Below are 71,211 nucleotides of genomic sequence, written 5' to 3' on the forward strand. Positions count from 1 at the left end.
CAGCAAAACAGGTATCTGTTGGGTCCAAGGCAGGAACAAAGCAAGTGTTCTGCCAACACCCCCTTATGGATTTGGAGTGAGCGAGTCCAGCCTCGCTCCCTCCCACTCTGCTCTGGGGTGGTAGGTTGAGCCTGGGTGACAGTCTTATGGAGTAGGGACCACCTAAAGGCTCACTCTAGACCCCACTCTATCCCATCTGGGGACTCAGAAAGGACACTGTGGTCAGGGGGGGCTGGTCCAGAGATTGGGAGATTGGGACCAGGTCTACAATGAGGCCCTGTGTATTTGGGGTCCATGTCCAGCTCTAGCCTCTTCACAGGGTGGGGGTGAAGGGTCCATGTAGCTTTATGTGGCTATTGTGCTGATGCCCTTCTGCTTCTTGGTCCCCAGGTCTGCACCTCTGCTTCCCCAGCCAGGAGTCACCAAGATGCCCATACTGGAAAAAGCTCCCCATAAGATGGCAGCAAAACCACCCAGCAGTGAGGAGGACTCTGTGAGTGACTTTTGGAGCTCTCTCCTTCATCCCTGTTCTCCCTACTCACATACTCTTGCTTCCAGAACAGTCCTGTGTGGCACTAGCCCCCAACCCTGCAGTCTCCAGGGCATGAAGTCCAGGCTGCAGTCCTGCTCTGAGCCCACTGAGGAGCCTGGGAACGCCTTGAAGGGCTGGGAGTGGTTTCAGGGGATGCTGATGGAATTCTGACAGCCACACTTCCTAACCCCAAAGCCAGGAAGAGCCCTTGACCTGGGCCAGGTACTCTCTCTTCTCCCAGGGCTTTTTCCCCTCCCCAAGTTCCACTTCCAATGGCTTTGAGCCTAGTGGAGTTGCCTTAGGGTGAGGCTGAATTCTCTACTTTAAGCCAGGTCACCTCCCAGTCCTGGCTACTGTTACTGGTTCAGCCCTGGAGCCTTAGGCTCTATCTTCCCCACTGGTTTAAGACAATGCCACCCCTCCTTAGGCAGGCATCCTCCTTCCTTACCTTCTTAAGTGATGGAGCAGCTTATCTAGTCTGTGAGTTGTTGCAGTGCTGGCCCCTCTGCTAAGTTGGTCTTCTTGCCACTTCTTTACCCAGGGCTTCATTTGAAATCCTAATCAGAACTTTTAGGCTTCTACCCATGAAGTTGCTCACCATGTTGTCTGTCCTGACTTTTGCAGCCCACAAACATCTCTGTTGTTGAGTCTTGCCGTGGCATGTGCCTCCCATTGAAATGTGGCTTCCCTGGGAGCAGGCCTTTTCTTTCCATTGTCCCTAAGTCCAGTCTAGGGCCTGGTTCACATGAACTTCCCAGGAAATGTGTACTGACCTGGGACCCTAGTGTCCAAAGACCCTCATTAGTACACCTCCCTGCCTCTAACTAGCCCGAGGTGTGGGCCAGAAGCCTAGGAGAGTCTGGGGAGGAGCCCCATGGGGCTACGACATGTGAGCAGAGATTTTCTGCCTCATTCCATTTTACCCATCGCTGATTCCCCATAACTCTGAGTCCCAGCACCCTGTCAGAGCCCTGAGGAAGAGTGACCTGTTTCTAGCTGGGGCCCCAGCCAGGCCTGCTGGCACTCTTGGAAAGGCCACCAGCTGGGCTTGGCTTTCTGCAGGTACTTGCCCACTCACCCACCAGACAGGCCTCCAGACCCCAAGGCAGGGGAGGGGGAACCAGAGCAGCTGGATGGGGGTCTGGACCTGGCTCTCTTGAAGTGGGCTGAGGAACCTGGAATGCTACCCAGACCACCCTGGTCCTTGAGAGTTCCCTGGGGCAGGATAGCCCATAGTTGGCTCTGACACCCTCCTCCCTCCCCCTAGAGTAGTGAGCTCTAAAGACAGGATGAGGCAGGCAAGATTCTCATTCATTCATCAGCACAGGCTCCCGTGGTTGGTCCTTGTCTGCCAAGGGCCGCTTGGGGAGGGCCTCAGCCCATGCAGCGGCAGGAGCAAAGCAGAGGCAAGCTTTGAATGGGCCCCTTTACTCCCAGCCTGCCAGGGGTGGAAATTCACTGTCACCCCCACCCCAAGGGGAAAAAAAAACCCTGAAAGAAGGTGACTACCTACTGCCAACTTTGTAAACTTTATCGGTAATATGAAAAGTCCTGGTTTCTGACCGTAACTAGCTTAGTGAGGAAGAAGGAAAAGGAGGGAATGGAAAAAGGACCAAGGAGGAAGGGAGAGAACAATCTAGGAGGAAGGAGCAGAGTGGATGTTGGATGAACACTGATTTCAGGTCCCAACTCTGCTATCATATTGCTGGGTGACCATGGACTAGTTTCTCCACTCTTTGGGCTTCAGTTTCATCTGAAAATGGAAGGAAAATCCCTTCCCAGGTCAGCCGTAACATGGTTGAACACAAGCATGAGATCCCTGGCTGAACACAGCTGGTAAATTAGGAAGCATGGCATCCAGAAAGGGGAGACATTGGTGGAGAGTTCTATTCAGACTCTCTCCACACTTTGGGAGTCCCCAGAAGTTATGGGTTTCCTTTTAGGAATCCCTTTTAGAGGGGGACAGTAACATCATAACATTTTATGATGTGCTTATCTGGGGCCAGTGGTTTCTCTCATTTAATTCTGTCTGTGCTCCACTCAGGTAGGAATTGTTATTTATGTCCTATGGATTAGGAAGCTGGGGCTCAGAAAGGCTAAGATAGGAAGAACATCCACAGCACTCTCTGTTCTCCCTCCCCGCCCTGTACCCACATGGAGCAGAATGGGGCTCCCCGGCTTTCATAACTGGGAAGGGCTTAGTAAGGAGCCAGGACATGAGTCACCTTCTTAGGAAACAACTTGCAGGATTCTGAACTATGCCTCCCGCCATCTTTCACCTGTCCAAATCTCTCCATTAGTATTATACCCTTTGGGTCCAGAGATCAACTGACTTCTGAAGCCCCAGCTGGAAACAATTTCTAAATTAAGAGTGATAAGTATCCAATATCAGTAACAGATCTGTTTCATCTTAGACCCATTCTTTGTGATTTAAAAGCACTTTTCACACAGGATCTCTTTGATCCTATGAGAGGTGGAGGTTATTATCCCTATTTTACAGGAGGGGAAACTGAGGCATAAAGGTGAGGTGGTTTGCTTAAGATTACACAGCTGGTCAGCAGCAGGGTCAGTGCATGAACCCAGGTCTGTCTGGTGCCAACATCAAGGTATTTTCCTCTACACTTTATCCCCTCGTGGGGGCAGGACTAGGGTACCAGAAAAAAACAAATAGAAGTTTCCTAAGTTCATAATTCTGCTGAGCTGAGCCCTGGAAATAGGCAAGACCCAGAGTGTAGAACAAGGATAAGGCCAGATGGAGACACACAATGGGGATCATCTCGCGGACAGGCATGGACCCCACACAAGAACAGGCATAGCAAGTGTTGGTGAACTCTCTCTTCCAGGAGTTGCCCAAACTTCCAGTGCCCCCACTGCAGCAGACCCTGGCCACTTACCTGCGGTGCATGCAGCACCTAGTACCTGAAGAACAGTTCAAGAGGAGCCAGGCCATCGTGCAGCGGTTTGGGGCCCCTGGTGGCCTTGGTGAGACCCTGCAGCAGAAGCTCCTGGAACGACAGGAGAAGACAGCCAATTGGGTAAGAGTTGCTGAGAGGGAGCAGACTAGGGCGTGGGGGCAGACAAGGGACCCACAGGGTGGGGGGCAGGGAGCAGACACGGAGACAGGGATTTGGATGAGGGGCAGGTAGGTAACAAAGATGGACAGATGAAGGGATAGGGATGAGAGGAGAAACAGGGGGACAGCAAGTGACAGACAGGATGTGGGATGGGAGATAGGGATGGGGACCAAAAAGGGACAGATGGGGATAGAGATAGAGTGCTGGGGAGAGACAGGATATACAGGTAGAAGACATTAGGGGTTGCGGATGGGGGACAGACAGGGACAAGGATGGAGGACAGATGGGCGATAGGGAAGGGAAACAGGGATGGGGGCAGCAGGAGATAGAAATGGGGCAATAGGGAAAGACAGGGTACAGACATGGAGACAGATGGGGGACAGGGATGGCAGATAGTGATGGGGTGGCAGAAGATAGAGGTAAGTTCAGGGAAACAAAGAAGGGTGAAAAGCGTGAACAAGACACACATAAAGATGGGCAGGGAACAGGGATGAAGTATCAAACACCCAGAATGGGAAACTGGGATGGAAGAGAAGGATGGCATGGGGCAAAAATGAAGGATAGTCATGGTGGGCTGGAGAGCACACAGGCCCTAGCGCATCACTAGGGCTCCATGTGCATTTGCGGAATGAATGAACAAAGTCCATGGTCCAAGAAAGTGTCTCGGTTGTCCCTTGGGCCTGCCAGGATGGGACTGGGTGCTCTCGAGGCAAGGTGCCTTTGTTCAGAGGGGCGTGTGTGACCTTGCGGGGTAATGGAACCCCTCCCGTTTTCCCCAACAGGTGTCTGAGTACTGGCTGAATGACATGTATCTCAATAACCGCCTGGCCCTGCCTGTAAACTCCAGTCCAGCTGTGATCTTTGCCCGCCAGCACTTTCAAGATACAAATGACCAGCTAAGGTGAGGAGGCCACCATGCTCCTGAATCCACAGCTTGAGAGCCTGCCTGGGGTCCTGGCTCCAGTAGCAGGAAGGAAAGGTCAACGCTTGTGCCTTGGCTGAGATTTCTGAGACCAAATGCCTCTGAGACAGAGGCAGTCCAGGCCATGGGTTTGGGAAATTGGTTAGATGAGGCTACAATATGAGTGACAAACACAGGGTCTTCCTCGGAATATATTTATTTGAGGTGGAGTGGGCAGTAAATGGAGGTCATGGGCCCCCAGGTGTCCCCATGGCATTCTTGACCTGGCTGAGGCCCTGGAAGGAGGTATGCATCTCTGCCCTACCAGTACTTGAGTCTTGGGCTTGTCACTGGGATGCACTGCACCAGGCTATCTAAACAGAGGCTCCAAGGGGGTGGAAATGGTTCCTTCCTGCCAGCTGCCGCCGCCAGAGCCTTTTCCATCTGCTGCAATTTCAGGGCTCACTGAGCCACGGGAATGGCCTCTGGGCCCACTGATGTTGATGGGGGGGGGGGGGGATTTACACAGGGATGTGGCAGGGAGGAAAGGTCTCCCTACAGGAGTCTCTTAGAGCCAAATCCAATGTGGCACAGCATCGGGACAGTTCAGAGAGGAAAAACCAACCAAACAAAAGAGGCAGGGCCCACCTTGGCCTGTGGGCAGGGCTCAGCTATGCTAGTTAGACCTCCATCCCCTCCTTCTTCACTGAGACTAGCCCAACTGACTGCTGGTCAGGCAGCCTGCAAGCCTGGACCTCCCATGCCAGCAGGAAGTATGCAGATAAATGGATGAGCAGCTGCTGAAAACAGTTCTCCAACTGCTTACAAGGGGACATTTTTCCTCCTTAAGCCAGGGCCATCACCCATGGGCAGTTAAGATGACATGGCCCTGTGGCACAGTTCTCTGGTGACTCTTTTCCCCCTAGCACTTACTTTCATTTTCATTAGCACCGAATGAAATTGACTTTTCCTGGGAGACTGGATTTCCCCAAACCCAGGTTCCTGGTCCAGTTCAGCCCCAGCACTGGCCTTTCCTAGGGAGAAACCCACCCCTGACCATCCAGCCTTCTCCTGCCTGCTCTGTGGCCTCTGCTCGTTTTCTCTCCCTCCTCCTCCTCCTCGTCCTCCTTCTCATTCACCCTCTGCTTTCCTCTCCTCCTCCCAGTTATCTCCACAGGACCATTTTTAATCCAAGGCTTGTGAAGGACTGACAGCATGATGCGGGGGAGGGGGGTGGGCAGGCAGCAGGAATCCCATCAGATTAGTGTACCACTGAGGCCTGGCATCTGGAGGGTGGTCCTTGAGTTTGGGAGAAAGGAGGTGGAGGGGAGGGAGAGGAATGTTGGAGAAAGGGAAGGGGCCTGAGCCCCTGAGAGGAGAACTTAAGGCTTCATGTGTCTCTGCAGGTTCGCAGCCAACCTCATCTCTGGCGTGCTCAGCTACAAGACCCTGCTGGACAGGTAGGATGGGGCCCAGGCTGGGAAGGGCAGAGCCCTGTTTTGGCACAGCCTGTTAAGTCATCTGTCTCTCTGCTACATTAGTCAAGGAGCAACCAGAGGGCAGAGACCTTGTCTTTTTCAGCTCTGTGTTCCTGGCTCATGTCATAGAGCAGGTGGACCAACCCCCCCCCCCCCGCCCCCGCCCCAACTCCTACAGCATCAGGATAACCTTTATCCCAGCTGACCCAACCATTAGTGGTTCCTCTTCCTAGGGTAAGCACTTTCCTTCCTTGATCTCTTTAAAATGCACCCCCACTCACACACTCTACCAAAATGAATTTGCAGAAAAATGATACAGAGGTACAAAATACACAACCACATATCTTATGTTTACTCTAGATTCAATAGACATAAAATTCCTCCATCAAATTGCTGTAGAAGTTTCTGAGAGCTCCCACTGATTCCTATGGTTCAGTGTGGCACCTGCACGTTGAGCAGCAGGGCCGTGGAACACACTACCCTCACTCTGCCCCAGCTACTCTTAGGGCTGCCTCTTCCCCTCAAGGCTCAGCTTACGTATCTGGTCCTTATTACCCTGTCTCATTACCCAAAACCTTCCCATCTATCAGCTTGCTGCTTATTGCCTGTGCTCCACCTACACATCCCAGGACCTGTGCCCCATTAGAACAGGAGACTCGTGTTTTGCTTGCCACTATAATCCCAGATCCCAGATCATATATATAATGATATAATCCCAGCCACTATTACCCCTGTGCCTGGCACAGAGGAATGCTAAATAACATTTGTTACCTGAAAGGGAGGGAGGAGAAGTAGAGATGGAGGGAGGGAGGAGAGAAGAAGGATGAGGAAGAGGAAGAGGAAGAGGGACGGAAGAAGGAAGGACAGAGGAAAGAGATAGAAGCAGAGAGAAGGGAGAGGAGGAGGGGGAGGAAGTGGAGGGAGGAAGGAAAGAGGGAAGAGAAAGAAGGAAGGAGGGAAGGGGAGACAGAGAAAGATGAAGGAGGGGGGAGAGGGATGGAGGAAGGAGGAGGAGTAGGGAAAGGAAGAGGAGGAGGAGGAGGAGGAGTAAAAGGTCAGGGAGGAAGTAAAGAAGGACACAAGATATGCTGAGACCACAGGAGAAAGAGAACTTTCTACCTTGAATTTAGAGAAGGCTTCTGGAAGAGGCGATGGAAGAGTAGGCTCTTAAAGGAGTGGAAGTCTTCCTAAGCAAATTAGTTGAGTGCAGAGGTGGGGTGAAGGCATGCCAGGCAAAGATCAGCAGAAGCGAAGGCACAGGGCTCCCTGAGGCAGGGGTGAGGGAAACTATCAGAGTATTGAGCAAACCCTGAGGGTGTCCATGGACCTTGGAAATGGGGCACTCCACTACTTTAAAAAGTGAGAAATCCAGCTCTCTTACTACAATCCTAACGCAGTTCTGGTTTTTGTGCCCTGCTTTGCCTGATCAAGTCAAGTAGAAGCAATTCTGATTCCCTGCCTCCCTCCCTGCTCTCCTTCTCCAGTCACTCCATCCCCACCGACTGTGCCAAGGGCCAGCTGTCAGGGCAGCCGCTCTGTATGAAGCAATACTACGGGCTCTTCTCCTCCTACCGCCTCCCTGGCCACATCCAGGACACACTGGTGGCCCAGAAGAGCAGTGTCATGCCCGAGCCAGAGCATGTCATTGTGGCCTGCTGCAACCAGGTCAGTCGCCCCTCTCTGCTGCATCTCAGGCTTGGGGAAGGTGCATGAGTACTTACCCACTCCTATTTCACCAGGCATGCTCAGCCCGCTCTCAGAGGCAGACAGTGAGCTGGGACAGCATGACCCCAAAGTGGGGTTTCTTGATTCCTACTCAGTCCCATTTCTCTCCACGAGTTAGCTTTTAAGAACAAGGAGAGTCATCAATTGAGAATGACTTATGTGGGCTCTTATATGGGCCCTGGCCAGCCAGATCAACTCAAAAGAACTTCCTGGATGGACTGAGACCCTCCATGGCCTTAGCAACTCCTCATGAATCACCCAGGCTGTGGCCTTCCTGGAGACCACATGCAGACATATGGACAGCTTAACAGACTGCCCATCGGGACCTCTGTGTCCAGGCCTTAGGCTTGGCACTTACATGTATGCACCCCACCTGGTTCTATAGTAACCTTGCAGAGGGGCCTTGAAATCTCCATCTGAAAAAAGAGGAAATGGGACTTAGACAAGTTGAGTGGCCTGTCCAAGGCTGAGAAGGACTCCCAGGCCTGGCCAATGCCCCATCTCCTGCAGCTCAGGTCTTCATACTGGGTTCCAGGAACCAACAAGGACCCATGGGGCCCCAGAGGATAGTCTTAGCATGAGGGCTCCTGACCCCTTACCAGTGCCCACTAGGTGATTTGGTCTGTATATTGAGCCTCCACCTCATGATTTCATCTGACAAAAAGAGGTTTTGTTTAGGATTTGGTTTTTTTCTGGTTTTGTTTTGTTTTGTTTGGGTTTGCTTTGGTTTTTGAGTTTTGGTGGGGTTTTTTGTTTTTTTGTTTGTGTGGTTGGTTTTGCTAAAAACCTACCCCCCAGGATTCCCCTGCTATTTGTGCTACAATGTTTTCTTCTTGGGTTCATCTGACATTTTCTAGGATAGGAGCTCAGTGAAAGTCTGCCATCCTAGGTTAGCGTTCCCACTGGAAGCCCACATGACAGTTTAGCCACAAACAAGAAACTTTCTCCGTCTTCATTCAAAAGTCAAACTCATTTCCCAGCCCCTACGTGTTGCAGTATCCATCCATTTCAGAAATGCTCTTGGGGCTCCTGCTCAGAACGGCCACATGTATGCTTCTCAGGACATGGGACCAGGTACTTATGTCAACCAGCAGAAAAGGGATCTTGACTTGGGGCTAGATAAGACCTTTCACAAAACCCAAGACTCTGGCTTCAAAGCTACTAATGATAGCTCACAGGTCTCACATACAAAGCACATGCATGTACACCTGTATATGTGCACACAAAGGGATAGAGCATCTTGTGTGTTATTTTTCCATTTTAATCTTCCTCTGCTTATCATTTGCTGACTTGCTTTTTTTTCTCCACTCACCAGTGTGTTTGAGATCTATCTCCGTAGCTGTATCTAGAGCTAGTTCATTCCTATTTACCAATGAGTAGACATGCATTAGATAAATAAACTCATTTAATTTAGCTGTTCCCCTTCTGCAGAACACGTAGGCTGTCTCTACCATTTTGCTATTGCAAATAAGGCTTATATGCCACTGCTTCACATATCTGGGCACAAGAGTGTATGTTTCTCCAAGCCTAAGGCTAAAGTATGCATTTATAAGAGTGACTGCTGAATCATAAGGTATGCACATTTTCAGTTTTGATAGACACTGCCCTCCAATAGCAATTGTACCAATTTATACTTAATTCCCCACAAACATAATAGTTTTACATGAAGTAGGAACCATAGAAACAGGTTTTATTTTAGCTAAGGTTAATCTGGCCCTCTTTGATTTGGGGAAGCTTAGAGTCCAGCCCAGTCAACAGCATTTGGATAGGTCCCCAACATGTGACTTTTCAGGGAACCATCACATACCTTGAGCCTGAGTATCCCCTATCTATACACACGTGTGAAGGCTCAGTGAAGGCCCTTCACCTTGGGCCGGCTGCCATGAGTGACGTGTTTGACCTGTTTCCCCCACAGTTCTTTGTCTTGGATGTTGTCATTAATTTCCGCCGTCTCAGTGAGGGGGATCTGTTCACTCAGTTGAGAAAGATAGTCAAAATGGCTTCCAACGAGGATGAACGCTTGCCTCCAATCGGCCTGCTGACGTCAGAAGGGAGGAGCGAGTGGGCTGAGGCCAGGACGGTCCTCGTGAAAGGTTAGCAGCAGTGCCCAGCGCGTCTCCACGCTCATCTCATCCTCATGCCCATTGGCTTTCCTTCCTCCAGGGTTGGGCACCATGCCTCATCCCCATTTGCCATAGCATGGGGAGCTCAGGCCTCCCTCCAACTCAGGACCCTACGGAAAGTCAGCTGAGGCACCTGGAAGTTACAGGCACCTCGTTTTTCATCTGACAATATTCTAGCTTCCTGGGTGAGGCTGATGAGCACTGGAATCCTTGAATGTTTGGGAATATTGAGGGACGGAAGTGTTGAGCTGGAGGAAGGCTGGCTACAATTAAGCAGTTGTGTTTTACTGGTGGGCAGCAATGGTACCCATTTTAGGGGTCTGAGTCACTGGGAGAGCTGTCACCTGGAGATCTGGGATGGAGCGCAGCCCTGGGAGCATGGTTGGCTGCCTCCTTCATGTGATTTCTCAGTCCTAGAACTTTTCATCTTCAAGCTGACCTATCCTTGTGGCTGGCTTGCTGCTTTTATGAAAGTTTCCAAGCATTCCCACAAGAAAGCTGGTAATAGTCATAATAATTTTAAATCATCCTCCGGAAACTAATTTTCAAAGCTAAAGCCAGCCTTATTCCCAGGAATTGGATGGAGTGCTTTCCTTTTTTGCCTCTATTAGAGACTGGGGAATAAAAGGGAGGCTTCTGTGGACCTCCTTCTGCCCCTTGGGCTCTCATTTGGCCAGATGTCCATTCAGACTCCCTGAGTATCTGTCAGCTGAGGGTCTGGGCTAGGCCTAGAAAGTCTAAGAGGCAGAGAGGATGAAGCTACTGCCCCCAAGCAGCTCACTGGACAGGGTAAGGGAAGGCATGGGGGAGCAGATTCAGGTACACAGTAAGGCAGCACTACCCATGTAAAGCAATAGAGACAGCAGGTACCAAATAAGTGCTCCGGGACTTCAGCGAGGAGAGGGAGCCCTTCCACTTGGGAAGCTTTTGAAAGATTTCATTGGAAGAGGTGCGAATTTTGCAAAGCTCTTAGACATGAGTGAGAAGAGCAGGAGGGAGGGATAGCAGGCTGGCTGTGGGCAAAGCCGACTGCCCAGCAGAGACATGTCTGCCCTGCCTGGTTCCACATGGAGACCAACCAGCCAGCAAAGATGGCCATGCTGGACGTGTTGAGAGAATGAAAAGGTGGTAGGGCCTGGGTCTCGGGCAGTAGGCACTTACATTTTCTGATCCCTCTCCCTAGAAAGTTCTTTTGCCAGGGTTAACTGGCTCCTTGCACCATCCAGAGCTCAGCTCAGGTGTCACTGGCTCAGACCCTCCTAGTGCATCCCCAACTCAGCACACTCTGTCACCTTGTCCTATTTTCTTACCTTGTTTGCATTTGTAACTCCCTGAAACCAGCATCTCATCTGTTTGATGCATGCTGATTATCTGCCTCCCTCCCCTAGTCTATGAGTTCTAGGGGAACAGGGGCCTCATCTGTTTGGATTAACTTTTCAATCTGCTGTGCCAAACACAGTTGGGCCCCAATGATATTTGTTAAATAAAAGAATGAAGGGTTACTAATGATACTAGGCCCTAGACCTATTGCCTACCTACCAGTTAATTCTTTTTCATTCAATTATTGGGTACCCAAGGAATGCTCAGTCCTAAATCAGGGGATGCATGGGACACAGGAGGGTGTGAGAGCTGACCCCATTCTCACAGACCTGACCACCAAATGGGGGAATTAATAACTTGTCATTGGGAAGTGAGTTAATTCCCTCAGGAGACCATAGTGTAATCAGATCCCACTCTCCTCCCCTCCAGGGACAGAGACAGGCATCAAACAATCGCCTTTGCTTCCAATACAGTTTCCACTTTATTAGCAGGCCAAGCTATCTCCCTGCAGTACTGACCGGGATTGCCTTGAGGTTTAAGTGCTTGGGCTGTGCTAATCGGAATTAATTTGTTAATGGCACTTGATCTGGCTTTCTGAATGGAAGTGCTGTTTCTGAGGGAAGTGTGACAGAAAAGAGGGGCCCACACGCTTTCCCTTCGGAAATCCAATTAATCTGGTTAGCACTGACTGTGTCATCTGCACAGCAGGAAACCAGTCCTTCACAGAGACCCCCTCCCTGGAGCATCCCATACCCACAGGAGGGAAGCCATTTAGGAAATGATTTCAGTATAGATGTGAAAGATCATGGCAGCTTGGACTAAGGTTGAGAGTAAAGATGGAAAGACATGGGTGAGGTCCAGATATATTGCAAAGTAGAAGTAACAAGGAGGGAAAGAAAAGAGAATGGTTCCGAGGTTTTTGATTCAAGCAACTGAGTAGATGGTGGTACCATTCACCAAGATGGGAACCAGTTTGGGGAAGTGGCTGCAGAATGAAGTCCTTTCTAAGTGTGTCAGGTTTGAGATGCCTTGAGTCATCTAAGTGAAGATGTCAAATTAGATCTATGTGTCTGGAGCTCAAGACAGAGGTCAGTACAGAGACATAAATTTGAGAGCCATCAGCACATAAGTGATATTTAAAGTCATGGACCTGGGTGAGATCATCTAGAAACAGCAGAATGGGTCCTCGGAGGTCAGGTAGGGAAAGATACAAAGAGGATTGAGAAAGAGCAGCCCATGAAGTCAAGAGCAAAACCAGGAGATGAGTCACGAAGATTCAAATGGAAGGAGGCAGTGGCCAACTACTTGGAATGCTTCTGATGGCTCCAAGCAGAGCTGGACAAGAGGGGCATCAGAGTTTGGCAACCCTAAGTCATCGGTGACCTTCACCAAAGTCAGGCTGGGGAGTAGGAAGAACAAATGGTTGCATGCTGATGAATGCAATCCAACAGCAGAAGAAATTGTTGATGACACTGTCAATGAGTAGAATCAGTTAAGTGTGGATGACTCTTTTCAGACATTTTGGTATTAAAAAGGCAGAAAAATGGGGCTGTTCCTGGGGGTTTATGGGGGTCAAGGAAAATGTCTTTAGTAGGAGAGGCAAATGCATCATTGTATGTACACACATGTATGGAAGTACTTTGGTAAGAGAAATCATTAATGAGGACAGAAGAGATGAACAGAGGCATGGGATTCTTGCAAAGGCAAAATGAGATGGAACCCAGAGAATAAGAGGCTTTGGTTGGTACCGGGAAAACCAAAAGCTGGGCCCGTGGTCCATGGGTCTGTAGCTGTGATGGTAGGAATACGAGGAGGTACCTGACTGGTGGCTTCTAGTCTCAGATCAGCAGAGCTATGGCCATGAGCTGAGAGAGGCAGGGTGGGTTCTGAAGGCAAAAAAGAATGCAAGAAATAGCCTCTTGGAAAACTTGATGAGATTTATGGACTGTGTTGAGCTCATATTTGAGGGCTTGAGGGCCATACATTTTAAGAGAAACTAATTAGTATTGTTTCGCATTTTTTTTCCTTACAATGTTCAGCTCCTCAGGTTCAGTCAAAGAGAAGTGGGTCATCAGATTCACCTAAGGTAGGAGAATATAACCAAGGGAGAGAGGTGGAAGATAGGGCAAGGGAATAGTTACAGTATTGGAATCTGAAATGAGTAAGGAGGTGTAGTAGTCTGCTTGGGCCACCTTAGCAAAGTACCATAGCCTGAGTAGCTTAAACAGCAGAAATGTATTTTCTTACAGTTCTGAAGGCTAGAAGTCTGAGATCAAGGTGTGGACATGGTTGGTTTCTTCTGAGGCCTCTCTCCCTGGCTTGTCAATGGCCATCTTCTCCCTGTGTCTTCCCATGGTCTTCCCTCTGTATGTGTCTGAGTCCTAATATCTTCTTAGGAGGACACCAGATATATTGGATTAGGACCTCATTTTACTTTTACTACCTCAATAAAGACCCCATCTCCCAATACAGTCCTATTCTGAGATATTGGGGGGGGGTGTTAGGACTTTAACTTGGGGACTTCAAGAGGACACAGCTCAGCCCATGACAGGAGGGAAGTAAAAAACACAGGTGGATGATTGATAGTGGAAATAGGTGGTGGGGTTGATGATTTTTAGGGGTCAGTGAGATAAGACATGTTGCAGAGTGTGGAATAACAGACCTTGTGAATCAGAAAGTCAAGAGTGTGGTCTGAGTGTGGGATGCTTGAGACTGAGACTTCAAAGGCGTCAGTTCCGGTAGTGATGAGCTCCCAGGTGTGACTGTGGGAGTGGATGCCAAGGTTGGACTGTCAAACGTGGAAGATTGAGGGACTGAGAAAGGAGGGTCCCTGTGGGCCGGATCCTCTGCACAGGTGTTCAGGCTGTAGGAAAGATGACTGGAGTGGTTATGGGGAGGAAGAAGGTGAACCAGGAGCCCAGATCTGCATGAGGGGGTGTTGTGAGGGAGTCAGGGGAACACAGCAACAGAGGGGTGATAATGATGGGGGTTGGAAGGTAGAAGTCTAATAGCTATGGCTCCAAATGAAAAGCAGTGAAGACGTGTTCAGGAGCAGGAACAGGGAGAAGAAAGCCACCTACCCCACCTGGGTATGCATGAGTGTGAAGGAAAATAGTCTCCCGTGAGAGGACATAGGGAAGTGTTTCCCTCAGAGGGTGCCCCCTCCTGTTGAGGCAGAAGGTGAACAGAACACTTTCAGAAAAGATTGGGAATGCAAGGGGACTAGCCATCACTACTCAGATGTCATAAGGGGTTCAGGAAGGGGGAGAGGTAGGGGGTGAAAAATGAGCCCATGGAGGGGACTCATGGCATGGGAGTGCTACTGAGAGTCCCAGGGATGGTGGTGATCATTGCAAACAACACTCTCAAATCCTCAACTTCTGTGGAGGTACTCTCCTGGTTCCAGTGTGGTTGTGGGAGCTGGGGTGGGCATCTGACTGGCCCACAACAGCATCACAACTAGCACAATGGAAAGCCCAAGTCCCAAGGTCTCCACCTCCCTTCCTCGGACCTGGGCAGAGACCAATGCCCATGGGCACTGGGCCCAGGCAGGTGCTGTCTAACAAAAGGCTTCAGCCAAGCTGAGCTCCTCTTGTCATGGTGGAGGCCTGGATGGAGGCACCTGAGCTCAGACAAAATCAGCCCCTGAATTGTCATAGGGTCAACTGAGGCACAGTGGGGCAATTGATTTTATCAATTCTCTCCTTAGAAAACGGGACCCTGATCCTTCACCCTGCCTCCCAACCAAGACAGCTCCCACTGCCAGCCCAGTTTCCCCCACCCAATCCTCTGCTATGACATTGAGAAGGTGGAGCTGACAGAGCAGTGGAGCCAGCTGTCTGCCATAAAGCCCATGCTCTCTCTCTGTACCCCATGTCTCCACACCCCCTTGACACTCCCCCAGCACTTCTTACATGAAATCTCTGAGAATATGTTACAAGACAAGTGTGTGTATTGTCATCTTTATCTTCAGTCTAATCATCAACAGCCAACACAGAATGCCCTCCTGGGGGTCCAAGAGCTAAGAAACCCAGCAGGACCATCACTGCCCCACAGAAGCCTGAGGTCTTTTTGGGAGACTGGAATAAGCAGAATGGTTAGAACAAAAGTGGACAGGATAAAACCAAAGGAGTGCCTCCAACAGGTGTCCAGAGGGAATTTGGGGACCTTACCCATCTGCCTGTCATAGCTCAGGAGGGCTTCCTTTGCCAAGTGGGACATGATGCTAAGCCCAGGTGGGTTGAGGTGTGTGTGACTGGGGCTGGCCAACAACATCAGGATCATCTAGGGAGACCCTTAAAAAAGATTCTGGGGTCTCAGGGATTTTGCAGGGAGATAGGAGTGAGGCCAAGGAATTTGTTGTTGTTGTTTTTAAGTTTATTTATTTATTTTGAGAGAGACAGAGACAGTGCAAGCAGGGGAGGGGCAGAGAGAGGGAGAGAGATTGAATCCCAAGCAAGTTCTGCAATGCCAGCACAGAGCCCAAGCTTGGCAGAGCCTGATGTGGGGCTTGAACTCACAAAACTGTGAGATCATGATCTGATCGGAAACCGAGTCAGATGCTTAACCAACTGAGCCACCCAGGTGCCCTAGGAATCTGAATATATATTTTTTAAATGGCCTTGGACCACATCTTTCTTTCTTTTTTTTTTAAGTGTATTTATTTATTTTGAGAGAGAGAGAGAGAGAGAGAGAGAGAGAGAGAGAGAGAGAGAAAGTGCATATAAGCTAGGGAGGGGCAGAAAAAGAGGGAGAGACAGAATGCCAAGCAGTTTCCACACTGTCCACGCAGAGCACGAGACAGGGTTACAACTCATGAACCGTGAGATCATGACCTAAGCCAAAACAAAGAGTCAGATGCTTAACCAGCTGAGCCACCCAGGTGTCCCAGGAATCTATATTTTTAAAATACCTTTGAATGCAATTCAGGTTGGGACCAACTTCTGCAGATATTAGCAGCTACTATGTATGGAGGTCCACCTTGATGCTGACCTTATCTTGGGCCCTTTCTGTCCCTTGCTTTCAGTCTTCAGTATAGCCTGTGAGGTGGGATTTCATCCCCACAGAACATAGGAGGCTGTGTCTCCAACAGGTTGAGGTAGTGTTCACCCTTACAGGTGGTCAGTGGTGGATCAGGGCATCTGTCCCCCAAGCCTGAGATCCTCAGGGCCCGGCAGGCAGGGTGGGATTTGGGGCCTCAGGAAGGTCATGCATAACCTCTCAGGACCTCCCTCCCTGCACAGCCTTGAAGCTTTGGCCTTCCTGAACCCAGGAGGTCCAACACTGTTATCCTGGTCTGGAAATTCAATTAGACATTCTGCCCTGAGTCTGGAAGACTACAGCACTTGTCAATTTGTAGGAAAAGGATAGCCAACTCAGAGAGCCCACACCCCCACCCTGGAGCCCGCTGGCTTTCCTGGGTGCTGCGTGGAGATCCTGTGAACAGACTTTGGGCAGATGCTTCTGTTTACACAGCGCCGTAAATATTTATCCCCAGCAGCCAATTAGAGCTGAGCCATTGCTTTCAAGGAGGGAACTGACAGAAGGCGGCTGCGTCTGGAGAAGGCCTCAGTCATGGTTTACAAGAACCACTCGGGATGGGCATTTTGCTATTTAAATATTGTCATCCAGGGATAGACAAGTCTGCTGATTTTAAAACCAATTACACATTAGCAATAACAGCCTTTCTGATTTAATTGGCCCAGAAATACCTCCTGGACTCCCAAGGCTGAATGCTGTTTTCCTTCCTTGGGGGTAGGAGGGTGGTGTTGCAGGGGCCATTGTCCTCCCACAGTGGAAGCATGACGGCTCCTGTGGATGAGGGTATCCAGACAGGGAGAGGCACAGGGTCAGGGGCAAGAGGCCTGGGCTTGACCTGGTTCTCCTTGCTGTGCCCTGAAGCCTGGTGTCCTAGGCCAGGACATGGGGACGGCCACCCTGCCCTGCAGACAGGACCGAGGGTTTGCAGAGGGACTACAAAGCAGGTGGTCTTGTGCCTGGCGCATAGAGGCTGTTTGCTAAATGATAACTCTTATTAGATTTGGGAAAACACTCTGGGGATATTTATCCAAGGCCCACACACTTTATGGAAAAATCTGGTGAACTGCAAATGGATACCTGTTGAACGTCCATTTGGTCAGTGACAGTGACCCATGGCCTTAGACTGAATGGCCTGTACTCCTTGCCTCGGAACTCTAACCCTTATTAACTCCAAGATACCCTTGGAGGTGCTTCCCCTGGGCTCCCCACATGGCACATACTCTGTGTGCTCACACTCAGACACCTCTGTTATTTCCTTTCTTCTCAGATGCTGTCTCTCTGGCTCTCATTTTCCATTTTATGATATTTTGGGTACAAAGCAGGTGGGAAGTGGTTTTTTTTTTTTTTTTTTTTTTAATCTCCTGCCCTTCTCAACTCACCACCTCTCCCCTAATTCTGGAAGTGTGATAGCTCTTTAAATCAGCCTCTGTGGGAAGGGTATTTCAAACCCAGAAGAAAGAGCAGCTCTTGGTTCTTGAGGGGTTTTTTTTAAATTAAATTAAACTTATTTGGGAATAATTATAGATGCACACATGCTTGTAAAAAATGATCTCCCCCAGGGGGGCACCTGGGTGGCTTAGTCAGTTAAGCGTCTGACTCTTGGTTTCAGCTGGTGAGGTCATGATCTCACAGTTTGTGAGCTAAAGCCCCACATCGGGCTCTGCACTGACAGCTTGGAGCCTGCTTGGGATTTTTCTCTCCCTCTCTCGCTGCCCCTCCCTGGCTTGCTCTCTCAAAAAAAAGAAAAAAAAAACTAGAAAACTAAAAATAATCTCATTTGTACCCTTTCCCCCCAGTGCTAATATCCTGTAAAATTCTAGCATGATATCACAACCAGGATATCACAGCCCATTTCCCTTCCAACTCCATCCCTCCTTAACCTCTGGCAACCAGAATCTGTCTTCATTTCTATAATGTAATTGTTTTCAGAACGTTATACAAATGGAATCGTACAGTATGTAACCTTCTGAGACTGGCTTGTTTTCACTTGGCATAATTCTCTGGAGATTCATTCACACTGTCCCATGTCTCAATAGTTCATTCCTTTTTATTTATTCCTTGGTATGTAGTTGATATCATTCACCCATTAGAGGACATCTGAGTTGTTCCTACTTTTTGGCTATTCAAATAAAGCTACTATCGTATATAATAGCTATAAAATGTATAGTAGCTATTACTATAGTAGCTTTATTTGAATAGCCAAAAATTATATATATATATATTATAGTTAATATATAATTGATATATAATTATATTTATATTATATATAAATTATATATATTTATATTATATATAAAGGTTTTTGTGCAATCATAAATTTTCATTTTAGGAAAAATGTCCAGGAATAAAATTGATATCTGCATGTTTAGGTTTTTCTAAAATGTTTGTTTGTTTGTTTGTTTGTTTGTTTGTTTTGAGAGAGACAGCACTAGCAGGGGAGAGGCAGAGAGGGAGAGAATCCCAGGCAGACTCTGCACTATCAGTGTGGAGCCGTATGTGGGGCTCAAACTCATGAACCGTGAGATCATGACCTGAGCTGAAATCAGGAGTTGGATGTTTAACATACTGAGCCACCATGGTGCTCTGGTAGATTGCCCATTTTGTTTTATGTAATGCCCCTCAATGTCTCTGGTAATTTTTTTTTGCTCTGAAGCTTACTTAATCTGATATCAATGCAGCAACTCCTGCTTTCTTTTGATTAATGTTTGCTTGATATATCTTTTTCCTTTCTTTTACTTTCAGCCAGTCTATATCATTATATTTGATGTGAGTTTCTTATAGATAGAATATAACCAGGATGTCTTTTTAAATCTACTTTGTCAATTTCTATCACTGAAATTATTGATATGCTGGGATTTCATGTTGCCATTTTATTTTTCGTCACCTCTGTTGTTCTTTTTTTTTAATTTTTATTTATTTTTTTAATTTTATTTTTTATTTTTTTAAATTTACATTCAAATTAGTTAGCATAGAGTGAAACAATGATTTCAGGAGTAGATTCCTTAATGCCCCTTACCCATTTAGCCCATCCCCCCTCCCACAACCCCTCCAATAACCCTCAGTTTATTCTCCATATTTATGAGTTTCTTCTGTTTTGTCCCCCTCCCTGTTTTTATACTATTTTTGTTTCCCTTCCCTTACGTTCATCTGTTTTGTCTCTTAAAGTCCTCATATGAGTGAAGTCATATGATTTTTGTCTTTCTCTGACTCATTTCACTTAACATAATACCCTCCAGTTCCATCCACGTAGTTGCAAATGGCAAGATTTCATTCCTTTTGATCGCCAAGTAATACTCCATTGTGTGTATGTGTGTGTATATATATATATATATATATATATATATATATATATATATATATACCACATCTTTATCCATTCATCTATTGATGGACATTTGGGCTCTTTCCATACTTTGGCTATTGTTGATAGTGCTGCTATAAACATGGGGGTGCATGTGTCCCTCTGAAATGGCACACCTGTATCTCGTGGGTAAATGCCTAGTAGTGCAACTGCTAGGTCGTAGGGTAATTCTACTTTTAGTTTTTTGAGGAACCTCCATACTGTTTTCCAGAGTGGCTCCACCAGCTTGCATTCCCAATCACCTCTGTTTTTCAATTCTTGCTTTCTTTTTCCTTCCTATGGGTTACTTGAACATTTTTTAGAGTTCCACTTTGATTTATTGTAATGTTTTTAGTGTATCTGTATAGTTTTCTCTAGTGGTTTCTATAGGTATTTATATATTATATTGATAAATTATACATATATTATAGTATATCATATATATGTATATATATATATATAATTTATCACTATCTACTGGTGTTGAAATTTTGTGAGTTCTAGTGAAATGTAAAAAGTTTATTACCCTTTACTCTCCCCCATTTATAATATAATTGTCTTAAACATTTCCTCTAATACAAATTTAGAACCACATAAGGCAGCATTAGAATTTTGTTTCAGTAGGGAAATATAATTTTAAAAACTCAAAAAGAGAATGAAAATTTATTTACTATAATATTTACTCTTTCTGTTATTCTTTCTTCCTTCTTAATGTTTCCATGTTCCTTTCTTTATATAATTTCCTTTCTTTGGGGGGAAATTCCTTTAGCTTTCCTTTTAGGGCAGGTCTTCTGGGGATAAATTCTCTTAGTTTTTCCTCATCTAAGAATGTCTTGATTTCCCCTTCCTTCCTGAAGGATATTTTTGCTATATATAGAATTCTGGATTAATGGTTTTCTCTCAGTACTTGAAAAAGTTTGTGTCACTTCATACCAGCCTCCATGGTTTCTGATGAGAAATAGACAGTAATTTAAATTGTTTTTCCCCTACAGATAAAGCATCATTTCTCTCTGCTTTCAAGATTTTTTCTTTGTCTTTAGTTTTCAGAACTTTGACTATGATAATGTCTTGATGTGGATTTTTTTGAATTTATCCTGTGTGGGATTAACTGAATCCCTGAATTTATCCTGTGTGGGATTAAGTTTATGTCTTTTGCCAAATTTAGGAAGTTTTGGGCCATTATTTCTCTGAGTACTTCCTTGCTCTGCTCTTTTTCCTCTCCTTCTGAGACTCCAATAACATAATTGTTAAGGTCTTTTGTCCCACGGATTTTTCAGTATTATGATGATTAATTTTAAAATATTTGTCACATAGTTCTAACATTCTGGTCATATCAGTAGTGGGCATATACTGATTGTCTTTTTTCATTCAAGCTAAGATTTCCCTGGTTCTTGGTATAAGTGATTTTCTATTGAAACCTGGATGTGTTATATTGTAAGACTCTGGATGTTATTTAAACCTTCTGTTTTAGCTGGCTTTCTCTGACACCACTCCAGCAGAAGCAGGGAATGGGTTCTGCCTTGATGCAACCAGGTGGAGATAGAAGTCCAAGTTTCTCATGAGACCTATATTAACACCCCAGGGGAGGGTGTTCCTTGTTACTCATGGTGGGAGTAGGAATTCAAGATCCTGCATATTCTCGACTAATGCTGTGTGTGGAGCAACTGAGGTGGTGGATATTGCCCAGTGGAAATGGATGTCCCAGCTTCTATCTGAGACCATGCCTTCTCCAATACCCTCAGAAGCTGACATGCTTCAGTACAGACTGCTGATGGTAGAAGTCTAGGCTCCCCACTCTGCTTTTGTTGGCATGGGGGAAGGTTATTATCTAAAAGCTTTCCTGTCTTGCTAGTATGCCTCTTTCCTGGTCCTTTGGCTAAAGAAAGTAGGTTTTTATTGGGCTTTTTTTTTTCTTTTTGGTCTACATTTGTTTGTGTTTTATGTTATTGGCTATTTGAGCTCCAAGCCTGGCATATTTTAGGTAAAACAGAAAACCCAGTGTATTCGTCTGAGTGGTTTAAACAACATAAATTTATTTCTCACCATTATGGTGGCTAGAAGTCCAAGGTCAAGTTGTTGGCAGCATTAGTTTCTCCGGAAGCCTTTCTCTGTGGCTTGCAGATGACCACCATCTCACTGCATCCTCAAATGGTCTTTTATCTGTGCACACACATCTCTGGTGTCTCTTCCTCTTCTCGCGAGGACATGGTCATATACGTTTAAGGCCCCACCCTTATCATTTCATTTAACCTTAATTACCTCATTAAATAAAGCCTCATCTTTAAATACAGTCACATTGAAGGTTAAAGCTTCCGTATATGAATTTCAGGGCTGATGGAACACAATTTAGTCCAGAACAGGCAGGGAATTCACCATCATATTGTTCCTTGGGTCCTGAGAGCCTCAGCCTGTCCATCTCTCTCCATCTTTCAGAGTCTTCTGATGTTTGTTTTAAATATAATATCCAGGGTTTTTAGTAGAAGGAACTGGGAAAAGTCAACTTGATGTTCCTGGAAGGAGAAGTCCTTCCTTTTGAGCTCTTTCAAGAGGATTTTGGAACTCAAGTCAAAGCAATTCTGCTGTGCAAGAGCCAGGTCTTATTGGGCAAGAAATACTTTTGTTGGAATTTTCATAGCCTTTGGGAACTGGGAGCATAAATATTATTCCATAAGCCATAGAGTAGAGAAGAATATGGGATGTGTGATGGCAAATTTCCATCCCAAAAGGAGAGACAATCCCTTTATCTAGGCAGAAAATCTGCTCAGATGGAACTGACAAAGGTTTAGAAGCTCTAAGCCTCGGAAAACGAGCCAGTGTCTCCATCTCCCTGGACCATGTGAGGCAAGACAGTAGGGATCTGACTTAAGCCACCTTCCCAGGGTGTAGAACAGAGAAGGCAAGTGTCTGAGATAGAGCTGTGTATATGTGCACACATGTGCACAGGTGGAGGTGTTGGGGAGCAGCACCTGAGTTCTGCAGCCCTCCACAACAGGGGTGCTGTGTTCCTTTCATTTTTGCTCACATTAGTCACAGTCTGTAAGCTTTCAGTCTCTAACAGAAGCTCCAGGGCCCTCCAAGGCCCTGTGGCCTCTGGAATTTCCGTGTCACCGAAGCTGTCAACTCCCCAGGCGTGGGTGGCAGAGCAAGCTCCTCCTATTACTCAACTCCGACTTCTCACTATTAAGCAGGGGCTCCTTGAGGAAGATTGATTTACCACATTAAACGAGCCTCCATGTGCTCGATGAGAATGTCACAAGACAAACGGCTCCTGCCGCATGCCTCCAGCCCACAGCCCCCCGTTCCCATTACATTTGGGCCAGAGTCATGGTGGATGAGTTTGGGTGTAGTTCATTTTCTGCCTTACACGATAAACTTGTCAGCCTTTGACCGATCAGCTACTTGTATGCAGGAGTTCATTTGCAAGGCCACCCGCATCCCAGCTCTGCTGTCCTGCTCCCATTTCACCCTGTCTAATGAGCCAGGACCTGGTTACTGTTGGTTGGCACTGAGCTCTGGGGCCCTGCACAACCCGCATGCTCAGCCCCTCCTCAGGGGCCCATCTCTCCTGCCTGGAGGCGGCTACGGCACTGATGCCTGGGGAGATGTCCTTGTCTGTTGCTTCAAGTTGTCCATCTGGGAAGGAGTGTGCAAAGCCTCCACTCTCCTGAGCAGATGTGTTAGGCCTACTCCCCAGCGTCCTGGATGGACAGGCCTGCCTTGAGTTTCCTGGGGGAGCTATAGCCTGCCCGCTCCACTTTGGGAGCTATTCTAAGGAAATAGCTTCGAGGCTATTCTAAGGAATTTGGCTTTGGGGTATTTCCAAGGAAATTTTAGTGTAGGCAGATACCCAGCCTGGGCTCTCAGAGCTCACTGAGACATGACCAACAGGGCCAAGGTATGCAGCATTGGAGATTCCCATGGCCCTTTAACTGACCTCCAGACCCACATCCTTCCCAAGCTGCTGGGCATCCTAGACTCTGCTCTGACCATATCAACCCCAGCCCAAGATCCTTTGGTGGTTCCTTGTTGTTGCTAGATGAAACCCACATTCTGGATCCTGCCATTCACAGCCCTTGATGATCTGTTCCCAGCCTGGGCGTTGTGGTTGCACGCCTGAGATCAAGTCTATTTCCCTCCATTTACTGGGTAACCTTAGACAAGACATTTAGCTTCTCTGTGAATGGGGATGATAAAAATGCCTATCTCATGTTCGTCAATATGAGGGCTTCAATAGATGCCTGGCACATAGTAGGTGCTCAACAAAGGTTAGCTAATAGCATCACTTCACTGCATTTTTTCAGCCTCACCTAAATCTTGCATGCCTTTACCTATAATCTGGGGATGAACTGCAGCCTGGGGTGGTCTGCTCACTCAAAAGCTCCACCCATAAGCCTGGGTGTCTATATCCCAGCCCTTAGAACCTTTTCCAGGACTGTTATCTCCCCCCTGACATGTTTTTCCCTTCCTCTCTGCCTGTTTAAATCTGATCCTAGCCTGGCCAAGGCTTCTCCATTCTCTGAAGTCACCAGCCAGCCTGGGAGCCAAAAGGAACCCCCAGAATAGCACACAGGGCAGGGCAGGGCCAGGCACCAGGGCCATTGGCAGGGACTCCAATTGGAGCAGAGAAGGGCAGGCCTGGGAGCCCTGCAAAGGATGAGGAATCCCTTCCATATCTCCATCCCCTCCCAATCTCTCACCATTCCCCCATCCCATGAAGCTCCATGCCCTGAGGGTAGTGGTTTTCTCACCCTCAAGAGGTCATGGACCTTTCCTGTTAGCCATATGGACTCCTCCAGGCTCCCACTCTGCACTGTGTACACAGATCTCAGCCTCACCTGTCTATATACACTCTCAAGTCCGCTGTCAGCCATGGACACTTTCCTGTGCCCACCTGGACTAGGCACCCAGGCCTCACCCTCTACAAGCTCACAGACATGGGAGAGTGGACTAGATCAGGGTTTCCGGAGCTGGACTGGCAGTGACTGCTTAAAGTATAGGGAGGTCTGAGGTCAGCAGCAGGGCCTTGTGCTGTAGGGTCATGCACAGTGCAATAGGAGACAACAGGTATAGAGGGGACCAGTCCAGCCTTGAACCCAGGCACCATATGAGGCCAGCCTGGTGGACAGAGCAGAGGTTCCTTGTCTTCCCTGAGCAAGCAGCTGAGCTAGCATGCTCTGGGTATGAGGAGTTCTGGAGTGCAGGAACTCTGTCTGGGCTGCACCCCCCATGCCAGGCACAGTACCAGCCCTGTTAGAGGATCGGGGAGCTTGGGAGGTGTTTATGAATGGAGCTCTGATAGGCGGAGTAGGAGAGGAACCCCCATACATGCTATGATGTAGAGGTGAATGAGCCCAGGTGTCTAGGGAGTAGCAGGAGGTATGAGGTCCATGCAGGGATTCAGGGGAAGTGATCCCCAGAGGGGCAACATGATGAGCCATGGGGCCCAAAGGGCTATACTTAGATTCAACTTCATGAGCAATAGAAGTCATTTCAGGTTGAAGAGGGTAACCCAGTGACAGTACCACACTGAGGAGTAGAGGGAAGGGCAATTCCCGAAGGCTTCAGCTGGTAAATCTTTAGATCCTCAGGGCATGGCCTAAAGCCTTGAAGTTGATCAGAATCCAGGAAATCCCAGGAGGCCATGTGGAAGATAATGAGTCATCCTGGCACCATTGGCATCAAGAGGGGTGCTGAAAGTGCAGTGCTCTCCAAGCCCTCATCTAGATAGGCAGTGGGGAGCAGATGACCCAAGGATGGGCTGGCTTGCCTGTCAACCTCCTTCCCAGAGTGGAAGACTCGCTGTGAGAGGGATTTGCAAGAAGTGGGAGGGAGGGGATGGGTGGGGACTGCAGACTCTCTTCACATGAGATTATATGTGGACACTTCTCATGAACTGGAGAAATCATGTAGGCAGAGCAGACAATACCCAAGTGGCCTTGACATCTGTGTGCCCAGCACAACAGCCCCACTCAAGTCTTACTGCATTGGGGTGGGGGAGAGTCACCACACACCCCAGTGAGGGTGCAGCCCAGAAAGGTTGGAGTGAGGCTCAGAGCAAGGAGGAACAGACAGAACCTTATTGAGGGCCACCCCAGGTCGCTAGCTGGATAGAAGGAAGGACAAACTACCGTTGGCAACATCAGGCTATATATAGACTCCACCTCCTATTGACTGGGGAAGGTGCTGTTGGCCTGGCTCCAACCCACAGGCAGGACCTGGCTGGTGGACAGAGGCTGTGGGGAGATCCTGAACCTAAGCCACACCTGCTCCCACACATTCCCTGGACTTCAGAAAAGCAGTTTCCAGATGGCTATGAGAGATGATGGGCATAATTTTTGGCTTGAGGCTCTGGAAGAAGAGAAGCTTCCAGAGCCAAGGGCTCTCTGAAAGAGAGAATTCTGATCTATCAGTAAATGGATCCCAATAAGGAGGGGAAGGGCAGGAGCAGAGAGGTATGTGTGGCTGGACAGGCAGAGGGCTGTGTGCTTGGACTCCAGCTGACTACAGGAAATAGGAGAGCCAGCACTCAGGACCAGGGCCTGCCCAAGTGCCTGCCTTAATGGGACAAGAGGGAGCAGGGTGGGGGTGGTCCTGATTGTCATCTTGGAGGGCTCCTTGGCCCCCAGAATGTTTCTCTCTGACAAATAGCTTCCTGGACAGGGACCTCAAATTTCAATACCCACAGAGATCAAGGGGGTTGAATGAATGAGAAAGGACTATGATAAACCAAGGGTGCAGCTTCTAAGCTCCAGCCAATTCTTGCAGTGTGAGAATCTGAACCCAACATCACCAGATGGTATAAGTTAGGATTAGATTTGGCCATGTGTGACAGAAAGCCCAAAATAATAGTGGCTTAAAGAAAACAGGTTTCTCTCTCTCTCTCTCTCGTGTACACCAGAAGTAAGCCATCCAAAGCTAATACATGGCGTCTAGGGTTCTTCCATCTCACTGCAAGGATGCGGCCCTGCATCCATATGGTCCAAATGGAGGCTAGAGGTCCAGCCATCACACCAGTGTTCCAAGCAGTGGATAGAGGAAGGTGGGAAGAGGGGCAAAGAGCATGTGCTAGTTATCTTTAAGGAGCTCTCTTAGAAGCTGTCACGTTGTGTTTCTAAATGCTGTTGGCAGTGGGCAATGTAGTTTGAGTTCTGGTTCTCCCTGTGCCAACCAAAAACCAGGCACTCTGTGACTAAAGGGAGAATGGATATTGCCATCTGCAGCTATCAATCTCTGCCACATAGTGCCCCTTTGCCTCCAAATACCTTGCACCCCATCTTCCATGCATAGAATACTCTGGGGCTTGGAGGGAGGGGTAACTCTGCACTTCATCCTGTTACAGCATCCAGCCCAAAAGGCTGGATAGAGGAGGTGGTGGAAGCAGAGGAGGCTGCCTAGGGCAGCCCATCTGGCCGGGCCAGCTCTACTCCAAGAGAAACCCCATGCCCAATGTCCCCCATGGAGAAGCTGAGCTGCCTTGGTGACATGTCTCCTGCACAACTCAGTGGCTTTTAGTGACATGCCTGAAATGGCCCCAATGGGCTCACCCGCATATGGCTTTGGGGCAGCCTGTCCCTTCCATCTGCCCTCTGCATTGAAATAACTGCTGAGGTGGCAGGGGGCAGGGAGGGCAACACCTTGAATCCCTCCCTTCAGCTTTTCATGTGAAACTGACTGATTTTTAAATTTCAGCAACTAATGTTCAAAAACTGTAGTTCAGGACAAATAAACATGCCTATGTGCCAGATGTGGCTCTTCAGTGCCACAGTGGGGCGGGTGGGGGTGCGGCTGGATGGGGGAATTAGAGCTCCTCCCCTGGCAAAATCTGGCCAGTGGGTCTAACATCTGTGGAGAAAGCCCTGCATGAACCCCCTCATCCTAGAAGGCAGGGCCAGTGACCACCCATCCAGGGGCAGAACTGGCCACAGATGAAGAGTGAGTGGGACTCTCGCAGAGACCCTGAGAGTGAGCCAGCTGCTGGGATTCGCACAGAAGCTCAGGACAGTCTGGCTGACTTCACCGCCCACCTGCTGGGGTTCAAAGAGGGGTCGGGACTGGCTCAAGGGCTGGGTGTCTGCCTGTGATACGTGACACTCCGTGGAGGGGACCTCAAGCCTAGGGTTTGGGGGTAGGTGATAAGGCCTTGTTTGCCTGGCCCGCAGACTCCACCAACCGGGACGCACTGGACATGATTGAACGCTGCATCTGCCTGGTATGCCTGGATGCCCCGGGAGGCATGGAGCTCAGCGACACCAACAGGGCACTTCAGCTCCTTCACGGCGGAGGCTGTAGCAAGAATGGGGCGAACCGCTGGTACGACAAGTCCCTGCAGGTAAGCCTCCCCAGTGGCGTGGCCAGGGGCCCGAGCCAGCACATGCTCACATCCAGCAGGCTGGCTCGCTGGCCTGTGCTACCCAGGATGCTGCATCGGGGGCCAAGGGAGCTGAAGGCACTGGAAATGTGCTGCTGGTGTCAGCCCCTGGACTGGCCAGGATGCTTCTCTGGAGCAAGTGCCCGAACCCAACTCAAACCCCTAACCTTCCTGCAGCCTGTGCCAGGCATGTGGGACCTCTGGGTCAGACCTGGGGCTCACTCCCCATCTCCCTTCACACACTATAAGGTGAGGGACATCACTTTCATAATGACCATATTAAATAGCCAGCGATCTCTATGCTTTGGGCTAACATCGCTCACACTGAGAAGCATTTCTAGGCAACATCTCATTTTCCGCTTTCTCTGGCCCCTACGTTCTGGTTATCCTTTTTTATTGGTTTGCATATTGGTTCTGCTATTCCTGATGAGTTCTCTTGCTGCTGTGCTGGCTGTCTCAGCCTCCACCAGTGGTGCTAATGGCTTGTAATCTTTCATGGAGCAGCTGTGGGAGAGAAATGATATAATGGATGTACAGGACCGGAAACATAGCAAGCCTTGGGAGTGGTTTTTAAAAGGCACCGTTTTCCTTCCTTTCTTTTAGTGACAGGGACAGAAAATCACTAATGCATGAGTGGGCACAGCCTTCCCCTCCTGCCTCACATGGGTGACTGTGCCCACCTCTGGGCTCTTTCCACGGGCAGGACGGATGATCAGGTGAGCTGGAGGAGCCAAACAGGCTCCCAGGGACGTGAATTGAAAGGATCAAGAGCTGGTCTCAGGACAGGAAAGCAGGGGATGTTGGGGAAAAGAGAAAAGGATCTGCAAGGGTTGAGTTTTGAGAAAGATGACGTGGGAAGTTGAAGAATGGGAGGAAAGCTTCGGGTCACCGGCACGTGATGTGAGAGACTGGGCAAGACATGAGGAGAGTCAGCTCACGTGTGATTGTTACAGCATCCTGGAAGAGTATCAGTAAAAAATGTCAATAGCTTGTTTGTTTGCTTGTTTGTTTATGGGCGGTGGACCAGACTCTCTTGAGTGTGATGCTGTGCTGAGCCGCTATAGGCAGCCCCACTTTATCTGGGGTACGCTTTAACAATCAAATCTCAATCTCATTATTTTCTGCCAGCACTTCTGTACATGCTGAGTATGTTCCTTTTCTAAGTCGGCTAAGTACAGCCTTGGTAAAATCTTTACAGTGCCTGTGGACCCTTCCTATACCTTCTTTCTAATCCTCATAGCAATCCTGTGAACTGGGCCTTATTGCATCCATTTTAAAGGGGAGCAAACTGAAGCCAGAGAGCTGAAATGTCTGGTTAAAGGTCTCCCAGCTGGCAGGTGGCAATGGCAGACCTGGAATCCGGGTCCCTGACTCGAAGCCCAGGCAGCAGGGAGCAGAGCATCCTCAGAACACCCTTCCTTCACTCCCACCAAGAGACAATTTGTTTCTCCCTGGGAATCTGCACACCATCCGAATTGGATCATTATCTTTCAGTCACTCATTCAACAAAATCACTGAGCACCTACTATGGGGTAGACACTGGTTTAGATCCTGGGAATAAAATCCAAGGTACCAGACACACAGGGTGGACTCAGACACATAACCACACAAAGCTGTACAGGCTTGTGGCCCCAGTGCCCGCTGTGATGGGGAAACAGGGCTTAACAGAAGCTGAAGGAACTTGCCCATGACCTAAGCAAAGTATGTACAGCTTCCGTGTGAGGGCTCAGGAATCACTGGGCTACCTCAGCCAGGGAACCTTGGGCTCCATCCTCACTGCCCAGAGCATTTCTGGGAAGGAGGTCACACGACAGAGCTGCCTTGAGGCCCCCATATTCTCAGGTCTTGGCAATTTCCAGAAGCATTCTTTTTGGGGAGATCATGTGCTTTGGTGTCCCTGGAGGAGAGGTCCCTGAGAGGTTGAGGATGCCTGGCCTGGAGCCAAGGGGCCAGTTTGAAACGCAGATGCTACCAGACGTGCCTCACCTCTTCTTCTTGCAGTTTGTGGTGAGCCGAGACGGCACCTGTGGTGTGGTGTGCGAACACTCCCCTTTCGACGGCATCGTCCTGGTGCAGTGCACAGAGCATCTGCTCAAGCACATGTGAGTCTGGGGGCGGGGCCCCTTTGCAACAGCCATAGAAGTCAAAGCCAGACTGCCAAGGGGCTGCCAAGCTAGGCCAAGAAAAATTTGGGTGTCCGTCGGGGGGGCCACATTTGTCCGGAAAGTGTCTTAGCAAAAGATGGGTTTGAAAACCCGCTTGACATCATACACTTTATCTGCCATGGACAGAGGGGGGCAGACTGGACAGCAGGTTTTGGGCGGTTAGAAAAAAGCTTGGCAAAGGATTCTCAGCCAAAAAGGAACACCTGCTTTGGCCCAGTGAAGCCCAGAGCAACATCTAGTGCTGTTCAGAGTCAGGGCTGGGCTGGCTTGACCCAGCACAGAGGAGGTTAGGTCCCACCTCCTTCCATCCCCTTGGGCTGCATCTCTCTCCCTAGCTTCCAAGCCGGCCAGACTGAGTGCTTCTCTATCCCTTAAACACACCGACCCCTTTCCTCTATTTGTGGTTTACCCATTCTCTCCTTCCAGAATCTTCTCTCTGAATCTAAGTTCTAAATCTCTACCATGATTTAAGAACTCTTTAGGATCCCTAAAAGCCCTCATGGACAAAACAACACAATTTGCTTCTTCAATTTCCTTCCAAGTGTTTCATAAATGTCAGTGGTGGAAAGCGGTGGAGTGGAAAAGCGTGAAAAGAAATACGGGGCTCTGGAGTCAGGCAGAACTGGCTGGAATCCTGGCTCTGCCACGTGCTCATTTGAGTGGCTCTGCTGACCCTCAGTCTGTGTTTCCAGGGACAGCTCATACCCACTGAAACTCCAACAGCTAAGACGCATGCTGCCGGCAGCCCGCAGCATGTGGCAGGGCCGCACGAGGTCACCTCTCTCTGTCTGCAGGGTGAAGAGCAGCCAGAAGCTGGTCCGAGCCGACTCCGTCAGTGAGCTCCCGGCCCCCAGGAGGCTGCGTTGGAAATGCTCCCCGGAAATTCAAGGCCTCTTAGCCTCCTCAGCAGAAAAACTTCAACGGTACAAAGTCCAAGTCTCTTTTAGGGTGATTGCTACCACCTCACCACAACCCCCTCTATCCAGGCTGGATATCCAGAGGCAGCCTGAAGTTTCTAAAGACCCCAGCTCTTTGCCTCCCCTTGCCCACCTGCACTACTCCCTCCCACCCCCATCATGGAAATGTATTCAAACTAAAGGGGAGTTACAACTCTCTGGGAAATAACCTTGCTGGAGTATCCATCATTTCCATAAAATGCAAACATGGAGCTATTTTTTCGTGGGTTTCACCTGACTGAGCAGAGCCAAGACGGGGAAATCATCCCCCTGCTTTCGGGGGGAGTAGTAAACAACTGGTTTGCATAGGTCATTTGAATCCAAGCTATTTTGATTTGCTTGAATTTACACTGCAACTTGACAAGGGGGCCTTTTTTCCCAAGAGGAGGGAGGCAGTCAAGGCCCTAACGGGACCGTGCAGGAGGGCCCAGGATGGGTCTGGGCATCTCTGGGTGGGCCAGCACTAGAACGGTGGCAAGTTGTGGAGTGAGCTGTAGGCTGGCAACTAGGTCCGGACCTTGGTTGTTCATTCCCTCATTTGGTAAGTGAGCATGATTCATTCATTCACTCACTCACTCATTCATTAAACATGTACAGAATTTTAAGTGTGCCAGGACTGTGGAAAGGCTGAGGACACCAAAATGAATATACCACGGAGCCTGCCGTCCATGCTTCAGTGGAGGAAGTAGACCCTCAGACCAAAACGTGTGACACAATAAAGTGCCAAAACCAGGGAAAGGCATACAGACCCGAACTCACAGAGGCTACAGGAGTGGAATTCTACCAGGACATGGTGGGAGGGCTTTGCAACGATGGGCCTTGAAGAATGGATAGGAGTTCATGGTGCAGGCAGGGGAGAAGAGGCAGAAAGGCAGCTTGTTCAAGCTTGTACAGGTTCATAGAAGATCCAGGCTGGCCTGGAAACCAGCAACTGAGAGAATTGGCAGAACTGAGGCACTAAAGGGACGTTGAGGCCACATTGTGAATACATTGCTGTTCTTGTGTTATGGGACCTGGAAGCTGTCCTTCAGTGGTGAAGAGCCCCTGGAGGGTTTTGAGCAGGGGGGTTCAGGGGGCCAGTGAGGAGATTATGGGAAGCGCATGGGTGAGTGGGACAGATCATGGCCAGGCTTGAAGGGTAGAAAGGGCAAGGCCACTGCAGGCTGCTGTGGAGGATGACTGGCTGTGGCAGGAGAGTGGGAGAAGCCCCAGGTGTTCATGTACAAATGGTGCTGATATCACAACCTTACGGGGCTGTTCTTGGGGTGAGCAGGCCTCTAGGAGAGTGAGTTGGTAGACTGGCAAGTCCTGGGTGGAGAAAACCCCCACTCATTTTCAGAGATCTGAATGGGGCCCCTGAAGTTTTCTTTTCAGAAGTGGGGAACCAGGAGAGGCCTGAAGCTGAGAAAGCAGGAGGAGCCTTGGGGGTCCTGGGCCACCTGTGGAAGGGAGCAGTGTCTGTGTGGGCAAGGCCTGGGCAAGAGGTTTCCAGGTGGCTGTGTGACCATGAACTCAGCCTGTCTAGAGACAGTTGACTAACAGGTTGGACTGAGGGGTGGGCCTCCATGGGTCGCCAGAACCTGACATGGCCCCACTGAGAGCTGAGCTCCCATGAGGAAGGGGGAATAGCTCAAGGAAGGGCAGGCAGGCAGCATCTGTGACCTGAGGAAGTATGTGCGTGGAGGCTTGGGGTTGCCTGCCCAAGGCTCTGTGTTCACTTATGGCCAGTGGACAGATGGTGTGGACCCTGCCGGACCATGTTGCAACGGACAATCAGCCCAGACCCCAAACTCATGAAGGAAGAGACTGGTCAATAGGGGATGACAGGTACTCAAGGGTCTCAGTGTAGACTCAGGGAATCTACCTGTTACTCTGACAGTGACTCATGGGCAGTAAGGACCTGGGCATGCCATGAGAGGCTCAGTAATAGTTCCTGGGGTTTATAGTCAGCGGCCAAGCCCAGAAGAGCAGCCCTTGCTGGGTTGGCCATGACCAACAGGGAGGCCCCAGGTCTTCCTCTCATAGCACAACAGGGAAGAGTCTCTGTGAAGAGACATGGCTTACAGCCATCTCAGAAATAGGCTTTTCCCTGGGCAAAGGTGGCATGCCCAGTCTGGCAGAATAGCCAGGATGCCAAAAGAGTCTGACGATGTGGGACACACCTTCCCAAACAGGTCAAATGAATGGCCTCCTTCAGGCCTGCTTCTGTGGGCAAGAGGCTTCTAGGATTTTGTTTGAGGACACTGCTCTCCCTGCCCATGCAAATGCCTCTCAGGCCCCTGTGCTCCCAGGCCCCTCCCCTACCACCAGAACAGGGCCACTGCCCTGCCTGGCCAAGCCTCACCTTCAGCTCAGGGATCCCTGGTCTGGCATGCCCTCTGCCACTTCTGTATGTCAAGGCCTGTCTCTGACACCCGATATGTTCCTGGTGGGCAAGGACTGTGTCCTCAACTTCCAGAGCACTAGGTTGTACACCAAGCTTGAGCAACTTGGTTAGACTTTGTGGTGTGTGCATTCCATTTTGCATGTAATAGCACCTCTTCTTCTTCTGCCACAGAATAGTAAAGAATCTCGACTTTACTGTTTATAAGTTTGACATCTTTGGGAAAACATTCATTAAGAAGCAGAAATGCAGTCCTGATGCCTTCATTCAGGTGGCCCTCCAGCTGGCCTTCTACAGGTGAGCAAAGCCTGCTGGCAGAATGACACTGCACAGGCGGGCTAACTGACAAGCTGCCCTAGACTCTAGGGTCTAGAAGCATCCTAGAGGGAGGAATGACTTCCTGCGGGCCTAGGAGATGGGAGGACCAGAGCAGGCTGCATGAAAGAAGGTGCCACTTCATCAAAGTGTGAATCCAGCCTCAGAAAAGAGAAGGAAAGACATCAAGTCAGGAATTTGCCCGAGTGATGGCACAGGTGCACAGAGCTCAAAGCGCCAGAATACTGAGCTAACAACGCGGGTGATGGAGGCCGCTCCTACTCTTGCCCTCACCCAGCCTCTGGCTGTGCCCTGTTTCTTTATAAGGACATGGAACCAGCATACCCCCCACCCCTGCCCACTGTGGGTCAAGTCAAAGAATCTGAACTCATATTTGATTTGTCCCTGTCTCTCATTCCCCACCTGTGACACCACCATGTCATCCTCCAGATGTCTCTCAGAACCTCTCCCCCCCACCCCCCATTTTCCCTCTCCATCACCATCGGCCCCTCCCCCGCCCCCATCATCTGGTGCTGCTTAACTGCAGCATGCTCCCCCAGGGTCTCTGCCTCCACTCCCATCTTTGCAAAACGTTGAAATATGCAAATCAAATCCTATCACTCACCACCTTGAACCCTCCCAATGGTTTTCCACCATGTTTAGAACAAAGTCCAGGCTTAGAAAGTCTCCCTGTGAACTGGCCTCTACTGGGGCCCTCCTCCCAAGCCCTTTGCTCTGGCTGTGCCTCCGCCCACCCACCCGTTGCCATCACCACTCTTCACATGCCACCTCCTCCCCTCTCCCGGGGTCTGCTCTGGTGTCAGCTCTCAGAGGCCTGCCCTGACCCCCTTATCTAAAGCAGCCACCTCAGGCCCTCGCCATCCAGCTCTCTAGCCTATCCCATTGTGTCCTCTTTTTCTTTCATAGCAGTTGTTTGTGTGAGCTACCTTCTTTGTTGATTTGTTGATTTTCGTTTTCTAGCCTGTCTCTCCCAAGCCTGACACTCTGGGTATCTCTCACACACCCGGCACAGAGTAGGCATCAGGGGCTGAGTCACAGATGTGAGAATACACGACAGGAGTTTTATCTGGGGGGCGGCACAGTCAGGTCTGCAGCTTAGAGAAGTCCCTGTGGTGGTAGCCCTGTGTTGGCAGCAAAGTAGGGAGTAAGGGAGTAAGGGTTGAAGGCAGGGAGCCCAAGCAGTCTTTGATAGGAGGCTGAAACTAAAATGCAAAGTGGATCATCCTAAAGACAAGGCCGGCTCCTGAAGGCTCCAGTGCTCCTGGAGCAGCACTCATCAGCCAGCATAGGTGATAAATAGCACTACCCCACCAGGACCTGCCTGCATTTTGCCATATACCGGGGGGGGGGGGGGGGGGGGGGGAGCATAAAGTGACCTTGCGATAAGGCTGGGGCAAGGGTTGACAGCACTCGTGTGGACACAGCAACCCAGATCCCAGTTTCCCCTGGAGGGGTGGTAACTCACAGGGAAGGAAAGTGGCTACGGCCATTCAGAGCATTGGGACTCCTTGGGGAAGGCTGATGTCACCCCACACGAGGTCTGTGCTCATCGAGGGGACACAAAGGCCTCGCTGGCATTGAGCTGTGGCAGGTCCTGGTGTCTGGAACCGCGGTCGCCATTCTGATACTGGAACATGGCTCAAATGGGCCATGAGGTCAAGGTTCTGCTGGAACCACAACCAGAGATGCGGCAGGTGTTAGTTCAGAGAGCACTTCGGACCCAAATCTAGGAGGGGGCTAGTGGACCCTGTACAAAGCTCCGCCTCCTCCACCCTTAATGATCTTTGTTGCACTGGATGTGGCCAGCAGTGGATGTGGCCAAAGGCTCCTGTGAGTAGCCCAAATAGGATCTGCTTCTCATGGAGAACATTCTTCAAGAGTCTAAGCCATAACAAAAAAAAATTTTTTAATCTGCCCCTAGAGTCTGCAGAAGCCTGGAAGCTGCCTAAATTGGGGTTGATCAGTGATTAGCCAGTGATGGCATCTACTTTTGTGCTCAGCATGGCATTTGCCTCCTGGGGCCATAGAGATAGAAGAAATGAGCTCCCTGCCAGAGTCCTTTCTCCTTGGGGAAATGAGGCATAAATGTACAGGAAGTTGATTGACCTTCTCACCAAGTTTCAGGACAAAGCACTGTGCTGAATCAGACTTGGCCTTTCTCCTCCTAGAGCTTACCCAGCATGGGAGGTACATGCCCTGACAAGGCCAAGATGCAGGACCATGACTTGTATGTGACTTTGGGCTGTCACTGCCCCTCTGTGATTCTGTGTCTTTCTCCTCCCCACCCCCAACACCAAAGACTTTACTGACTGGTGAGAAAGATGTGTGCCAGCCAGGTATGCAAGCCTAGGAGTGCTCACGGCTCCCATGCCTAATGAAAGGACTTTCCCTGGCTGGTGTGGGGAGCGGCTCCTGTCCCAGACGTCAGGGAGGAGAGGCACAGCCATGGTGCCCACGGGTGCTGCCCCTGAACAGGCGGGCCTGTGCTGCAGTTTCCACTCATGACCACTGAAGCCCCCTCCCTGCTTCCATCCATAGGTCACGCTTGAATTGTTCTAAATAAAACAGGATTCCCTCAAGGGTGTGAATGATTAATTGCACAATTATTCCATTCTGTGCTATTAATCAAACACTCATCAGATCTTGAAGAAAATTCTAGGTTCCCCACCAGACTGGGGTTTTTTGAAAAGTTACCAGTCACTTCTTTATTTTATATCCACACAGTGTCACCAAATGTATGAAAGTCATATTAGCAACTCCCCAACACTCCTCTTTGGGAAATCTCCTCCAGAATTCTATTAACATTAAAATGAAATACTATGCCAAGTAGAGTCAGGACTGTAAAAATAAAGCCTGCCGAGGCTATTTTTCTTTCAACGTTTATGGTTTCCTGAGACTGCATCACCATTTGCCATTCATCTTGCATCTTATGCAGGCTCCACAGGAGACTCGTCCCCACCTATGAGAGCGCGTCCATTCGCCGATTCCAGGAGGGCCGCGTGGACAACATTCGATCGGCAACTCCAGAGGCGCTGAGTTTTGTGAGAGCCATCACTGACCACAAGGCTGCTGTGCCGGTGAGTCCTGCTCTGTCTAAAGAGTCTCCAGGAGGCCAGAGGGGCAGCGGTGGGCTGCCTGTTGGCTGGGCTCCGTGACAACCAGCTCCTTTAGCTTGCCACTGAGTAGCCCTTTAAAGCCCCATCTCTGGTTTGTCGACAGGCTTCGGAGAAGCTGCTGCTCCTGAAGGATGCCATCCGAGCCCAGACTGAGTACACAGTCATGGTGAGTGATGTGGCGCCCCCTCTCAGGTGAACTCATGACTGTGGGCTGTGCCCAGAGCGGGGCCTTCAAGAGTAGGGCCGTGGCACAGGACCTGGGTGAGAGCTGGGCCCAGTGGCTTGGCCAAGGCCATGCCTCTCAGAGCCTCCTTTTTCTTATTTTTAGATACTAGATAACATGGCACTCTTTTTTTTTTTTTTAATGTTTATTTATTTTTTAGAGGGATGGAGCACAAGTGGGGGAGGGGGAGAGAGAGACGGAGACAGAGGATCTGAAGTGGGCTCTGTGCTGACAGCAGAGAGCCCAATGCAGGGCTCAAACTCAGAAACTGCGAGATCATAACCTGAGCTGAAGTTGGATGCTTAACCAACTGAGCCACCCAGGCGCTCCAACAGAGCACTTGTTTTTACATGGATTTTACAAGAATACGACGAATGGTCTTTGAAAAAAAAAAATGATAATAATAGCAAATATGTTATAGCACTTTAGAGTTTATACAAGACAAGTCAAATGTGAGAGATGGTGGCCAAGCCTGGCAAACTGGGGTGGCTTGCACACCTTGCATGATCGCAGGTGAGGCAGTATTTATTCCCACCAAGGGCTGATTTTGCCTTCTTATTTTCTATTTATTCATATTGCCTATGAATAAAAAGGCTTTGCTGAAAATTAATAGTGAAATCAAAATTTTAAGGAAAATGTTCCCTTATTTAGAGAAATAGTTTATTTTCTAGCATGGCAGAGCCATCATTTGCATACAAACAACAGAGGATAAACTACTACTTGCACTGGTGATCAATATATTAACTGACAATCATTCTGGGGTGCCTGGGTGGCTCAGTTAATTAAGCATCTGACTCCTTTTTAATTAATTAATTTATTTTTTAATGTGTATTTGTTTTTGATAAAGTCGAGCAGACGTGGGGCAGAGAGAGGCAGGCACAGAGGATCTGAAGCTGGCTCTGCACTGACAGTAGAAAGCCCAGTGCACGGCTAGAACTCATGTACCATGAGATCACGAACTGAGCTAAAGTCAGATGTTTAACCAACTGAGCCACCCAGGTGCCTCACCTCTGATTCTTGATTTTGGCTCAAGGAATGGTCTCACAGTTCGTGAGTTCGAGCCCCGCATCCGGCTCTGCATTGACAGTGTAGAGCCTTCTTGGGATTCTCTCTTTCCTTCTCTCTCTACCTCTCCTGTTCGCTTTCTCTCTCTCTCTCTCTCTCTCTCTCTCTCTCTCTCTCTCAAAATAAATAAATAAACATAAAAAAAAAACTTTAAAAAAATCCTCTAGAGCATTGCCCTAGGTTTCTGCTGTGTTAACTATTTTAAGTTGTGGGAACAGCTAAATAAAAGAGATGGGGTGGGAAGGAAAGAGCTATAAGGATGCTTTGAAGGTTAATCTGGTGCCTGGTTGGTGACATGGGGTAAGGGATGGGGGAAAGAAGCAAAGGCAGCTCCAGCTCCCTGGCAGGTGTATTTGGGAATGGTTGTGGAGAAAGGACATCCCAGTGAAGGAGCAGGTGTGCGCCAGATGCCCCATCACAGACTCTCACAGCACCTTATGCTTTTCCTTCGTAGCACGCACACTCCCAGCACCCAGTAGCTTGGGCACACAGTGGGTGCTCAAGTAAGATTCCCTGAATGAATGAAAGAAAGACTGAGTGATGAATCATTCTACTCATTACTACTTGTGGCCTTAATCCAAACAATCTGTTAAATCAACCCCAGTTGCCACAGTGAGCTTGAGGTGGTGAAGATGGGTGGGTGGCTGCTGCAGAGAGTGGCTGCTTCTCCAGATCTGCCACCAATCAGCGATGACACAGAGGTAACCAGAGAAATTAGAAGTACGCCCACTTCAAAGATAGGCTCATAGTTCTTCCCCTCTGTTCTAACAGGGCACGTCTAAAGTGAGCTGAGGTTGTGTGACATGTCTTTTAACCTATAATTAGGTGCACTGGAAGAGACTGGGGCCTCTGAGTCATCTTTATGCGTTCATTCTGTACTGAGAAAGAACAGTTGTCAAATCCCAAAGCGTGCCTTGTAAACTTGAACAGAGTTCATTGTGATGGAGGTTTCCTCCTCGCTGGGGCTCTAACAACTAAGTGGGCATCTTATGCAACTGTGAACCCCCTATGATTTACAATTACCCTGATGTGGACCCAGAGGTCACTACTATAGGCCAGAGGTGGCCCCCAAGTCTCCATCCCTTCCCATAATTGCCCCAAATAAACATGTAATCCAAGTGAAATGAGCGTGCATGCTACACATGCCACCTCAAGTGGGAAGGATATGAAATGAGTGCCCCGGCCCCACTACCGGCCATACCACAACTTCTGAGTTCCTCTTCCGTAGAAATCCTGGAGTCCCCACTGCTATATTTTATCCTTTGATAAGAATTCAAGTGTCTTATGATAAAAAGAAAAAAATCTTTTTACATTCAACAAGCTTTCCTCTTGCAAACATCAGCTGAGACTCTGCTAAGATGTCTAGTTTCTGTCTCAAAATGATTTCTTAGATTATAATCCAGTTTAGTTGAGCTGATTCTGGGCCCATGAAATAGCAACCAAGATTTAGAAACAGACCTTAATGTCCTCTATCACTCACTCATTGGACTTCTGCTGGAGGATAAAGTATTAGTTGTGGTGAGAGTCTGTCCAGTGATATCCCAGGGCACCCCTCCCCATCCGTCCACAGGGCACAGAACCCATCCTTCTCCCCAAACTCTTCTCCTACCTATGAAGTTACTGGGGATGGCCTGGCCCACCTCTTCCACTTAGAGCGGTGACCATGCTGGGATTGAGAGGTGAGGGATACTCAGACTCATAGACCTTTAACTCAGACATGCTCATGTTAGAACCCAGCCTGCTCTGGACTCGCCCTGTGCACATAGGAAGGGTCCAAGAAGCAGAGGCTGAGTAGTAAAGTGGTCAGTCCTGGGTGGCCACCGACACCCACCGTCTGCAGCAAGCACTGGGTAAGTGCAAGCCTTGACCCTTGCAGTCAGCATTAGCATTGTGGACTAGAGAGAAGGGGGAGGGCAGGGGAGCCCATTCTTATGTCCTGTTCTTTGTCCCTAACTACCCAGGCCATAACAGGGATGGCCATCGACAATCATTTGCTGGGGCTGCGGGAGCTGGCCCGGGACATGTGCAAGGAGTTGCCCGAGATGTTCACGGATGAAACATACCTGATGAGTAACCGGTTCATCCTCTCAACCAGCCAGGTACAGCCCTAGTGCAGCTGTCACCCAAGGGGCCATTTAGTGTAACCAGTGCGCTTTCTAAAAAGCCACTTGGTGTAATCAAGTGACTACAGCTCACTGGTTGGAGTCAGGCAAGTCCCAGATCTGCTTCTTACAAGCTGCATGACCTTTTGCAAAATGACTTAAATGATCAGAGTGCTGGTTTGTGTGATTACACCCCACTGCCTAAATGGGTGTAATCATGGGCGCCACCTTGGCAGAGGTGGATTGGATGGGTACTGGTGCCCTAATCATTACTGCTTATTACCTTTAATCTGTTACTAGAGGGGTAGTGTTCCACCATGCTGGCCACAGGTTCTGAAACCCAATAGGACTAGAGTGAAGTCCTGACTCAACAAGAGGTGACGATGTGGGTAGAAAGCCTAGCCCAGTGCCTGGCATGGACAGGATCCTCTAATCAGGTCACAGACATTATTATAAAGGTCTGTGTGGCCAACAGCAGGTGATTGGCTGCCATCCCAGCATCTCCTCACTAGTGCTACATCCTCCCTCTGTTGGAGGACCACTGTTGGAGAGAATGAAATCCACTAGAGAAGGCAGCAGTTTAGGAAGGAAAATAAACCCCCAAAAGTCAGCTTACTAAAACTCTACCTCATCTGCTAAAGGCTGGACATGGGCAATAAAAGGGGCTGACAAAGTTGTGTTTGAGGATAAAAGCCCACTCAGTAATTTGATTTTGTCATTACGGCAGTGAGCTCGTAGACGTGAATAAACGAGGGCAGGACGCAACAACATAAATTCTTCAGGAAACCATCCGTGGGCAAAAAGTGCTTTGGAATGGTTTTACGGCCTTCAGCTGTTGCACGGCAAATTTATCTCACAATGAGGTGACTCTATTAGCAAGACTAATGGTTTGTTCTGCCCCATTAAAATGGCCGCTGTCATTTCTGAAGGCCCAACTACAGAGCACCAGAAACCTTAGGTTTAAAACAAACCCCATCCTGCAAGTACTCAAGAATGTGTTTTATTTTCCCCGTAAGACCAGCTAATAAAATTAATTTGGGGTGTGGTGGTTTGGTGTTTTTTCCCTCCCAACTAGAAATGAACATTTATGGCTTGAAGGCCTTCAGAGACACATTTTCCTGATTTGTGATCCCGATTACAAAATCTCAGCACTCTGAATTCAAAATGTATTAGGTGCATAACTAAAACTCCAGTTGATGGCACTCTTTGAAATGCCCAATGCTGGGTAATTGTGCATGGCAGGGCTATGGGGAGAAAATCAGACCAGCCAGGCAATACTGACAGTAATTAAGGATGTGGGGAAAATCGACAAAGAAGACAGGCCAGATTTCCTTCTGTTCATAAATTACTCCCTCTGGGAAGCCATCTAACTGTTGGGTACCACCAGGGTCCCATTGAGTTAATTACCCTGATTGCCTCAGTGCCTCAAACAGCCTTCCCGGTGAAGGAGAGTCTCAGCCTGAGACCCAGCACAGGTCACTCTGGGAGATTTTGACTCTACAAGTACAGCACATTTCCTACCAGGGAGTGGCTTATGGACCCTCTTCTTCTGACATCGTGTGGTTAGATAGGTTTGTTTTTATGACTCTGCCTGTGGCCAACCATGCTGAAGCAATTGGTTCATTTGGTTAATTCAGTCAAACGCCCAGGTGGAAAAGAGAAGCAAATATCCTGTTGAGGCCTCTGGGTTGTTGAAACGCCCTGCATTCTAGCAAGTTCACAGGTTACATTTCAGGACAAGCAACTTCTGACCTGTCCTCTCCTCTAGGTGCCCACAACCATGGAGATGTTTTGCTGCTATGGTCCCGTGGTGCCTGACGGGTACGGGGCCTGCTACAACCCCCAGCCAGAGAGCATCCTTTTCTGCATCTCCAGCTTTCATGGCTGCAAAGAGACATCTTCTACCAAGTTTGCAAAAGCGGTAGAAGAAAGCCTCATTGAAATGCGGGACCTGTGTAGTCTGTCACAGTCTATGGTGGGCAAGCCATTGGCAACACAAGAAAAAGCAACAAGGCCCATTCAAGGGCACCAACCTTGACTCCTGCCACTAGATTTCACCTCCCCAAACCCAGCATTCTGCCGCTGCTAGACCCTGCCAAACCCCTGCTTCCCACCCTCTCCCCAGCTTTCAGTAGCTCCCATCCTCAGGGCCCAACACAGAGACCACACTGAGGCATCACACAAAGCAGGAGTGTTAGGAGGAAAGTGTCCCTCATTACTCATGGGAATTGTCATTATTTACCAAGGTTACCTCTAGCCTGTGTACTGGGAAATAAGACTGGCCTGGCTCTGAGGCAGCCTTGGTGAGATGGGGAAGTCTACACTGCCTTCCCTGTGTGGTATCAGAAGCTTAATGTTGGTGTTTGCTACCCTAGCAGGACCTAGTATGTCCAGGTGAGATTTTTGACCCCAAAAAAGAATGAGTCAACCTATTACATGCAGTGTCCCTACATGAATCATGAAGAAAGAGGCTAACTCCAGGTCATTACCTCTTTTTTGGGGGGAAGAGTAGGGGCCTTTGTTTTCAGATTCACAGCAGTCTGATCATGGCATTCAGGGTGGCCTGCACTGAGCCAGACAGTGCTGTAAACACCCCCTCCCCTACACACACACACACACACACACACACACACACACACAGCCCAAGTTATTTTAAAATGTAGTGACCCAGGCCCAAAACCACATGTCTCCTGGTTTTCATCTCATCTCCTAAGGGCAGTCTTCCATTGAGTTTGGAAAATCTGGTCCTGCTATTTTGAAAGGGGAAAAAGAACCATCTGCCATTGCCCTAGAGTGGTATTGCTCTCTGCTTCCCTGGGGTGGGGGGGCATTAAGGACAGTCCAGCAGAGTAAGCAGCACAGTGCCCACCAAACAGCAGGGATGGAGGGAGAACCAGTCTACGTCCCCAAGGATCCTGCCACTCACATTTTTTTTTCTGGTTCCTTCCCCACTCCCCTTCACAGGAATCATGCCCTTATAGGTGATCTGCCTTCTACAGAGGAGAGGGTTACTTTGGGGGTTTTCTGTTGTTATTGTTCATTTGTTTTGTTTTATTCATCTTTAAAATTTTTTTAATGTTTATTCATTTTTGAGAGAGAGAGAGAGAGAGAGATAGAGTGAGCAGGGCAGGGGCAGATACAGAGGGAGACACAGAATCTGAAGCAGGCTCCATGCTCTGAGCTGTCAGCACAGAGCCCGACATGGGGCTTGAACTCATGAGCCCCAAGATCATGACCTGAATCTAAATCAGATGCTTAACCGACTGAACCACTCAGGCACTCCTTGTTTTATTCATTTTTAAGAGAGGATTTTAAGAAAACTACCATATAATTAATTTCAGAAAATTGTCTCAGTGATCCAAGCAGGACACCTGCAGACAGCTGGGCCCCTTTATGTGGAGGATGTTACCCAGGGATTCCAACTAAACCCCATGAAGAGGAGTGCAGAACAGGACTCTCCTTGCCCCCAGCAGGGGAGGGTGGGGAGAGGAGACAGCTGGTGGGGAGTAGGGCCAGGAGGAGGGAATGGCTGTATCCAGAGACAACCCTGATGGAGGGGTGGAGAGTGCACAAAGCCAAAGTTAAGGTGGTCCCGAGAGATTGTGATCACCAAGAAGATATGAGAATCACTTCCTGTTGGGGACTATTTTTATAGTAAATCTAAAAGGCAAGGAAGTAGAAAGGCCACACTGCAAACAGATGAGGCAGCCTGTCTCTGTCCAGAGGAGGCACAGAGCTTGGCTCTCACCACTAACTTCTGCTGTGCAACCAGTAGGAGATTCCTGCAAATACCCCTCGCCCCATTCCCACTGTGCTCTGAGGCATTCTGAGCTCTGCACTCTAGCCCAGGGACCCTGCACATGTCCCTTTGGACAACCATGCAAGCTTTCTGCACTTTGACCAGTATTGAAGTAGGCAGGGCTGCGATGGGGGACCTTTGTTCAGCTCTGAAAACACAAACCGCCCAGAACAGTAAATTCCTTGAGCCCTGGTTTTAGATTGAGGATTTCTGTTGGATAATCTAGGAGATTCTTCACTGCCCTTCAAAGTCACTGGTCTGTAGGTGCATACTCCTACAGACCTCCACCTTCCTGCTCCCCTTGGGAAGTAGCATTCTAAGAGTCCTGAGAATGTCTGGGGAATTTCTGTCCACCTGATGTAAGTTGACCCAAAACCACTTGTCTGTTCTCACCAAATGACCACAGTACAGATCTGATTTCTCTTCTGATTTCCCTCCACGGATTTCTGGACATTTGATTTTGGGGTCTGGCAACCCCACTGACCTGACCAAGAGACCTAAATATCCAGAGACTCAATTCCCTCCATCATCAAATGGGGACAAGAATGTCCCAACTTTGCAATGCTTTGAGGATTGCAGATCATGTCTGTAAAGGGCCTTGCACAAGCAGTTGGGGTCTGGTGTCCACTGTCAGTATGATGTTACCCCAGCAGGCATTGTTCAGGTGAAGTTATTTCAAACTTTTACACTGGTTTGAAAGAACCAAGCTCACGTCTGTCATTCTCTAAAGGAAACTGAGTCTGTATATTCAAATATCAACCATACACTGTGAGGGCTTTAAGAAGTGTAGGATTGTGGACATTTGGCAGGAGGGAATACCTCCTCTTTCTGAGGAAGAATCTGGAAGCTGGTCTTCCCCCTCCAAGAACAGGTGGATGCCCTGAGTCTTTATGCAAAGGCAATGCTGAGCCATGGCCATGGGCATCTCTGGGGGACCCTGGTAATGGAGACTGTTTCAAGTGTCCCCAGAGAGATGGAGAATGAAATCTGAAGACAGTCATTTCAGGGCAGTGATGCATAATAAAAATGCTTGTGGCCACCTTACAATACTGCTAAGTTGCCAAAATATATAAAGTTGACATTTGAGTTCTATTTTTATAAAATTGTTCTAGATTTATGGCAATATATACATGTGTATTTATAGTCTTTCAATTTTAAGTTATAGTTTTGTGCTTTAAAGAAATATATGTATTACTAAAGGACTGTATATTGAAAGTACTATATTCGAAATATTTAAAGACTGTAAGCCTGTATTCAATAAAAAGTAATGCCAAGAAAGATGGTGTTAGCCATTGTTTCTACCCAGAAATGCTATAAAAATTTTGTTGTAAATTCTGTGAGCTGGGTTAACAATTCATTTGGCATTGTCTGAGGTCCGTCAGCAGCAGCAGTGGATGTCTGAAAGGTACAGGGACCAGGAGAGAAAGGGAGGAAGGAACTTGAGTCTCTCCTACCATGTGGCATGGGGAAAGGGTGAGGGGCAGAGGGGCTTCACGGGCTGTTTGTGATCACATTGGCAGAAACCTGGGTGTAGAGATCAGTGTCTCCACTTAAGCCTCCACAAACATGCGTAGCAGAATGGAATGGAGGGGAAAATGCCAGACTCAGAGATGGGATGCCTAGACTGTAAATCCAATTCTATCTCTAACTTGCCATGGACTCTGGGGATGTTGCTTCACCTCTCTAGCCCTGTTTCTTCATCTGTGAAGGGCGGATGTTGACACCAGCACCACCCATTTCCAGGACCGTGGTGAGATGACACAGATGGTCCTTGTTTGAAAACTTAGAAAGTGACGTAAAAATCGCTCACTGCAGGCTCACAGATACTTGCACACAGGTTCCTTCACCTTGCACAGCCCAAAGATACATTCCAAGCTGCAAGATCCCCTCTGCAGCCACAAAAATCCACAGAACCAGAACTGGGTTTCCAAATGCTTTCCAATCAGAGCCTAAAAGGAACCTTAACATGTCTGAATTTGTATACTTGGGAAGCAGAAAAGGCATTATCCAAAAAGACAACGGCTAAGAATATTCCAGGAGGAATGGTGGGGTTAGGAACGAACAGGGTCAGAGTAATGTCAGCTTGCTCTTATTTAGCACACAGATCACACGTGGCCCTAAAATAACAAGATGAAGAAAATAGAGAGAGAAGAATACAAACAGGCAAGCCAGCCCCCAACATACAAACTAATGCAACTCCCTCCTTGTTGTCTCTGGAGTCTCCATGAGGTGGATGTTGGTACATTTAGTTAAAAAGGCAGAGAAGAGTCCCTCCCAGGTTCACAAGAAGAACCAGAATTTTCCAAATTAATCCCTGATAGTGGGGGGGGGGGGGCGGGAACTAGTGCCCTTCATTCCCTTTATAAATTCAGCTGATCTCCTTCCTTTTATAGTTCTCTGAGTTTTCCTTCCAAGGAGGCCTTTTGAGTCTGCAGGATAAACAATATGCCATCTCTGGGAAAGCTGGCCTCATATCAAATAAGAGAACCTTTCTAAAAACTGCTCTCCTTCTTCTAAGGGCCAGGTCTCTCCTTGTTCTATTCCTTCTGTTTCTTCCATCTCCTTGGGGGTTTCACTTCCTATTTCTGTCCCTTACGTGATATTGAACCCCAGGGTTCTGTCCTTGATCTCTATTTCTTTTTGTTTTAATGTTTATTCATTTTTGAGAGACAGAGCATGAATAGGGGAGGGACAGAGAGAGAGGGAGACACAGAATCTGAAGCAGGTTCCAGGCTCTGAGTTGTCAGCACAGAGCCTGATGTGGGGCTCAAACCCACAAACCGTGAGATCAAGACCTGAGCCAAAGTCAGATGCTAAACTGACTGAGCCACCCAGGTGCCCCTGTCTCTATTTCTTATATTAAAGAACAACAAAACGGGAGATTGAACTGATCCAGAAGGGCCCTTCTACCTATAAAAACATATGCACAGAGAAAATTCTTTGAAATATATAGTCAAATTCAAAAGAAAGAAAAGAAATCCTCACATTACAAGAAGGAGGAGGGGAAGGAGGAGGGGGAGGAGGAGGAGAAGGAGTAGGAGAAGGAGAAGCAGAAGCAGAAGGAGAAGGAGAAGGAGAAGGAGAAGGAGAAGGAGAAGGAGAAGGAGAAGAAGGCCTAAAACAGAACAGTGAGCAGGAGTTAAAGATGTGTCAGACAAGACACAAATTCCAGTGGCTAACAGCAGGGTTTACCACCGCTGCAAGTTGAGAGAACATGACCTCAGCTCATGCAAGATAGAAGATGCAGCTAAACTCCCTGCACAAAATCCAAACCTCATAGAAGTGTCCCAACTCTAACAACAACAACAACAATAAAAAGACTAGAAAAACTCTTCCTATCATCCTAGGGGAGCACTGAGGAACCATGCCATTCACTCAGGGCTATAGATGATGGAAAAAAGACATCCATGAGAAATTAAACTATAAATGTGTGTCATGTTAAGATGTGGAGCCTGAGTTTATACAACTTATTTGCAAAGCAAGAATTCTAAGCCAATAATTTTTTTTTTAATTTCCTGGGTCAGTAAGATCCAAAGGGACTCAGCAGAGTCCAATATAAAACCACCTTCCACAAAGGGGAAACAGAGGGAAAACACTCTATTAAAGATGAGCTCACAGTCAAAAAATACAAACAGCACAAGAAATAGTTCACAAGAGGGAAAGCAGCAGATAAAGCAAACATCAGAGTGAATACCACAAAGACTGGAAAGAAAAGATGACTCAGACAGAAGCTGTAAAATAGATATGTTTAATATTATAAAGAAAGAAATAAAAATACAAGGAAGATACATGTAGAAGTTCAGGAAGAAGAGGTTAGAGACAATGGAGGAAAGTACTATTCAAAGAGAAAATAATTAGGAATATTCCAGAATCAAAGAATTACATTATTCTAAAATTCTTGGGTCAAAGAAAAAACAATAATGAAAATTTAGAAATACTTAGATCAGAATGATAATAAAGACACTTCATACCAAATCTCTGGGATACAGAAAAAGTGATACTTTGAGGAAAATTTATACCTTAAAATACATCAGAAAAGAAGAAAGACTGAAAATTGATGAGCTAAGTGTACACTTCAGTGTACTTTTTTCTTAAAAAGTAAGAAAAAGTGGGGCACCTGGGTGGCTCAGTTGGTTAAGCATCTGGCTCTTGGTTTTGGCTCAGGTTATGAACTTGTGGTTTGTGAGATCGAACCCCACGTCGAGCTCTGTGCTGACAGTGTGGAACCTTCTGGAATTCTCTCTCTCTTTCTCTGCCCCTCCCCCATGCACATGCATGCACACACCCTCTCTCCCTTTCTCTCTCAAAAATAAAAAAAAAAAAAACTTTAAAAAAAAAAAGGTAGGAAAAAGAGCTGAAGAGTAAACTCAAAGAAAGTAACCAAGATAAGACAACTATCAAGGAAGGAGAAAACAAAAAATAACAGAGAAGCTAAAAAAAAAGCAAAAGTTGGTTCTTTGACCACATGCTTGTGCTCAGTGGAGGTCAGGGAGCTGAGCCAGAATCATGGCCAGTATAGGGGCAGCAGTTGGACTGACCATGGCTGCTGCAGGATTTGCAGGCTGCTATGTTCTTCAAGCCATGAAATATATGGAACCTCAAGCATAACAAATTTTTCAAAGTCTACAAAAATCTGCTTTCAGTGGTGGCTATTATAGAGGTGCATTTGAACCCAAAATGACAAAATGAGAAGCAGCATTAATATTAGGCACAAGCCCTACTGCCAATAAAGGAAAAATAAGAGATGCTTGTTGATGAAGTATCCTTTTAAATCACCCAGACAAGGGAGAATCTCCTTATATAGCAGCCAAAATCAAGGAAGCTAAAGATTTACTACACAGTCAAGCTAAAAAGATGAAGTAAATGTGTAATGAATTTTAAGTTCTTGTTAGTTTATGTATGAGTGCCAGCTTCTTATAATAAAATGCCTCAAAGTTACAAATTTTTTAAATGATTTAGTACAAGCTGAGCCAAAGCTTTGGTATAAGTTTCTTCTTTGAATTTGAGGATTTTAAATCAGATTATAGAATACTTGTGGATTCTGAAAAACAGTGTGGAGGTTCCTCAAAAAATTAAAAATAGAATTACCCAAGACCTAGCAATTGCACTACTAGGAATTTATCCAAAGGATACAGGAGTGCTGATTCAAAGGGGGCACATGCACCCCAATGTTTATAGCAGCACTATCAACAATAGCCAAAGTATGGAAAGAGTCCAAATATTCATCAACTGATGAATGGATAAAGAAGATGTCGGGGCTCAGTTGGTTGAGCGTCCAACTTTGGCTCAGGTCATGATCTCACAGTTTGTGAGTTTGAGCCCCACGTCAGGCTCTGTGCTGACAACTCAGAGCCTGGGGCCTGCTTTGGATTCTGTCTGTCTGTCTGTCTGTCTCTCTCTGCCCCTCTCCCACTAGTGCTCTGTCTCTCAAAAATAAATAAGTGTAAAAAAAGAAGAAGAAGATGTGGTATGTGTGTATATATATATATATATATATATATATATATATATATATATACACAATGGAATACTACTTGGAAATGAAAAAGAATGAAATCTTTGCAACAGTGTGGATGAAACTGGAGGGTATTATACTAAGAAAAATAAGTCAGTCAGAAAAAGACAGATACCATATGATTTCACTCATATGTGGAATTTTAGAAACTTAACAGATGACCATAGGGGAAGGGAATGAAAAATAAGATACAAGAAGAGAGAGGGGCAAACCATAGAGATTCTTAAAAACAGAGAACTGAGGGTTGATGGGCATGAAGGGTTGGGAGGGTGCGGAAAATGGGTGAAAGGCATTGAGGAGAGCACTTGCTGGGTTGAGTACAGGGTGTTGTATGTAAGTGATAAATCACTGGAATCTACTCCTGAAGCCAAGACTACACTGTATGTTAGCTAAGTTGACAATAAATAAATAGATAAATACATACATACATACCTACATACATACATATTTGGAGATTTAACACTCAGTAATCATGGATAAATACACACAATTTGAATAGAAATATTGTTTGTTATTCATTTAGCAAATAATCTGTTACCTACTTCAAGGCAAAATGAATGTGACACTCTCTAGCTTTCAAGGAGCCCCCAGTCAAATGGGATACTGATAAACTGGTAACTAAAATACAGTGTGATAAATATATATTTTTCAACTTGGTTCTTTGAAAACAATAACAAAATAGACAAGGCTCTGGTAAAAACAACGAAAAAATGAGAAATTCAGAAATATATAATTAATAATAGGTAGATACAACTGTAGTAGACATTATAAAGGTAACCAGAGAATATATCAACTACTTTATTCCAATAAATTTGAAAACATAGATAAAAATTCTTAGAAAAGTATAACTTACTACAACTAATAAAAGAAGAAATAAGATTTCTGGATAGCCTTATAAATCTTAAATTAACTGAAGCAGTAGTTTAAAATCTTCCCACTCAGAAAAATAAAATAAAATAAATAAAATAAAATCTTCCCACTCAGAAAAAATAAGTATGGTGGGGGAAGAGGAATGTAAAATGTTGTAGACATTTCCTACCAAACATTCAAAGAAATGATCATTTCAATCATATATAAAACCAATAAGGGAATATTCCCTCTTTGTATAAACGCCCTTATTTATTCTCTGAGGCTAGTATAACTTTAGTATCCAAACCAGACTTGGATATCCAATAAAGAAAAACTAAAGGCCCATTTTCCTCATGCATAATTATCCAGAAATCTAAATGAAACTATAGCAAACAAATTCTAACAGTACTGCACCCGTGGCCAAGTCAGGTTTATCTGAGAATGCAAGGTAGTTTAATATTAGAAGATGATGAGCACCAGGCGATGTATAAACGTGTTGAATCACTGTATCGTACACCTGAAACTAATATGATGCTGTTAACTAACTAGAATTAAAATTAAAACTTAAAAAAAAAAAGAAGATAGCTAAATGTCATTTACCCATGAATAGCTTAAAGAATAAAACTACAGAACCACTCTAATAGATCATTGAAATGCATTCAGTAAAATTGAACAGTCATTCATAATTTTAAAAAACTCATAGTAAAAGGAATTAGAAAATAACTTAGCAACATAGAACATCTGCATAAAACATACAATATACATCATCTTAAGTAGGGAAATGTAGGATAAAGGTGGATATGCACTGGAGGAGCCAAGATGGAGGAACAGCATGGAAGTTTTTTGTGCATCTCGCCTCCATGAAATACAGCCAGACCAACACTAAACCATCCTGCACACCTAGAAAACCGACTTGAGGATTAACACAACAAGCTGCACAACCTGAACCACAGCACTCAGGAGGTACGCATCGCCGAGAGTGAACTGGGGGAGAGAGAAGCCACAGAGGACAGGGAGCTGTTTTTGCTTGTGGAGAGAGGACAGAGATGGGTGGGGGGAATACGGGAAAAGCACCCCCCACCAAAAGTAGCTGGAGAGAAAGTGGAAAAGTGGAAACAGCCACAGGGACTGAACTAAAAAGGGAGAAAGGAGAAAGGAGAGGGCTTAACTTCCATTAAGACTCTATAAACAGGGGGAGTGCAGAGTCTGAAACCCTGCAGCTTGATACCTGGTGGTGCTTTGGTGGGAAGGGCGAATCCCCAGAAACAGAATGAAGTCCAGAGGTCTTCGGGGCCACATGGGGAAAGGTGGTTCCCCTGCTGGGAGGACACCTGGTAGAGGCTGTATGGCTCCCCCAAAGGCCCCAGCGGACCTTGGAAAACAACCACATTTGCTGGGGCTGGAACAAGGTCACTGGGGGTGAATCCATGTGCCAGATGTGTGCCGTGATTTTCCATAATCCCTGAAACACTGCTGCTGCCACCATCACGCGAACTTTTTCTGGGGCAGGCTGGTGCCCAGCTGCAGTCTCCAGGCATCTGCAGCAGCACGGTCCTGTGAACGTTCCTGGGTGCAGCTGACACCCGGCCATTGCTTGGTAAGACCCTCCCACAGAGGGGCAGAATGGGTCAAAGCCGCAGTGCTTCAGAAGTAAGGGGTTGGGAAAAATAGCCACATCTGAGATAAAACTCAGGAGGGAAGTGCTGCCAGGGGCTTGGTCATGGACAGTGTAAAAGCGGAAAGTGGATGGAAGCCAGACAGAAAGGACAACAAAAGATGGGTGTTTGATTGCTGATTGAGGAGAACAGAGTTCCAATACTAGAGACTGGTAGCTGGGTGAAGCCATTTTCACCACTCCCGCGCATGCGCATACACACTTACAAGCACCACAACACTCCCTCCAAAGCGTAGGCTAAGCAGCGCCATCTAGTGGAGAATGGACCATTACACGAAGCCCCGCCCAACTGGGCCAGCCTTGTTCTTCAGGAACACAAATCTCTCTGCCTGCTTAGTTTATGGACTATAAAGCACTTCATAGTTTGACTTCTAGGAGAAAACAAAGTAATTTCAATCGTATTTCAGTCTGTTTGCTGGTCCATCTATTCAATTTTCTTTTTTTTTTTTCTCTTTCTTTTTCTTTTCTTTTCTTTTCTCGAATACAGAAAGAGAAAAAATCTTTTTATTTTCAATTTTTTTTAAATATATATTTTTTAATTATTTCAACTATATTTTTTACTTTTTTGTAAATTTTTCAAATTCAATTTTACTTCCATCATTTCATTTTATTATATTTGAGTGTATTTATTTTTTCAAATTTTCAACTGATATCCTTTTTTTACCCCATTTTTTCTCTATTCTATCAAGACCCTTTCACCACCCAGACCAAAACACACCTAGGGTCTAGCATCATTTATTCGATTTTGTGTGTGTGTGTGTGTTTGTTTTTAATTTTTTAATTTTAATTTTTTTTAATTTTAACTTTTCTACCTCATTAATTCCTTTTCTCCCTTCAAAATGACCAAACAAAGGAATTCACCCCAAAAGAAAGAGCAGGAAGAAATGACACCCAGGGACTTAACCAACACAGATACAAGCAAGATGTCTGAACCAGAATTTAGAATCACAATAATAAGAATACTAGCTGGAGTCGAAAATAGATTAGAATCCTTTCTGCAGAGATAAAAGAAGTAAAATTTTTTCAAGTTCTATTTTACCTCCATCATTTTATTTTAGTCTACTACAGTGTATTCACTTTTTCAAATTTTCAAATGATTTCTTTTTTCTTTTTTCATCTTTTTTCTTTTTCATTTCTTTTCTTTTTCTTAAATACAGAAAAAGAAAAATTCATCTTTATTTTTAATTTTTATTAAAAATATTTTTAATTTTTTTCTACTCTATTCTTTACTTTTGTGTATATTTTATCAAATTCTATCTTATCTCCATCATCTCATTTTAGTCTACTTCAGTGTATTCATTTTTTTAAATTCTCAAACGATTTTATTTTTTTTCTCCCCCCCCCCACTTTTTTCTCTAATCTGTCAAACCACTTTCAACACCCAGACAAAACACACCTAGAATCTAGCCTCATTTATTCGATCTTTGTGTGTGTTTGTGTTTTTAATTTTTTAATTTTAACATTTTTTAGTTTTAATTTTTTTAATTTTAATTTTTTTAATTTTAACTTTTCTACCTCATTAATTCCTTTTTTCCCTTCAAAATGACAAAATGAAAGAATTCACCCCAAAAGAAAGAGCAGGAAGAAATGATAGCCAGGGATTTAACCAACATAGATACAAGCAATGGTCTGAACCAGAATTTAGAATCACGATAATAAGAACACTAGCTGGAGTCGAAAATAGATTAGAATCCCTTTCTGCAGAGATAAAAGAAGTCAAAAATAGCCAGAATGAAATTAAAAATGCTATAACTGAGCTGCAATCACAGATGGATGCAGCAACAGCAAGGATGGATGAGGCAGAACAGAGAATCAGCGATATAGAGGACAAACTTATGGAGAATAATGAAGCAAAAAAAAAAAAAAAAAAAGAGGGAGATTAAGGCAAAAGAGCACAATTTAAGAATTAGAGAAATCAGTGACTCATTAAAAAGGAACATCAGAACCATAGGGGTCCCAGAAGAGGAAGAAAGAGAAATAGGGGTAGAAGGGTTATGTGAGCAAATCATAGCGGAAAACTTTCCTAACCTGGGGAAAGACACAGACATCAAAATCCAGGAAGCATAGTGGACCCCTATTAGATTCAACAAAAACCGACCATCAACAAGGCATATCATAGTCAAATTCACAAAATACTCAGGCAAGGAGAGAATCATGAAAGCAGCAAGGGGAAAAAGTCCCTAACATACAAGGGAAGACGGATCAGGTTTGCAGCAGACCTATCCACAGAAACTTGGCAGGCCAGAAAGAAGTGGCAGGATATATTCAGTGTGCTGAATCAGAAAAATATGCAGCCAAGAATTCTTTATCAAGCAAGGCTGTATTTATTCAAAATAGAAGGATCGATAAACAGTTTCCCAGACAAACAAAAATTAAAGGAGTTTGTGACCGCTAAACCAGCCCTGCAAGAAATTTTAAGGGGGACTTTCTGAGGGGAGAAAAGATGAGAAAAAAAAAAAAAAAATATATATATATATATATATATATATATATTTATATGAAGCAACAAAGATTAGAAAGGACCAGAAAACTCCACCAGAAACTCCAACTCTACAAGCAACATAATGGCAATAAATTAATTTCTTTCAGTACCCACTCTAAACGTCAATGGACTCAATGCTCCAATAAAAGGACATAGGGTAACAGAATGGATAAGAAAATAAGATCCATCTATTTGCTGTTTACAAGCGACCCACTTTAGACTACAGACACCTTCAGATGGTAAGTAAGGGGATGAAGAACCATCTATCATGCTAATTGTTGACAAAAGAAAGCCTGAGTAGCCATACTTACATCAGACAATCTAGACTTTAAAATAAAGACCATAACAAGAGATGAAGAAGGGCATTATATCATGATTAAGGGGTCTATCCACCAAGAAGACCTAACAATTGTAAACATTTATGCTCCAAATGTGAGAGCACCCAAATATATAAATCAATATTCACAAACATAAAGAAACTCATCGATAATAATGCCATAATACTAGGGGACTCAACACCCCACTCACAGCAATGGACAGATCATCTGATCAAAAAATCAACAAGGAAACAATGGCTTTGAATGACACACTGGACCAGATGGACTTAACAGATATATTCAGAACATTTCATCCTACAGCAGAAGAATATACATTCTTCTCCAGTGCACATGGAATGTCCTCCAGAATAGACCACATACTGGGACACAAATCAGCCCTAAGTAAGTACAAAAAGATTGAGATCATACTGTGCATATTTTCAGACCACAATGCTATGAAACTCGAAATCAACCAGAAGAAAAATTTTGGAAAGGTAACAAATACTTGAAGACTAAAGAACACTCTACTAAAGAATGAATGGTCTAACCAAGCAGTTAAAGAGGAAATTAAAAAGTCCATAGAAGCCAATGAAAATGATAACACCACAACCCAAAACCTCTGGGACGCAGCAAAGGCAGTTATAAAAGAAAAGTATATGGCAATCCAGGCCTTCTTAAAAAAGGAAGAAAGGTCTCAGATACACAACCTAAGCTTACACCTTAAAGAGCTTGAAAAAGAAGAGCAAATAAAACCCCAAACCAGCAGAAGACAGGAAATAATAAAGATTAGAGCAGAAATCAATGCTATTGAAACAAACAAGCAAACAACAACAACAAAAACAGTAGAACAGATCAGTGAAACCAGAAGCTGATTCTTTGAAAGAATTAACAAAATTGATAAACCACTAGACAGTTTGATCAAAAAGAAAGAGGAAAGGACCCAAATAAATAAAATCAAGAATGAAAGAGTAGAGATCACAGCCAACACAGCAGAAATAAAAACAATAATAAGAGAATATTATGAGCAATTATACGCCAATAAAATGGGCAATCTGGAAGAAAAGGACACATTCCTTGAAACATATAAACTACCAAAACTGAAACAGGAAGAAATAGAAAATTTGAACAGACCCATAATCAGTAAAGAAGTTCAATTAGTAGTCGAAAATCTCCCAAAAAACAAGAGTCCAGGGCCAGATGGCTTTCCAGGGGAATTCTACCAAACATTTAAGAAGAGTTAACACCTATTCTCTTGAAACTGTTCCAAAAAATAGAAATGGAAGGAACACTTCCAAAGTCTTTCTATGAAGCCAGCATTACCTTGATTCCAAAACCAGACAAAGACCCCACTAAAAAGGAGAATTATAAACCAATTTCCCTGACGAACATGGATGCAAAAATCCTCAACAAGATATTAGCCAACTGAATCCAACAATACATTAAAATAATTATTCACCATGACCAGGCAGGATTTATACCTGGGATGCAGGGCTGGTTCAATATCCTCAAAACAATCAATGTGATTCATCACATCAATAAAAGAAAGGACAAGAGCCGCATGATCCTCTCAATAGATGCAAAGAAAGCATTTGACAAAACACAGCATCCTTTCTTGATAAAAACTCTCAAGAAAGTAGGGATAGAAAGATCATATCTCGAGATCATAAAAGCCATATATGAAGGCCCAACGCTAATATCATCCTCAATGGGGAAAAACTGAGAGCTTTCCCCCTAAGGTCAGGAACAAGACAGGGATGTCCACTCTCACCAGTGTTATTCAACATAGTATTGGAAGTCTTAGCCTCAGCAATCAGACAACACAAAGAAATAAAAGGCATCCAAATTGGCCAGGAGGAGGTCAAACTTGCACTCTTCACAGATGACATGATACTCTACACAGAAACCTCAAAAGATTCCACCAAAAAACTGTTAGAACTGATTCATGAATTCAGCAAAGTGGCAGGATATAAAGTCAATGCACAGAAATTGGTTGCATTCCTATACACCAACAATGAAGCAACAGAAAGAAAAATCAAGGAATCGATCCCATTTACAATTGCACCAAAACCCATAAAATACCTAGGAATAAACCTAACCAAAGAGGTGAAAAATCTATACGCTGAAAACTATAGAAATCTTATGAAATAAATTGAAAAAGACACAAAAAAATGGAAAAATATTCCATGCTCCTGGGTAGGAAGAACAAATATTAACATGTCAGTACTACCCAAAGCGATCTACATATTCAATGCAATCCCTATCAAGATAACACCAGCATTCTTCACAGAGCTAGAACAAACAATCCTAAAATATGTATGGAACCAGAAAAGACCCCGAATAGCCAAAGCAATCTTGAGCCTCATCAAAATAAAAAGCTTCTGCACAGCGAAGGAAACAATCAGTAAAACTAAAAGGCAACCGACGGAATGGGAGAAGATATTTGCAAATGACATACCAGATAAAGGGTTAGTATCCAAAATCTATAAAGAACTTATCAAACTCAACACCCAAAAAACAAATAGTCCAGTGAAGAAATGGGCAAAAGACATGAATAGACACTTCTCCAAAGAAGACATCCAGATGGCCAACCGACACTTGAAAAAAGGCTCAACATCACTCATCATCAGGGAAATACAAATCAAAACCACAGAGATACCACCTCACACCTGTCAGAATGGCCAACATTAACAACTCAGGCAACAGCAGATGTTGGTGAGGATGTGGAGAAAGAGGATCTCTGTTGCACTGCTGGTGGGAATGCAAACTGGTGCAGCCACTCTGGAAAACACTATGGAGGTTCCTCAAAAAATTAAAAATAGAACTACCCTGTGACCCAGCAATTGCACTACTAGGCATTTATCCAAGGGATACAGGTGTGCTGTTTCAAAGGGACACATGCACCCCAATGTTTATAGCAGCACTGTCAACAATAGCCAAAGTATGGAAAAAGCCCAAATGTCCATCAATGGATGAATGGATAAAGAAGATGCGGTATATATCTATACAATGGAGTATTACTCGGCCATCAAAAAGAATGAAATCTTGCCATTTGCAACTACGTGGATGGAACTAGAGGGTATTATGCTAAGCGAAATTAGTCAGAGAAAGACAAATATGACAGGACTTCGCTCATATGAGGACTTTAAGACACAGAACAGATGAACACAAGGGAAGGGAAGCAAAAATAATATAAAAACAGGGAGGGGACAAAACATAAGAGACTCTTAAATATGGAGAACAGAGGGTTACTGGAGGGATTGTGGGAGGAGGGATGGGATAAATAGGTAAGGGGCATTAAGGAATCTACGCCTGAAATCACTGTTGTACTATATGCTAACTTGGATGTAAATTAAAAAAATAAAATAATATAAAACAAAATAAAAACAGGATATGTACTATTTCCACTTCTGTTCATCATTTAACTAGAGGTTCTAGACTGTGCAACAAGAAGAAAAAGAAACAAAAGCTTAATAAAAGAAAAAAAAACGACCATTTTCTGCAAAGTGATTGCCAATAAGAAAATCCAAAAGAATCTATATATAAATAAACAGAAATCAACTAAAAAGATCAAGGCTGATTACATAAAATCAACATATAGAAGTCAATTTTGTTTTACATACCAGCAACAAACAATAAAATCACAATACAGAATACATGATTTACAGTAGAACCTAGCAATAAATCTAACAAAAGACATGAAGACCTATACACAGATAATTATAAACTGCACTAAAATACATTGAAGAAGATCTAAATAAAGGAGAGGTATTTCAAGATCATGAATATGAAAGCCTCAGAAAGATGTTAGTTTTCCCCAAATTGATCTCTAGAGTCAATTCAACTCCAACAAAACTTCAACAGGGGCATCTTCTGCCTCTAATAATGGTAGACTAGCTAATTCAGACAAAGCTTCCTACAGAAGACATTTTTAAAAATCTGGCATATATGTTTTTACAAATCTTCTTGAAATCATAAAAGACCTAACCCAGATCAAGATCAGGGAGAGGATGAGAGTAAGTAAGCATAGCACTGGAGATGTTTTTACTCTGGAGCTGTCTAGTGATCTTGAATAGGCAACCTAGAAGGCAAGATGCAATTTTTGTCTTTGCAGCATTAGGCATATAAAAACTGGAGCCCAGCACCACCACGGGTGAATCCTGGCAAGTGACCACCCTCATTAGGGCAGAAATGAGGATAAAATATAAGTGAACAAATCTCCACCTGGTCTGCTCCCAGTTTCAAGCCATCTGGATGACTCAGATAACCATAAGCCCTGAAGTCATATTAAGATGATCCTGGGTTACTGGTGTTACTGGGAATTGTCAAGCAGTGAAGAAAAAAAAAAGCCTTCTATAGAGGAAGATAACATCACCCTTGACCTCAAATTGTTCCTACAAATAATTTTTCAAATACAATGTCCAGTACACATTGAAAGTAAACCAAGAGCTCTAGACAAAATAAGCAGACGCTAGTAGAAACATGGGGTCTCCAGATAGTGGAATTCTCAAATGCAGACTATAAAATAAGTATCTTTATTAAGATCAAGAAGATAACCTCAAACCTAAAACACTTGGCAAGAAACTGAAAAGTATAGAAAGTGTCACAGCAGATTTGAAAAAGGACCAAAGTAAAATTCCAGAATTAAAACACAAATAACTGAAGAAAAAAAAACCCAACTATATTGATGGCTTTAATAGCAGTTAAGACACAGCTACAGAGAAAATTAGTAAACTGGATTACAGGTAAAAATGAATGAATGAATGAATGAATGAATGCACACATACATAATATACAGTCCAAAAGAAGATTGAAAAGAGAAAAACACAGCAGAGAAGAGACATGAAGAATACGGTTGGAAGGTCTAACATAAATTTAACTGAAGTCCCTAAAAAGTGAGAAAATGGGACCAGAAGCAATATGTGAAGAGATAATGACTCACATTTTTCAGAAGACAGATGAAGGACTTCAATTCAGTTTCAAGAATTGATAAAAAACAAAAACAAAACAAAACGAAACAAAACAAAAACCACCTCTCCATATATAGGCACCTTACAAGGGGTTCCAATCCATCCTATACCACTGACTTGCCTTGGAAGGCTACCTGGTCCCTCTGAGCCTTAGTTTTGTAAATACAAAATACAAAATACAACCTACTTCAGAAGGATGGTAAAAAGGTTAAATGAGATAATATATGGAAAGTGCTTAGCATGTCACTTGACAATACTTTCTGTAACTAGCTATAAATGTTGGTTCTTGTTATTTATCACTAACACTTGCCATACCAAGTAGAAATCCCGCATTTACCTGGCTGTCGCCTCAAACTACCACCGCACCTTTCTTGCACCCCAGTGATGGTGGGGCAGACACCCAGAAAGGAAGAACCCTCATCCCCACCCCTGACACAGACTCTCAGGAAGGGACTTGTGGGGAGGATCCTCAAGTTCCACCCCTGCCCGCCCTGGCCCCGCCCACTGCCCCGTGGCCACACCCTCTCCCAAGGGCCTGCAGAGCAGTTGCCTAGCAGTCTGTATTGCGCCTTCGCGCAGGCTGGGTGCTCGGCAGCCATGCCGAAGAACGCGTTAGTCATCTTGCGCTATGGGCCATACAGTGCAGTCGGCCTGTCTGTGGAGTACCGCACCTTCCGCCTAGAGGGCCTGCAAGGTGGGCAGCCGAGCGCCAGAGGGCCACCCAACTGCGTGTGCCCAGGTGTACCCCAACCTCTGAGCACCTGTGCAGGCGGTACCCTCTGCCTATACCTCCTTCCTTCCGCTGACCCAGACCAAGCACCATAACCTCTGGAGAGTCTTCCCTGAGCCTCTACTTCCCCAGGATGATTTAGCATCTTCCTCTGGCTTCTACTGCTTCAAAATAGGAGTGGAAACAAACATGTACTGGGAGCCCACTGGGTACCAGGCAGTTTATACAAATTATTTGAATGGGAAGGATCACATAACCCTGCTTGAACAGAAGATCAAGAATATTAAGTGACTTTTCCAAAGTCATGTGGCTGGAAAATGGTGGAGAGTCTACATTTTCAGCATTCAATCATGCAACAAACCTTTACTGAGCATCTAATATGTGTTGGACACTCTTCCAGGTACTGGGGACATACTTGCAAACAAAGGTACATGTCCTTAAAATGACCCTCTCATTGTTGACTACTAGTTAACAGTTGTGCTGAGCCTCCAACAGAGGAATGTGATCAGAGTGGGGCCTGCCACTGGCTATAATTGGAGGCGAGAGGGGAAGATCTGGAAAGGTTTGTTCACTGGAATTATACTTGAGTTGAGCTTTAAAAAGTAGAGAGAGAAAACCAGGTAAAGAGAAGAAAGAGCATGCCAGACAGAGAAACTACAAAGGCTGGAAGCATGAACAAATGAGGTATTTGTTGAACTGCAAGAAGGATGAGGTTGGAGAGGTAGACAGGGGCAGATCCTGCACGGCCCTATGCAAGTTTCAGGCGGGGCGGGGGGGGGGGGGGTTCAAACTGTGGCTGTCTGAGGAGAACAGAGCAGAGGGGGCCAAGAATGGAAGTGAAGAGACAAGTCAAGAGACTTCGGGTGGTACAAGGGAGAGATGAGAGTAGCTTGGACCAGGACAGCCATAGAGGGGCAGTGGATTAAAGTAAGAGGAAGGAAAAAAAAAAGTAAGAGGAAAGAGGTGGTGGGGGGCGGGGGGAGTGGTGGTGAGGGTCAGGAGCATATCCTCTGGATCCAGTCAGTGTCTGGCTTGATCTAAGTGCTGATGGGTGGAAGTGCTCTACACTGAAGATGACAACACAGATGGACTGTAATTTGGAGGAACATGCTCCACTTCGACCATATTAAACTTCATGTGTTTTCAGCTGTGTAGATGGAGGTACTGAGTTAGCTCTGCAGTTCTAGAGCTCAGAGAAAAAGTCTGAACTAGAGATAGAATGGTCTGAGTCATGGACTTGGGGATCACATATAGAACGAGAAGAGAGCCCAGGCCTGGGTCGTCAGTCTTCAGTGCTTTTAAATGCTCTAATTTCCCATCAGAAACTTCTCACCAGCTTTCCCTCCCTGGCTTCATGAGGTTTATTGTATGTCTCAACAGTCTTTTGCCCAGACAGCTATGCGTTTTTCATTTCCCCGCACGCTGCCCACAGCTTTTCCACCTTGTGTGAGTCCCACATTAGGTGAAACATAGACGAGGGCCTTGTGCCAGTCCCTAGGGAGCCCCCAGACAGGGAGGAACAGAAAAACAGGAATTAGCAAAACATGGTTTGCTTTGCTCCCTCTAGACATGGGGACGAGGACCCACACTGGGGACAAGGGCTATTATCTTCAAGGCTGCCAGCAAGTGAGGGAGGAGGTGAGGCAAGGACAAGTAAAGATGCCACAAAGCTTTCTTAGCATCTTAAAGTTGGCTTTGTCTTGACCCAGTGTTTACTCTTTTGCCAACTTTGTTTTCCAGAGTTCTGACAAAGTTTGTTCTGACAGTTTCTGCTGTTTTTTTGACAACAGAACGTTAATGTCTCTATGGAGGAATGGGAGTTTGGAGTGCCTACTCCGCCATTGTGCTGATGCCTGCAGACCCTTTTTAATTATGTTTCTTGCTGCTGCCATAGCCAGCATGACTGTATAGAGTCCAACTAGATCATTTCCCTACCAAGAATTATATTAAAGGAGAACGCATAAATAAACATTTTGTTATAACCTACAAATTACAGGTATTGAAGTGGGGGATACTTCCCATCTAGTTTGTACACAAATCCCATGGATCACCTGGTCACCTGTCTCCTACTTGTGCTCTTGGCACAGTTGGCAGAGAAAATGGCATGAGCAGAGGTCAAGTGCAAGGACTGTGAAGTCCAACCAATCTAATTTTGAATGGGTCTCCACCATTTAGTAGCTCTGTGGCCAAAGCCAAGATCAAGTTTTTTCACTTTTGCAAGCCTCAGTTTACTTATTGGTAAAATGGGAGCAGATCCCTACCTCGCTGATGTGAGATTCCAGTGGGAAAATGCAGAGTCATGAATACCATACCTACACATAGTAAATGTTCAACAAGCCTTCGTTCTTATTATTTCAGGGCACAGGGTTACTAGGAAGGGAAGGAGGGAGCCACGTGGGGCAAGCTGGGGAGCAGCAAGCCGCTGGGTCTGGCTGGAGGATGGTATGTAACAAGAGAGTCACGACTGTTTTACCGTTGGCAACAGGGAGCCAGCAAAGTTTCTTGAGCTAAAGAATCATGAGATTAAGGATGTGCCTTAAGAGGCCAATTCTCAAGGAAGAGATTTAGGGAGGAGAAGTGAGAAAAGATTAATTATTAAGAGATATTAAGAGGTTAGAAATTACGTTCTGAAGTTCAGGGGAAAGACAAAGGCAGATTTGAGTCAGAAGCAGTTATGAGTTTAAATAACATCTATGTGCTGATGGCTCCCAAATTTCTCTCTCCCATCAGGATTTCTCATTGTCACTGGGGTGTTTAGTAGGCATCTCAGACTAATATGTCTGAAGTTTCTAAACCTAATACCCACCCCAAACCAGCCCCTCTGCATTCTCTCCCTCTCAGTTCACACAGCTCTGTTCTTTTAGTTACTCAGGCCAAAAACTTTGCAGGCAACTTTCTGTCCTCTCTTTGCTTCACATTCATCACAAACACCATCATCTCCTGCCTGGATAAGTGCCCCTATCTCTCTGCTGAGTTCCCTGTGACCACCCTTGTCCCCTGCAGTCTGTCCTCGGCACCAAAGCCGGGTGATGCCTTTAAACTTGAGTCATAGCATGGCCTGTGCCTCCAAGAACATCCTGGTGGCTCCCAGCTCACTCAAGGGAGAAGTCAAAGGCTTGCAGTGGCCTATAGGTGTCCTCCCTGACCTCGTTTCCTCTGTCACTACACACTCTGTACCCTCAGTCACTCAGCTGCAGCCACGCCGACCTCCTCATTGGCCCTTGAACACCCCTGGTGCACTTTGACCTCCAGGTGTGGCAGCTGCTCCACCTGGAATGCTCTTCCTCCAGATTCCTGCATTGTCCTCACTCTTCACTCCCTCGCAGCCTCTGGGTGTTTCTTAAAAGTCACCTTCATCAACAGCCGTTCCTTGAGCATCCCTATCAAAAATGTCAACACCTCCCTCTGCCTGCCTCTTCCCTATCTCCCTTCCTTCCTTCTTTACTTCTTCCTAGTGCTCATAAGTTTGAGCACACTCTTTTTCTAGGCCCTCATTGATCAAGACTTCATCTTTTTCTAGGTGAAACGTACATTTCACCTATTTGCCGGGAGGTTTGCTTCAGGATAGCAGGGGTTCTGGTCTGCCCTGTTCTCTGCTGTGTCCCAGTGTCCAGAACTGTGCCAGGTATATCTTAAGGGTCAATAAGCATTAAATAAATAAATAAAATTAACCTGAATGGAGCTGAACACTGGATCCACAGGAGGTGAGACTTGGAGAGAAATCAAGGAAAGACAGAACCGGCGAACAGCAGGACCTTGGCAGTGGCCCCTCTGAGGGGCGCAGAGGCAAGAGAGACCCCAGAGACAGAGGCAAGTGAGATGATTTCAAGACGAAAATGGCTACTGGGCACCGAACTGTTAAATAGGAGTCATTTCTAGTAAAGGTGAATTCATGGTTAATGAAGGACATAGAAAAAAATATTCTCAGAGACTTGGGATAGGAAGGCAAAATGGTACAGAACTTTAGAGGCCAACTTGGCCATGTCTTAAAATTTAACCATATACTGTGGAACCCAGCTATTCCATTTCTCAGTCTCTCCCATGTATACATAAACTCGTACATGTACACAGAGGGATGCCCAGGAATGTTTCCTGCAATGTTCTTGCTGATAGTGGAAAATTGAAAACAACCAGAGAAAGGACCAGCTTGAATACATTGCAGTACAGCTGTCACATGAAATGCAGTGCAGCTGGTCCATGTATATATTGACAGAGCTGGATCACCACGACATGACGTTAAGGGAGTGAGGTGTGTTCCTGAATTCCATGTACACTGTGATCCAACTTCCACTGAAAAGGACAAAGGGGGGGGGGGGGAGGAGGAAGAATTATGGGTGATTTAAAATGTTCTGTCCTATAATTGTAAGGTTTTATAAAAATCGTGGGTCTGCATCACATTTATAATCTGATAAAAATTCATGGGGTGCCTCAGTGGCTCAGTCAGTTAAGTCTCCAACTTTGGCTCAGGTCATGATCTCATGGTTCATGAATGAGTTTGAGCTCTGAATCAGGCTCTGTGCTGACAGTGTGGAGCCTGGAGCCTGCTTCGGATTCTGTGTCTCCCTGTCTCTCTGCCTCTCCCCGCTTGTGCTCTGTGTGTGTCTCTCTCTCAAAAGTAAACATTAAAAAAAATTAATCTGATAAAATTTTAGAGTTTAAAATAGTTTGGGGTAGTTTCTTTATTTTTTTCCAGCAGAAGTATTTTAAAGAAGTAAGAGGGGCGCCTGGGTGGCTCAGTCGGTTAAGCGTCTGATTTTAGCTCAGGTCATGATCTCATAGTCCATGAGTTTGAGCCCCTCTGTGCTGACAGCTCAGAGCTTGGAGCCTGCTTTGGATTCTGTGTCTCCCTCTCTCTCTGCTCCTCCCCTGCTCATGCTCTGTCTCTCTCTGCCTCAAAAATAAATAAAAACATTTTTAAAAAAAGAAGTAAGAAAGGAGATGAGTCAGACTATCAGTTTACTAAGAGGGGCGGGAGAACTGTGTGAGCCACTGAATGTGCTGATGGTTCTCCACCTCTGAGAGCACAGGATCAAGAGAAGGTGGGCTGAAGCCTTCATTGGCAGGAGGTTAAGATGCAGGGAGAGATGAGGAAGCCAAGGGCACAAGCAGTTCTTCCCGCAGTAGGGGAGGGGAAGGAGTATCTTGAGAAGATCAAGGGGAGAATTTTTATGGTTGAAGAAGTGCATTGCAAGCTATCAGCAGGTGGCTGATGTTTAAAGTTAGTTTGTGTATCCCTGAATGATGATTCATATCGTACCAGCAGCCAACATTCACTGAGGACTGGTGACAAATGCCAGGGTGTTAACAAAAGCGAAGCAGGGAGTATCTGGTCCCCCCCCCACCCCCGCGACCCCATTCTGCTCCACACTCCCCCCACCAATTTAGAGTCAATACTAACATCACACCAAGCAGAGTGGTGCATTCACAGGTCCCCAACTGTAAAATCTGCATCTGAATTCTGTATGTTTCTTTAAAAATCATAGCCCTTTATCATTTCCTGAAGTCCTGCTGGCTTTGGAAATATGCCTGATATTTCCTGAACTTACTGTGCCTTAAGGAATCTGAAAATTTTTGTTCTTTTTTTATTACCCACAAGTTATAATGGTTCAGCAAAAATGTCTCTATTATGGACTCAATATTAATGAAACTAAACTATGTAATGCTTAACCAAAGTCCTAAGTAATCTCCTGACCATGGTTGCTCCTTGTCTACTGTCCTTAAGTCTGCCAAATGAGCTGCTAAAAGGAACTAAAAGGAATTGAAACCAACCCATAAAAATGGGATCTATGCTTATTTAGCGACAACACCCTGTGTGCCATTCTCCTGTCCCTAGCTATGCATTAGCTGCTCACATCAATGGTCATAGGCATTTCATCTGTGCCCAGCAGAGAAGGGGGAGATGTCTGTCTGTCTGTTTGCCTTGACTTCCTAACTAGCAGTGTTTAAATCCCTCCCAGATGGTGCCCAATTCCGCCAGCACTGAGAAAAGGGAGGCTTTTCTGTTTCCCTTCAGCTTACCCAGATCCCCCTTGAAGGATGAGGTGCCACTTCAAAGAGGCAGGCATTCTGCAGGTGGCCTTACAGCTTCTGGTTGATTTATGCTGGAGTTTAGCTACCGCCTTTGGAAAGACTTTGTTGCATGGAGTGTATTTATCTGACCTTTCTTTGAATAGACAACCCCACAGCAGCTCGTAGGAAAGAATGGGTCCTCCATGTAGAGAGGTGGCATTTGGATGAGCTGCAGGAATTCTGGTGCTTCTCCAGGTTTGATCCCTTAAGCCCGCACTGACCACCCTACAGCTGGGCTCAACACACCCCAGACTGATGACAAGGGGGCAGGCATCCTGTGGGGGAATATATGATGTGGGGTCTGGGGTGGCTCATTGCTTTAATAAGAATCAGACTTAGGTCACTCAGGATCCAAGAGAGTCATTGGAGATTCCCAGCACAATTGAATTGAGTTTGTTTATTTAACAAGCTATATTAACACCAAGCATCTGGTGGGGTTGGGGTGGGGGGATTAGGGTCAGTGAGGGAGATGTGCTCCCTTAAAGACCCCGAGAGCCCATGCTTTGCGAACCATGTAGAAAGTGAAGTGAGAAGTGGTATGCTGTCTTAAGAGGGTCTCTCCCTGTAGGGCTTGATTTGCTCAAGTAGGAGGCAGACTCTCATTATTTGGCACCCCCACTTCCACAGGGTGGATTATTTGGTACATCAAATCCTGTTTCTTAGATTCGCTTTGCCATGAAAGAGTGCTGCCTTTCTCATAAAAGTAACCCCAGACCCAGATGCTATGTGAGACTCAGTCAGACAGGGCTCTGCCCTCTGAGAAAGGAAAGGTCTGTGGACTGCCGAAGGGTGTGCGCCTTCCCAGGTCTCGTGCAGAGCCCTTCCTCACTCACACTGCATTACAGTGAGCAACTCCAGACACAGTCTGTGCTTCCTTCTCTCCAGAACCCCCAGGCCTTAGAGAGTCGCTGTTGTGTGTTAGTAGTATAGAGGTAACACCTTGCCTCCAGAGATGGGGTTGGAACAGAGAAGCTGTTTTGTTCCTGATTTCTTCCTACCAAATTGAAGTACATTTCCCAGGAACATCTTCTGACAAGGCAAAGCCAAGGTTCTGGAGGCCAAATTGCCCCCTACCCACTCACTTGCAACTTTTCCCTCTCAGGCTACACATCCCCTCTCCTGATGGGGTGCTGCTGGGAGAGTGTCTGCTTCCCAGAAATCTCTGCCTATAGACTGCCTTTCTGCTTCCTAGACTGTCCCCTGCCCATCCCAAACTGCATGGACCGCTTCGTTTCAACAAGGCATTAGTCCAAGCTCAGTGCCTTCCTCCAAAGATGTTTAATACAAGACACTTAAATAGGATACAATAACATAAATATGCGAGAGGAAAAGATGCGGGTGTTCGTAGAGAGAGAGGCGTTAGCCGATGCAGGGTCAATTAGGGCTCCCGCTGGGTGCCCAAGGAGCCCTATCCCGTTGATGGAGATCCTCACTGAGTTACTCTCTGAAGTTCCTTTCCAGAAGTGAAATTAAAATCACGCAATTAAAATGTTCACAGTTGGGGCTGGATGTTCTTGAGCTGATTGAAAGATGAAGAAGTGGACACGCCAACATTTTGAAGCAGCAATTGTCTCTGTAATTAAGTGCAATTAACTGACATAATTGTCTGCTTTTCTGCACATAAGACTGATTGCAATGCTAAGACTCAAAAAAAAAAAACAAAAACCACGCCCTTCATCGGATTCCTCATCCCAACCTAACCAAAATTCTCACTGATGCATGAAGACTGCCAAAGATGGTGACTGAGCACACCGACTCTACCACCAATGTTACAAGGTGGACATGTCAGGAAAACGGAGGACAGACATGTTAGAGAAAACAGAATCCTATGCTGTTCATGCACATCATTTCTCCTAAACTCCTATACTTTTGCGTTTCCACGTTAGAGAATAGATCTAACAACTTTTCCATGGCTCATCTCTAGGGAAGTGATAACCAAAAAGCAACTTCCAAAGGTGTGAATAAAAAAAGTTCAGTTCATTAGCTTTAAAACAAAACAAAAAATAAAAAGCATTTTATTTCTCCTTAGTATAGAAAATCTGGAAAATGCTGGAAGAATAAAGACAAAGAAGTTTCACACACTCTTACCAGAGAGATAACCACTGAGTATTTCTTTTCTTTTCCTATTACATATACATACTCTAATTAGTAGTGAAGATGTGTTTTCATATATGCTATACATGTACCCTGATTGTTTGCACATATTACAAATATTTTTCTTGCTATTAAAAAAATGAACAAACATTTTCTGAAATGATCAGAAAAAACCTCATCATGTGGACCCATCATCTTCTTATGATTTGAACAATAGGTTATACAAAGTATTTTCTATTATAAAACTGCAGAAAGGAACCTCTCATTACAAAATTCTGCCTGTATTTCTGTTTTGTTTTGTTTTGTTTTGTTTTCCTGAGGAAGCTTTCTTATAAGCGCATATCCCCTGGCCAGAGTTTATTCTGTAATTCTAAAAATTTTTGAGGCTTTTGAGGCTTGTATTGTCAAATTAATTCCAGAAAGGTGGCCAATTTATATTTCCATCAGCAGGATAAGAAGTTACCTAATTCCCCCCATCCCCTCCAGCACTGAGTATCATCTCTATAAAAAAAAGTTCAAAAACTCTTCCTAGAGACATCTCCTATTTCCACATATCCTATGGGTCTGGGGCAAATTGCAACCAAAACCTGAATTGCTCAGGTCTCTGGCTGTGCTTTCCAGAAAAGGTGAGGGCACACCGGGCCAGCACCAGGTAGGTATCCAACAGGGCAACTGGAGTTATAGCCATGGGCAACTGGAAAGCAAGCCAGCTGCTGGCATCCATGAGAACATCCGCATGGCAGGTTAATCTAGAGCCTGTCCTCATGCCACCCACACTCCTCTCCATCTTTTCCAGCTGTATTGGCCAGAGATGGACACAACGTCATCCTAGAAAAGATAGAAGACTGGAATGTGGTAGAACTCATGGTGAATGAAGAAGTCGTCTTTTACTGCAACATCAAAGACCTGGAATTTGGTAAGTCCTTCAGCACTGCTCCCAAGCAGCATTTTGCCTTCTCTGAAGTGGGCTCGATTTCTAGTTGAAGTGGCCAGTGGGTTAGGACCAGATTCAAATTGGACTTTTTTCTGAGTCTTAAATTCTTACTCAAAGCCCTGTGTACATGAGTAAGCACATCCTAAACCACACAAAGTGCTTGATGCTCTGGGTTCCTTCCCAGAACACTGGACACAAAAGAGGGACAGAAAGAAAAATGAAGTTTTAGCCCCAGATTTCAAATGATATAACAGGCACTTAGGGGTAATAGGTTTGGGGGTTTTCTTTTATTCTTTCTTTTTATTTTCACATTTTAACAATGTGTATTTTATTATCATTTGCCTTCAAAACAGGTTTGTTCCATTTGATTATTCTACCTAGGCTTGCTAAGACAATTAGAGTCGACACGCCCTCAGTGCATGGCATTATCAGTGACATTCTAGGGATTTCATTGCCCTGGAGAGCTTCCTGCCTGGCAGGCTGGCATCACACATACCACACTCTGCTCAGAAGTAAAAGTTTTTGCTGTTATTATACTCTGTCTAAGGCTAGTTAACAATTTAAGTGACTGTGTACTTTGAGACTTGTCTTCTAGTGGAAATCGTACGTGTCTCACATGACATGAAATTGTACAGAAAGCTGGTCAAAGGAAAATGTATCTATTTCCCTAGGAGGTGATGGTAAACTAGACCCACTGTGCGAAGAGGCCAGGATAGCCGTCCTAAACGCCTACTGATCTCCTCACCCAGACAGGCACCTCAAGTCAACAACACAGCAGCTGCCTCTGGCAAACAAAAGCAGTCATTCCAGGATGCTGGGCTCTGACAGTCTAAGGTAATACAGGCCTATCCTTCAGCCTGCCCACCATAAGGTCTCTCACCTGGCTGCGAGGGAACAAGCCCCCCCCCAGAAAATAATAAAAGCACATCATCATTTGCAGCATCTTTCAATCTCAACCCACAGGGAGAGTCCTCCAATATCAGGTATGCGCTGAGCTGAAGGAAATAATAAAATGCAATCTAATAACAGAAAGCCATCCTGTACTAATAACACAAGAGTTTGCCAGGAGCATCTGAGATTCCATTCTCTAGTAAGGAAAGAGCTAGGAGCAGGTAAAATTAAAGATTGTGGGGAAAGGGGAGCAGGAGGGAGAAGAGTGGCCCTTGAAAATCTGAACCCAGAGTTAATGTCGGTATTTGGAAACCTGGCTATTTCTACAGGTTGATTTCTTGCTCCCAATGCATTAATATTTTAAGTGTTCAAATACAATTCCCTAAAGTCAAATCGCCAGTTATTCTTCATAACAAGAAAAGTATCTGCCCTCTTTTGCATGAGCCAGCCCAACAAGCTGTTCTGCAGAGGGCCAGAAAGAGCCCAGGGCAGATGGGTAAAGTGGCTGCTTGTCCCTCTGGAGGAACACACAGCCCTGCAGGGTTAAAGAAGGTTAGTCATGGGCAGTGTAAAATCAGCTGTGTCAAAGTGATGCTTTTTGTACTTTCAGGTCCTGTGCACCAACTGTAGCATCCCTTCTTA

General features: G+C 46.0%; 2 protein-coding genes and 1 pseudogene across 2 annotated transcripts; all 3 read left to right on the forward strand.

Moving 5' to 3' along the window:
- Positions 1-442: 442 nt before the first annotated feature.
- On the forward strand, positions 443-42,292 carry CHAT (choline O-acetyltransferase). Its single transcript, XM_042908446.1, has 14 exons — positions 443-493; positions 3,379-3,567; positions 4,389-4,507; positions 5,914-5,967; positions 7,470-7,650; positions 9,626-9,803; positions 27,693-27,862; positions 29,903-30,003; positions 30,861-30,989; positions 33,580-33,702; positions 36,677-36,818; positions 36,961-37,023; positions 40,107-40,244; positions 42,016-42,292. Exons 1-14 carry the CDS (start codon positions 458-460, stop codon positions 42,283-42,285), a joined length of 1,893 nt encoding a protein of 630 aa, XP_042764380.1. The 5' UTR covers positions 443-457; the 3' UTR covers positions 42,286-42,292.
- Positions 42,293-48,552: 6,260 nt separating this feature from the next.
- LOC122201815 lies at positions 48,553-48,909 on the forward strand (annotated as a pseudogene).
- Positions 48,910-60,432: 11,523 nt separating this feature from the next.
- CD2H10orf53 (chromosome D2 C10orf53 homolog) lies at positions 60,433-70,600 on the forward strand. Its single transcript, XM_042908641.1, has 3 exons — positions 60,433-60,545; positions 69,541-69,660; positions 70,350-70,600. The coding sequence occupies exons 1-3, from the start codon at positions 60,449-60,451 to the stop codon at positions 70,412-70,414; spliced, it is 282 nt and encodes a 93-aa protein (XP_042764575.1). The 5' UTR covers positions 60,433-60,448; the 3' UTR covers positions 70,415-70,600.
- Positions 70,601-71,211: the final 611 nt, after the last annotated feature.

This window comes from Panthera leo, chromosome D2 (genome assembly GCF_018350215.1).
Source record: "Panthera leo isolate Ple1 chromosome D2, P.leo_Ple1_pat1.1, whole genome shotgun sequence".
Taxonomy (NCBI): domain Eukaryota; kingdom Metazoa; phylum Chordata; class Mammalia; order Carnivora; family Felidae; genus Panthera; species Panthera leo.

Bases quoted from the DNA above. Each gene is read 5' to 3' on its own strand.
- CHAT (XM_042908446.1), top strand. From the start codon at position 458: ATGGCAGCAAAACCACCCAGCAGTGAGGAGGACTCT. The intron at 36,819-36,960 runs GTGAGTCCTGCT...GTTTGTCGACAG, and splicing joins ACCACAAGGCTGCTGTGCCG to GCTTCGGAGAAGCTGCTGCT. The intron at 40,245-42,015 runs GTACAGCCCTAG...CCTCTCCTCTAG, and splicing joins TCATCCTCTCAACCAGCCAG to GTGCCCACAACCATGGAGAT.
- CD2H10orf53 (XM_042908641.1), top strand. From the start codon at position 60,449: ATGCCGAAGAACGCGTTAGTCATCTTGCGCTATGGGCCATACAGTGCA. The intron at 60,546-69,540 runs GTGGGCAGCCGA...CATCTTTTCCAG, and splicing joins CCGCCTAGAGGGCCTGCAAG to CTGTATTGGCCAGAGATGGA. The intron at 69,661-70,349 runs GTAAGTCCTTCA...CTATTTCCCTAG, and splicing joins CATCAAAGACCTGGAATTTG to GAGGTGATGGTAAACTAGAC.